Raw genomic sequence first — 68,748 nt, 5'->3', positions numbered from 1 at the left:
AGGGAGCGCGCGCCGCGCCCGGGCAGCCCCGCCCGGCGCCATGTGGGCCCCGGCCCCGCCCCCCGGCGGCAGCGGCGGCGCTCATTGGCCGGGCGCGCGTGATTGGCAGCTCCGCCCCGGCCTCTGGCGGCGGGGGGCGGGCGCTTTCGCGACGGCGGCGCTTTGCGGCGGCCGGTGCGGCGGCGGCGGCGGCGTGTGGCGGCCCGGGACCGGCGGCCATGCTGCTCACCGTGTTCTGCCTCCGCCGCGACCGCACCGAGCTCACCTTCTCCCTGCAGGTGGATGCCGACTTCGAGCTGCAGAACTTCCGCGCGCTCTGCGAGCTCGAGTCCGGCATCCCGGCGGCCGAGAGCCAGGTCAGCGCCGCCCGCCGGCACCGGGCCGGGGGGGTTGGTGAGCCCGCCGTGTCCCAGGCGGCCCGGGGGGGATCGTGTACCCCGCTTCCTGCAGCCGCCGTTCCCCGGGAAGGGGCCTGGGGGAGCCCCCGGGGACTCCCTGTTTTCACCGAGATTTTGGGGGGGAGGAAAGGCCTGTGCGTCCTCGGGGGGCACCCCCCCCTTTCTCCTGCTGTCTTTGCCCCTTCCTCTTGGCCAGGGGCTCTCTATGTCCCCCCTCACCCGAGGACCCCGGAGGGGGGGCGTTATTGCCCGTTTGCCCCATATTGGTATCCCTGTCCCCTTGCTGCACCCTCTTGCCTGCTCAAGGGCTTTGGAGGACCCCTTTCCTGCAGCGTTTGAACCTCCAGCTGCCTCCAGGACCACTCACTCGCTGTGCCACGGCCTCTTTGCCCTGTCCCAAGTTTGAGTTATTTTTTGCTAGTGTGTTTCCTTCTCCGGAGGCCTCTTCCATGCTGTGTGAAACTTCCAGCTTTGTTTTCCTGCAGAGTGAAAATTTCTGCCTCTAGAGAGGCTCTGGAGTGAGTCAAAGATGCGGCAGGGACCTTGTCGCCCCTTCAGCAAAGGGTTTTGCTTGGTTCTTGGCAGTCTTGGGGTAGAAGTTTGTCCCACGTCTGCGCAGGATTTCACCAGGGAAGGCAAAGTCTATTCTTGTGCCTGCAGAAGATGCAAGCAAGGAGAGTGCTTTAGTGACTCCCTGGAGATTGGGCATGTTTTGATGTTTGGATAGGAAAGAGTTGGAAGCAAGGGGAACAGCCCAGCAGCTCTGGAAGCGGAGAGCGGGCTGCGACGTTGAGCTGCTCCGCTGCAGGCTCCTTAGCGCTGAGCAGTGGTTTTGGGGAGTGGGGGAAAGAGTTTCAACATAGCACTGCACATAGCACCTTCCTCCCGCCGCCTCAGTCTGGTGTTGGGAGGCCAAATGAGCTTCTTGGCTTTTTTTTTTTCACGGGTGTGAGAGGAGCTCACACCTGTGAAGATCCCCGCGCAGCCCCAGCCTGGGGCTTCGTTGTAATGAGTTGTGCAAGGCTTGCCAAGATGCAAGAACAGACTGCGGTGTGGGCTTGGAGGTGGTTGTTGTCTGTCCAGGACAGGTTTACTCACTGTTTGGAAGTGGGCCTGGTTTTCTTGTGATTTCTGTCCGTGTAGATGAGCTGGTGGCATGTTGGCAGACAGGACGACGTTGGCTCCATCTCCTCTCTGAGCGATGGCTTTGAGCAGCTTGAGGCTCTTGCCAAAGTTCCTGAAGTTTCGTGGATGTTGGTTTAGGTGGATGAGCCCTTTCCAAGCCCTGTATTAATATGTTATTTTTCCAGTTGGGCAAATAGCAATTGTTAATGAAACCTGCTGAATCGGTAGCCCTGTGGTTCCCTTGTAGAGCAGGTTCTGAACACTCTACCCAAGCGCAAGCCTCTTCCTTAGGTTGCCTCACTGTTTTGCCCTAACTCCTCTCCAGTGAATCATTTTATTTTACTCCCTTGGCAAGCAGGATAAAAGGTGACTGTTCCCCCCCCAGTGCTGGAGGGAGGATTTCCCACCTTCCATGGGTTTCACACATGCCAGGAACAGTTGCAGGTGGTAACGGCTGGTGTTGGGAGAGCTTGGAGAAGTTCCTGAGCAAGGGGATCACGTCAGCGTTAACACAGAGTTTTATACTGGTTAATCCAGACAACTAGAAACAAAAGGATTGACTAACTGGTCTCCAAAGTAAGAGTTGGAAGTGAAGGGTATAGGGTGTTTCCTTTAGGAAAAACACTTGATATTTCTCTTGCTAGGTGGAAAGAGAATAAACATATAAAGGTTTCTGTCTGCTGTGCTACCACAAGTTCCCCTTGATCATCTGTACTGTGACCAGTGCAGGCAGAGAAATTCCCAGTTGCTGCCAGCTACAGGAATGGCCTCCAGCAAGCAGGAACGCACCGGTGCTTCTCACTGGCGACTCAAAGCTTGCCGAGTGCTCAGTGTAAACACCTCGTTGTTCCAATCTGTCTGTCTTGCATCATTGTAACCTGATGGCCCTAAATCTATTTTAGGATAATGAAGGGTCATGTAATTCCTTGCTTATTTGTGCTGGGAGTTCTCTTCCTTGGAGTTCTTGCTCTGCTGTAATTAAACTGCTACAGGGTTTTGTGATTATATTGACCACAGGTTGACTTTTTCCATAATACCTCCGCTTTCTTCCATTTTCCTTTTTTTGATCCTTTCTCACCATGTATTTATTACTGCTTTACCTACTGATTCTACACGGTGAGCTTTCTAAAGTGGTTTTCTGACAAAACATATAAAAATACAAGCAATCAGTGGTGCAGCTCATTGCATAGGATTTTGCTTGCTTAAACCATGCTCCAAAAATAGGTCATTTGGGTTCGGTCCTTTGTATTTACCAAACTTTGTGGCTTACTGCAGTTTATTTTCTTCAAGAACCAAGAAGCACCTTGCTTCAGAAGTGCAACATCTGGTTCCTGTCACAAAACAAAGATGCATTTAAGAGCAAGAACCATGCAGAGTGGAGTAAAGCAATGTTGTGTGTGAAGTGCTTGGCTGTGCGAGCTGTTAATCGGCATCTTATTCTCTGCTCTTCAGTGAAATTAATTTATGGTGCTGTAGTTTGAGGTGAGAACTGAAGCACTTGGTTCCAAAGACAACGTGAGAAGCGGGATGAAGGAGAGGGTTGAAGCAGCGAGGCACGTGGAGGATCACAGGAGGTGCTGCGAGATAACGGATGCCACTCTTGGTGTGATGATAAGGGCAGTTGGAGAGGGTGGAGTTGTGGAGAGCGTGCAAGGCAAGAGTGGGAAAACCCATGTGGCTCCCGGCCACGGAGGTGCTGCAGTTGCATTTTTGCTGCCAGGAGGTGCACACTCGCCTGAAAGAGCGTGGGGAGCATCTCGGCAGAGCTTGCCGAGGGAGCTTTCCTGGGTGGTTCTTGCAGTGCAATAGTATCTGTGCATTTTTTATTGCTTTTTCTTTTTCTTTGCACAATTTTTATTTCCAACCTTGGCTATGCCCAGCTGTGCTGTTTTGACTGTTTAGTTGCAGCGTGTTGCTGGGTTAGAGGGCTGGGCCTGAAGAGTTGGATTGCAAGGTAACCCTCTATTCATCATCCACTAGGAGAGCTGCTCTCACAGCTAGTTCTTGCGTTGCTCAGGATTTATAGAACACTGTACTTCAGGAAACACGTATATCTTGGGTTAGAGACAGTTTGGAGCCACATCTGGGTTAAAAACTCATCAGGAGGACTTAACTGATTCTGGATTCAGAGTGATTTTGAAGCTTGATGGTGGTATCTAGCAAATGGTCTTGGGCATGTCAGTGTATCAGGTAATGAAGTGGTGACAGCTGCTCTTCAAGTGATACCAGTCAGCCTCTTATAAATACCAAGATGTCCCAAATGCCACTCTTGAGCCAGAAGTGGGTTACAGCACACTCAAATGAATTGGAAGTAGCCTTTAGACATGACAAGAACCCTCCACGTATCTCAACAACATGAGTTAAGCAGCAGCACGTTTTGCTGCTCAGAGCAAGTGTAATTTTTGTGGATAAAAGAGATAGAAGCTGAAGTGAGACAGTGCTCCTCTAGCATGGAGTGACAGGCTGGGAGTTTGTGAGTATGCTGGTTAAGATTTGAAGTGTTTGATGATTGTTGTTGCTGTTGTTGTTTTGCTTTAAAAGAGGGATTTTCCTACTGCTTAAACATTATTTCAATGACAGCTGATTTCTTGATTGAGATTCCTTGCTCCATAAGGAGGCTCTACCCTGTGACATTGTGCGAAATCTGATTAGCGAGTCGTATCCGGGCACTGATTACCTACAGAAAAGCTCACGGCTAATACCTGGCTGGCTTACAAGCTTGCTTTGGAAAACATGCTACAAACCAGACAATTTAATTTTGCTATGTTTTTGATTAGCTTATTTTAACAGCAGAGTGGATTGGATCAAGAGTGTATTAAGCTGTGCTGCTAATGGATGTATAGTGCTGTGTGCTTAATTCGTTGTCTGAGGTGTTATAGGAGAATGTTCATAAATCCAATCTCAGCAAGGCGAGAAGTAAACCCCCCACTTAAACCGATCAACTTGTGTCTTCCAGAGCCTCTGCCCAGAGAAGCTGTCACTCAGGATTCACATGTGCAGCTCAGGCTTGTTCTAAGCTTGTATTGTCTGTGGTCCCCGATGCAACTGAATAAAATGGGGTTTTATTCATGGGAACTCCTCCTATCACAGCTAGCTTTACTAATGCCAGTAATGTTTTGCAAAGCAAGTCTCCATCAGCATAGGCACTGTATGCCTTAATGCACCTCGCTCAGGGGCGCATCTGGGCTTAGAGCTGCACAAGGCAGACTAATGCAACGCTGATCGATGTCGTGGACTTGTCTTGAACACGGGTTGTGTTCTGGGTCCGTGGGAAGCCGTCGCAATAGCATCAGGTAGAGTCACAGCCCATGCAAGCAAGTCCTGTAAGGGCTTCTGCCACGTGTTGGTGGTGGTGGTGTTGTTTTTTCTCAATATGTGCTGATCTTGACCTGTGGCAAACCTGTTGTTCCTGTACCTGTGGCCTTTTCCAGACCAGAAACATGGTCTTGCCAAACTATGTGGTAAATGTGAAATTCAATCGTAATGCCTGATAGAGGTAGGCTGAGGTCTCCAGTGCTTCTCGTTTTGGGTTCCTGCTGGTTATAGGAGACTGTTGCACTCATCTACCCAGTCCCATTGTGCTTTGATAAAGGCATAAAAATCTTACTGCTCAGCAGATACTGTTTCTGGGATGCCCAAGACCTGTATTTAGCAGGAGTCTTCTTTTAACGGGTATATTTATCTGTGTTATGTTTCAGCTAAATCAAAACAGTTTTGGGGGGCCAGGAGCCCATTATCTCACAATTCAGGTGTCGGATGTAGCACAGTGGTCCTGGTGATGGTATTCATCTGCAGCAATTGCCCCTTGAAATTTCAAGGGAAATACAGAAGTAATTTGGGGCATTTATAGGTACTACAGATCTCATGCTTATAGAAAAGTTCCCAAGAAGATTATTCATTTTTATTTCGATAAGTTTTTATAGTTTAATCTCTGTACCTCTTGTTATGCTTTCTGTTGCAATAATCTGACTCAAGAAAAAAAAGTGACTTTGTATTTTATGTTCAAAGGAACTTAAGTCCATGTAATGCATTGCTTGGGACAACCTCAGGAGTGGTATTTTGGTAGGTTTCAGGTGCCAAGCCTTTGCGTTGACATGGAGTTACATCATCAAAATGAGAAACTGTTGAGCAAAGAGCTGAGTTTCTTTAAAACTGGTTATTCTGGGGAGCCAAGTTGTGCATAAAGGCAGAGATCATTGATCTATAGATGATCTAGTCCAGTGTCTACCCTGATCAGCACTGTGTGCACGTCTACAGTTGAGTCCTTGGTCAATAGATGTTGACGTAGGGGGATAACATTTTAAGAAACAGCCATGACTTGGGTAATCGTAGAGCTTCAATTGACTAGAAATGTGTGGCAAATGCACCTGATGCAAGGCCTTCTTCTCTTTAAATATCTTGGTCTCTAAGAGATCAGCACCTCTCAGAGCTATTGGATTTTGGAGCTATTGGAACCATTACTGGATTTCTGTAAGACTAATTCTCTGTGGTTGTCCAGCCACTTGGGTGTTGAGGTCTTTCTCTGAGCCTAGTGCTGCATTGGCTGGGCCTGTCTGAGCCTCAGATGAGAATTGCTGATCTTCTGTTCTGAAGTTTGAGGTGGCTCCAAAGCAGCAACTGGAATGCTTTCCTGAAAAATAGAGCAAATAATACAGTGCTTGGAGTTTTGTTTTGTGTTGCTTGGCATTTTGCTTTGTCACCTGTGCTGCTTTTCACTGCCCTCTCTCTGTGAACAGATTGTCTATGCAGAGCGACCGCTAACTGATAATAGCAGATCTTTGGCCTCCTATGGCTTGAAGGACGGTGACGTGGTGATCTTGCGACAGAAGGAGAACGTAGAGCCGCGGCCTCCGATCCACTTTCCAGGTGAGAAGGAACTTAGGTGAAACTTTTGCTCTTGACATGCAAAGGTGTTGGGGTTTGTCAGATGTGAACTCTGCCTCCTTTAGTACTGTGCTGGGCAAAAACATTCGGAAATGCGAGCGGCTGGAAATGAGGCAGAGGATGTTGTTTTTAAATTAGTACAGGGGTTTACTCCTTAATGAGTTTTTTATTCTTAAAAAAAAAAAGTCAGTTTTCCTGAGGAAGGGTAGGCAAAGGAAAAGAAGTAGCTCGTTCAGAAAAAGTCATGTTTTGCAAAGACTTGTGGATTTTCCTAAGACTGCTGATGCCCTTCCCATGCCATATAACGGTGCAATAACATGCAGTCTGTGCAGCTCAGACTCATTAAAAGGCTGATGTGACGTGTGCTCTGCATCTGTGTTGTGACATAAAGCCAGAGAAGCTGGATCTGAACAAACCTGGTCGTGCGATGATGCATGCAAGCCAGATTCTTCTAAATCCGTAATGTACGAGGGGAGCCCTGTCTTTGTGTTTCCTGCTGCAGTAACTTCTAGCAAATCCCCACCGTAAAGGTAGACCTGGAAAAGAGCCAGTGACTCCTGGCTGTAGGAAGGGCTTGGGAGCAGCAGTGGAGGTTCTGATGCTCCTGCATTAGCTAGAGGCTTGATACCTGCAATGCAGGTCTGCAGAAATGTTAGTCTTGACTTTTTTTTTTTTTAATCTTTTCTGAGAGATACAGAAGTGCCATAGAGACACGGGCTTAGCCTTGTGATCTCTGTGTGATATTTGCATTTGCAAAGCTGGAAGTAACCAGTCTGTGATTCAGCAAGTGCACTGCTGAAAAGGAGGCTACCTATATAAGGGTGTGCTAGCATTCCTAACCTAATAACCTGAGCATGTGGCAGTGTTTTGGTGAAGCCCTCTGATGTGGATTTCTAGTTAAAGGCCTGTTCAAATATTGTAGCATTATGCCCTACCCATCCTTTCTCTGCTTTTTTTAAGCGTAGTTGCAAATATGAACCTGGCCCCTTTCCCCTCCAGGTCTGCCTAGGATAGACTTCAGCAGCATTGCGGTTCCTGGGACATCCACGCAGCAGCGGCGGCCACCAGCACAGTCCCTCCGCCCGTCGCCTCCGGATGCGCCTGCCTTCCCTCAGGGTTTGGACAATCCAGCTTTGCTACGGGAGATGCTGCTGGCAAATCCCCACGAGCTGTCCCTGCTGAAGGAGCGCAATCCGCCTCTAGCCGAGGCGCTCCTCAGCGGAGACCTTGGTAAGTTGGTTTTTCAGCATGAGATGGTTTTAAATCTTTGAGCTCCGTTCTAATAAAAGGCAGTCACAACTGTTTAACTAGCTGGATCACTCGCTGGCAACACACTGGTAAGGCTGATTTAAAAAAAAAAAAAAAAAAAAAAAATACTAGCTGGAAATGCTGAAGGCAAACTTCTCCCTCAGATGAGGCCACGTCCAGTAACAGCTTTGCTTGTTCTTCCCACTTAGCTTTTTGAATATCCTCTGTTCCCCACTATGGGAGGTCAGGTGGACAGATGAATTCTTTCTACGAGCAAGAGCAGCTCAGCTTGTTTTCTGCACTAAGACTCCCTGAATGCAACGGTTCTCTGTAGTGGTGCTGCTCTGGCTGCATCCCAGAACTGCCCCCCAGACCTCCAAGGAAGCAAGATGATGTAATACCAGTTGCTAAAGAAGTAGGCTGCAGAAAAAGAGAGGAAAAGGAGTGTCTGTCCCAATGCTGGATGGTTTAAGGAAGAAGTACCTGGTTTCTTTAGGGAGCTTTTCCAATAGCTACACTGTTGCCAAGTTGTCACAAGTTAAAAAACTTGAAAGTTGTTATGTATTTTGGTCACATTATAGCACAGTTAAATTACAGTATGGTGTCCCTCACTTTCCCTGAAGGCGAGTAGCTGATCCTGCTGCCTCATTCCTCATCTGATGAAACTTTGAGCTCTGATAGTGTTCTTTTTGGAATAAAGATGGAGTGATTTTGGTGACTAAAAGATTGTTTGTCAACCTCTGGAAGCTAGGAAGCTATTTCAGTTAGGAAATATATCTTGTCCAGTTTGGAGAGTTGAAGGAAGAAGAGGGGTTTCTAGTGATCTTTTCCCCCCCACACATGCACTTCTGCAGATAAATCCTAATGATTTCTTCCTTAGTCAGATGAAGCTACAAGGGACTTTGCATGGATGTGGTTGGCCTGTTGCATGTTTATTCTGACTTTAGCTCGTATCCAGGGAGCTAAAGATTTCCTTTGCTTTCTAAAGGTTCTTCTCACCTCTTGAGCTGTGTGTCTGTAGCTCAGAAGAGACATACCTTTCTTTAAGAAGAATGTGCTGGTGTTGGCACGGGAAATAGAAGTTAAGCTCAAGATACCCAGAACTGGCTCATCTGCTAAGCTTTATTGCCTGCTATGCACATTAAACTTTGATTCAGGTGTGCATTTTCAGTCCCAAACTGCTGCAATGCAATGTTAGGAGAAGCAGTTTTATCTGGCTGCACTGTCAGCAGTGTGTATTTGGGCACAGATCCAATCCTGCCCTTGCCCTAATGTCCATGCATAGATTCTTGCCACATACTCACACTGCCTGTGTTGTGAGCACATTAGAAGGCACCTGCTGCACTGAAGCCCAGTTGAAAAAATCAAAACATAAAATCAAAACATGGACAGTGCTTTCTTAAGCATGTAACAGACTTGGAGCCCAAGAGCTGCTTTATAGGAACAGCATTACTTCAAGCAAAAGCACAACCTCATGTGTTTACAGAACTTACTTTATAGCCAAATACTCTTATGAATGTATGTGATGAGATTCAAGCATTAAAAAAAACAGTAAGTCTTTCCCAAAAATAAGTTTCTAAGAAGTTGTGTCATTAGGAAGTGTGGCTAGATTTCCTGAAGCAAGTGGCCTTGCTTGCTCCTCTTGACTACAGTGGTGGAAACTTAGCTTTAGGGATGAAAATATCTGTGTTTTGGCCCATGCTGTTCGGGTTTGAAGTAAGTGTTATTAATCTTTATGTCTAATAATTTTGTTTCTGCTCATTGCTGAATCTACAGTTATTTTGCTGAGTGAGAAGTACAATATATTTTTGCAATCAGTTCTTGTAGATCTTAGAATTGTGGTTTCTTAGCTCTATCTCTGTGCTCCTGAGACTCTTAACTGAGATGCTTTTGCTTCTTTGCAAACAGGTGTAAAAACTGCTGCCATCTGTAAAATGCTTTGGTATCAGCAAGTGAAAAAAAAGAGTATTACTGTTATTGTGCCTGTTTTCTCCTCAGTGAAAAAGAGAGATTGTCTGAAGACTTCTCAGAATGCTTGTCTGATTCAGGCTAGAAGCTCATGTTCAAATTCTGCTTTCAGAATTTCTGCTCTGGATGTACCTTATCTGCTCTTTTTGCAGATGGGCTCTCCAAGCGTCGTGTAGGCAATGTGTGCTGCAGGAGAATAACAAACTGGGGGTTTAATAGCAACTTTTTGTAGAGAGTGATGCCTTCATGTTTTCAGTTTTCCTTTTATTTGAAAACCATACGTGCAAGGAAATGCACTCAGTGTCACTATGGGTGTCGGGGAAAGGAGAAATAGTTCCATGCAGTTTTTCATTCGTCTTCTCAGGCTCCCAAGTTTGTAACCAGTCCTTTGGGGTCCATCCATACTGCCTTCAGAGGAGGCTTTTTGCAACTGTTGCTCATTCTATCCCTGAGCGTGTACTGGCATTAAAAAACAAACAACAAAAAGCTTGGTATGCCAGGAGTTGAATTAAAGAGTAATTTCCAGTAAAAAGCATTTCTGTATCTCTTTGTTACTGGCAGAGAAGTTCACCAGGGTGTTGGTGGAGCAACAGCAGGACCGAGCCCGGCGGGAGCAAGAGAGGATTCGACTCTACTCAGCTGACCCTTTCGATCTTGAGGCGCAGGCCAAGATAGAAGAAGACATAAGGTAACAAATCAAAGTCACACACAGGCTCTGGAAGTCCTTAGGGAATTCTTTTCCAGGGAACTTCCATGGCAGCCTGGTGCTTTTTCCCTGAAGCACACAAGAAAATGTATTTAGAAGTTGTCTTAAGACAGCTATTTGCTTGTGGAGAGGTATCTAGGGCTACCTTTGCCTGTGGGAAGTTTGGAGATGGGAATCTACAGGCACATTCCATCCTTGTAGATAAATCCTGCACAGAGCATGAGCTGCAGCAGTGATGCCTGGAGGCTACTGGGCCACACTGAAGTCTGTGAAGAGCACAGACAGAAAGTGCTTAGCAAAGATGTTCTTGAGAGATGGTGCTTACGTGCCTTAGACATCTCTTAAAGCTGAGAACTGGGCCCTCGCAGGTCTCTTAACCCAGTTCTTTGCACAGCGATGTGGTATCCTTTCTCACTTGTTAACTGTGGTTTTTGTACTGCTGGCTAATTCCAGGCTCTGAACCTCACTGCTGTCAAGAGAGTCATTCTAGAGAAATGATGTTCTGCTTGTTGATGTTTGTTCTTCCTTTCTGTCTTACAAATGTAATTGCACTGGGCTGAGCCTTGACTTCTTAAATGGACTGATAAATCCTTGAGTCAGAGAGTGGCTGGTGTGTTTTTCCTGATACAGAAGGGTCTGTCTTGTATGGACTTCTAGTTGGTCATGACCAAAATTCATTTGTGATAAGTGAATTTTTGCATTATGACTGACAGGGTGTTGCTGCAAGATAAATGATTACTATTTATGCATTATTTTTCTGCACTGCTATTTAGAGATAGCAAAACTCAGAGGTGCAGGAGCACTTTCCTTCTCTCAGAGATGGAGAATTGGGAGGAATGAAGATGAGGTACTGAAGGTTGTGCTGCTCAGTTTGGGCATCCTACAGTCCCCAGATTTCACACACAGCCTTTCCAAGATGTGTTTCAATTTTTACATGTTTTGTAGTAGAATCAATGTCAAGCAGAGAGAGAAAAAAGGGATAATACTTTTAACAAGAAGGCTTAAACTGAAGAGCCACCACTGTAGTAGATCCTATTTAAACATAAATATTAAGAGACAGTATAATGTGTGATTCTTCAAGTTGTTTCATGAGTACCTGAAGGCAGAGTGGACTAGTAGCAGCAAAGCAAGGTGCTTTAGTTCCCAAGAAAACCAGGTCTCTGATACTGCTTGATTTTTGTTGTATTTGAAGCCTGCCCTCTTAGCCCCAAAGAAACCCTATCTACCTGTCTCATTCTGGGAAGGTGACTCCAGCCTGCATAAAGGCAAGAGAAGAGTTTAGTTCCTGTCACCTACTGAGGGGGAAGTCGAAATTGCTTTAGAGCTAAAAGCCTTTTTTTCTGAATAGATGAGCTATTTCAGATGCAGTCACTGCTGATCCCATCACTCTCAAGATTACTGCAAGGCCAGCAACAGGGTTCTCAAGTGTGTTTCCTGTAGGCTGGCATTTGCAGCGAGGGCTTGTGATCATCATGTGTCCTCTGTGCAGATTTGCTGATCGCCTTCTATCCTCATGCCTGCAAAAGACAAGATGCCAGGGATGCGCTGGAAGATTTTAACACTCAGCTGCTGTGTGGGATTCCAGCGTTGTAGCTACTGGCAACATCTTCATGTGCACTCGCTGCTTTATTTTAGAGTGACTAACAAGCATGCGGTGTTTCTCCCACCCGTTCTCCAGGCCAGCCCTCTGATGACAAGCAGAAGTCTGGGAGGTGCAAGTGTCTTGGGTGCTGAATGCTGTAGTGTGACTTGTGAGGCCCTGGAAGGGATGGTGTTTGTCCCTCCTGGGAAATGACCTGGTATCTCTGGATTAAGACAATCACTGCTAGCAATTCCTCTGCTAAAGCTATGTGTAGCTAATGAACAAGTCTGTGGTTTAAACAAGTTGTTTGTAACTTGATGGACTGTAGTAGGTGGGATTACCAGAGCTGTCTGCAAATCAGAAGGATGCTCATTAAATTACTGGTTTGCTGGAAAGAGGTCTGTCCGTCTTTTTTTTTTTTTTTTTTTTCTTTTGCCATTATTCTCCTTTTAGGCAACAAAATATTGAAGAAAATATGACAATAGCAATGGAGGAGGCTCCTGAGAGTTTTGGCCAGGTGGTGATGCTGTACATCAACTGCAAAGTCAATGGACACCCAGTAAAAGCCTTTGTGGACTCAGGTGAATTGCCTACCTACATCTTAACTTGTTGCTGCATACCCTCCTTTGGCTTATTGAAGGAGACAGTAAATGTTCCAGAAATTAACGTAAAATATTTTCTTTCTGTAGTAGTGAAGCTTGATGTTAAAGGCTTGTGGGGTTTTTTTTCCCCTTCTAAAGCATCTAATTAAAATCTGAGAGCATTCTGGATGTTTTGAAAGGCAGAGCCAATTGTTGAGATGCTTTGGGAAACACTGCAGACGAGTGATTGAACCCCCGGGGTCAAGGCTTTGGTTGAAATTTCTGGTATCTGCTGCTTGCAGTGCTAGAAAGGTCCCTGCCAAATGTGTGCCTTCAATTTGCAGATGATTTTTGCTTGCCCTTAGAGCTGTTCTTTCCATCCACAACTTTAAAGGGAAAGCACTTGGGTTATTCCAGCTCAACAGCAATATATACTTTACTGTCCGTGCTTGTCTCTGGGCATACACATGGCATAAATTAAGAGCAGGGGGATTCGTAACTCTAAATTCTCTTGTTGATAGGTGCCCAGATGACCATTATGAGCCAATCTTGTGCTGAAAGGTGCAACATCATGAGGCTGGTAGATCGGCGGTGGGCTGGCATTGCGAAGGGTGTGGGGACACAGAAGATCATTGGCAGAGTGCACTTAGGTAAGCACAGACCTGCTTCTTGGGGCAGCTTTAATGCTATTTTGATAGCCTCTAATTTGATACTATGAATAATAAACTCCCCCAGAGCAAAATAAAATTACATTGGATATATGTTCATTTGACTCGGGCACAGTAATCTGGCTTCTGTTCAGTTTAGTGCTTTTCTTAGCCCTTTAGCTGAGGGGAGTTTTGAGCTCCTGCAGATTTTGATTTGGCATGAAAAGTGTTAGCCTGTGGGGTGGTAACTTATCTTCCTTGCCTTTCAGCTCAGGTTCAGATTGAAGGGGATTTCCTGGCATGTTCCTTCTCCATCCTTGAAGAGCAGCCAATGGACATGCTTCTAGGACTGGATATGCTTAAGAGACATCAGGTAGTAACAAGCCGTTTCGAAGCAGTTCCTCGCTCTTCCATGTCAATCACTGCAGGAATGGCATTTATGCCACATTTAAACTTCCTAGAATTTTTGGAGTGAGAGCGGTGGGTTATCTTCCAGTCAGTTGTGGAAGATGTAGCCATGATGTATGTCCACGGGCCTGTATGGTGTCTGGCTGCTTCCTGAAGTTTTTTTTTGCTCTGAACAGAGATGCTCAAATCTTTGAAACAGAATGACTTGTTATAAATGAAGGCATCCGTGGGCCCTTGCCTACAGCTGAAGCTCTCGTCCTACTTTTGTTTTTGTGTCTGTGAGCTGTTCCTATTGGAAGTAAATTGTTTAACCTGCTGTTTTTCCTTTTTCTTTTGCAATCAGCTGGTTCTTACGTAGCCCCTGTGTCTTGGTGCTCTCCCCTAGTGCTCCATTGATCTCAAGAAGAACGTGCTGGTGATCGGCACCACTGGCTCGCAGACCACGTTCCTCCCCGAGGGCGAGCTCCCGGAATGCGCGCGGCTGGCTTACGGAGCTGGGCGGGAGGACATGCGATCGGAGGAGATTGCTGACCAAGAGCTGGCAGAAGCAATACAGAAGTCTGTAGAGGAAGCAGGTACCCCAGGGAACCCCGCTGGAATGATGCTTGCCAGTTTTTTTGCTCTGTGTCAGGATGTCTGTTAGCAGTCACTGGGAAGCCCCTTGGCTTCTGTGGATGTAACCTAATGTAATCTAATGCAGTGTCAGTGAGTAAGTAGTGGAGGGAATGGTGCTTTCTTGCTCACAGCCTCTAATTGCACCTCTCTGTCCTGCAGCATAGCAGCATCTGTCAGCATGAAGGCATTTGGGGGTGCTTGCTGTTTCATTTGTGTTCTCTGCAACTTCCTACTACCTCTGGTCTCTTGGTCTTTGAAGATGTGGGCACAAGTTAATGCCTCTGGTGCCTGTTCACCTGGTTCAAATTGTAGTGCTTAGCCAGGGATGTGAGTCAGCTAGGTGATATTTTAGTAATCACAGAAGTACAGCATTGTGGCAACTTCTGTGATCTTGTTCTTAGCAGCTCCAGCATATAAAAACACGGGAGCCTTAAGAACAAGTACAAATCTGGTGGATAAGTAAATACCCATTTTTGGCAGCTATTTTGGCTTTCCATGCACAGTGATCTGAAGGCACCTCTGTAGCCAGTTGCTTAAGAGCTACGCAATTCTGTAAAATGTGTTTACTTGCCCACTTATTTGCTCTGGGACAATATGAGTTCATGAGACTTTTTCAAAGCATTCCTGTTTCAGCATTTTCTTTAGCATTCTCCAAAGAATGTGCTTGTGCCCCTGGAAGATAAATTGCTGCTTTTATTGAAGATTACTTTTGCTCTAAATAGCTTATTTCCTATTCATTCAGTAGAGGCAGCTGAATTCACATCTTCATGCACGCCATCCGCTTGGTATAGGCGCTCTACAAAAAGAATTTTCCCCCTCAGTTTTGTCCCTTGTGCCTCCAGAAGCCATAGGCTACATAGCAGTTTAGTTAAGTGGAGATCTCAAATAGCTGAAAGCTGAGCTATTAACCAAGCTGTGGATTTTCTTTTTAACTCTTCTTCATATACTTCTGATTAAAGGAAATTGTCACTTTTGTATTTTCCATTCTTTCAGTGGAATGGTGAATAGCTCACAAAATGTGCTCCTTAGGCCTCCTTCAAAACTGACAAAAAGATAATACTTTCAAAAGGGAAAGGTTTCAAAGGGAAACTGAGTTTGGAGTTTTTCTCCTACCTTTTTCTTTGAAAGCATGCAGTAAGATGCTTTTTCCCACAGCAAACCCAAAAGTCTTTGCTGGGTTGTATGTAAGCTGACAGGTTTTCTTATTTTTATTGCTATCTTTTCAGACACTAGTGAAAGCACTTGTCCATATTTAAAACTGAAGATTTGCTCAGATTTGCTTTTATAATGCACTTAATTTTTTCTTTAATACTTGCTGTCTATAGTCCAAAAATTTACAGCCGCTTACTTTAAGGAAGGGATGAAACTGTGCCCATTTGTGCCTTTGACTTTTTTCTTCCGCTCTTAAGACTAAGATTTCCAGGGCTGCAGACACCTCCAGAAGAAGGCCTGTCTCTAAGGAAGCAGTTCAATGACTCATTGCACGTTTGACTTTTGAGGTCAAATTTGAAGGCTCTTTAAGTCAAGCTGCAGTAAATACAGAAACACAGTGTAAAACAGCTTTAGCCTTGCTGCTGTCAGCTTTTGATATACCTAAGGATCAGACTTGGTTACTTGAGCTAGTTCCATGTAACCTGCAACAGAAAAATGTAGACTAGCTCTCCCATTCAATTCTGAGCTTGATGTAGACAAGGCTGACTTCTTTCTCCCCCACCCTGCCCTGGCAATATCTTGACATTTAAGATCATCTTTGGACACCATGGTTGGATTTGGTTGTCATCTGAAAGGGTTGAATAAAAACCAAATCTGAAAAATCCTAATCTGAAATATGTGGGTCTTTACCATTGGAGAATTTGAGTCAAGTTCTTTACAGTAATTAAAAACAAACAAACAAAACAAAAGAAACAAACAAAAAAAAACTAAAATGATTGAAATCAAAGCTGCTTATGTACCAGTGCAGTTGGAAAGGCCATGTGGCTTCTAAGGCTAATCAGCAGTCTACTAATAGCAGTCTGTTGATACTGAGCCCTAAAGGAATGTGAAAGATTCCAGTCTTAGACTAGAAAAAGCATTTTGTGTTTTCACTGAGTGCTTCTCAAACACAAATGAACAAGATGAGGGTGGAGCTTGCTTAGGTTGACTCTATATAAATCCTAAAATACATCACAAGCCTCTTGCGCACAGATAGTTGTTAGCTGTATCTTAAAATGTCCAAGTATTAACATATATGCCCTCTTCCTCTCTTCCAAAACTCTTAGTTGCTGCTAGATGGCACCAAGAAAACCAAGTCAAAGAACAGGAAACAAGAACAGAGGCAGAAACAGAGAGTGGATATAGTGCAGCGCCAAGAGACTCGGCTCCCCACAAGACCTGTGTTCTTTTATAACAGCTTGAATTTTTGCTGCTTTTTCGTAGATGGTACAACAGAAATAATTGTGTACATCACTAGGCTATTAAAGTTCTCCTTTGAGTGCGCCTGGATTACATATTGTTGAGCCTTATTCAGTCACTGCAGCCCCCTTTAGCCTGGCTCATGGGTTTTGTCAGCTGGCCTGTGGGTGTATTGATGCCTGAGCAAAAAGCAGCCGAGGTGGAGGTGTCCCCATGTTTTTCTGTGTACAGCAAGAGCATTCTGCCCAATACTGTGATCTACTAGACCTTCCACGTTTGCCTCAAGTTTGAGAACTTTATTTATTTATTTTCTTAAAGCAACCAATATGCAAATGTTTGGTTTCCCCCTCCTTCCCCCAGACTGGTAACAGCTCAGTGATGGTGGAAAAACTCCTAAAAATGACAGGAAAAAACACTGAAGCTGGTGTGGCAGGAAGCATTTCCAAGCAACCTACCCCACACGTGTGTTGGGGTTTTTTTTAATCCAGAAAGGGCACTGTGCCTATTTGCAACTCAAGTATTTTTCCTAGTGTAGGGAGGAATTTATCCCCACCAGTGCCCTTTGCAGAGAAGAGTTTGCTCCCAGCATTAGCTGGATTGATTTCCTTGACAAGGCCAGGATTTGGCACCCATAGCTACCCTGTGAGAAGGATGACAATGAGGATCATGCTGAGGAGCACTTGACAGAGTATCAGCTACTTCTGCTGTCTAAATGACTATCATCCCTTGACATATTTGACTGATTAGACCCTTATTACAGAGCCAGTGAAGGAAAGGACAAGTCTGCTCCCTCTAAAGAGTTGGTTTTGCAGCAGAGAGCATGAACATAATATCACTGTGTACAAAGAGGAAAAAGAAACCTCCAATTTTCATTTGTATCCTGTGTCTGAAGCCTTCTTGCCACCCTTGTGGAAGATGATTGGTCTGGAAATGTGCAGGATGATTCTGGCTTTTTAATACTCAAAATTTGTCAAGTTGTTATAGTTGCATAAAACAAGATGTACAGCCAGTAGAACGGATGGATGACTTCGTGCATCTGCTACTTTATTTTACACCAAAGGGTATCTGTCAGAGATGCTGTATCGCAGCGTGTAATGCACCATCTTTATCTAATGAAGAATAAAAGAAACAAATACCTGAGGCGGAAAGGCAGATTCCTTCCAGGATATCGAACACAGACAAATCTAGCTGTACGTACGAGCACGGTTAGTCAGCTCTTCCCAGTAAGCCTGTATATCTGTTTTAAAAATAAAAAATAAAATTTAGAGTAGTAAGACTTAAGGTAGAAAAACTACTATATTTTTAAGACCACTGAGGCCTATGAGAAAAGGGAGGGAAGTGGTAAAACAAATCCTACAAGGCAAAGAATTGGATAGCAAATCTTTGGCCAAAGTAAATCCTACATATTTTAATAAAAGAGTATGTGCTATTGCAGCAAAGGCCATACTAGTGTTTTAGTGAAAGCATGAGACCTGATATATCTGTATAGACTTACTAGCAAGATAAATTCCCTTAGGTTTTGCTGATAACCAGTGTTTGGTGCTATTGACAAAGATCTGTAATTCATCTGTTCTCCATGCAGAGAAGGAGACGATGAGTTCTGTTTGACTTCTGGCTGTTGCTTTGCTTGCTCTACTCTTAAGCAGCAATTTCTTTTGGGGATGTCTCTGACATCTTTCACCCCAGGCTCTTTTTCCTTCTGTTTGCAGCAAGCTGAAATCTGCTTGTGGTTTCCTGCATACAGTGTCACAGGACAAGGCACTAGTTGCTGGGAGGACTGGGGGACTCTGGTGTCCCTGTAACGCGGCTCCTGTTTGTTGCCTTCAGTATGGAGGACAGACTAGTATGGAGCTAGATGTGTGCCTTTTGCCACATGTATTTTATGAAGTGTGTAGTATCACCCCCGGAGCACTTTGAAAGTGCAAATAATACAAAACAATGTTAAACAGTGTTTAAGTTGTCCTTTTACAGAGAGATTTTTTTGATGTGATAAATTGAACTTGATGAATTTTCCAGACACAACAGTGGCAAGCAGGGATGCCTTTTTTGTGAATGGGAAGAGCTCCTGCTGCACAGGGTGCTCTTTGCAGACAGCTGTGGGAGGAAGATGAGAAATTGCAGGGCTATAACCATGCATGTTGTGTGTGCTTTGAATGTTAATGCAAATTTGCTGTATTTGTTTCCTAATCCAAACAGAACATCAGAAGCCTTGATGCATGTAGTGTGTGTTTACTGCAGCTGGAGTGGGCCACAGACCAGGTATTTATAGCTGTCAGTTTATAAGCTTTCACTACTACCTTCACGCTACCAGCAGCAGGGCTGTCCCTGCTTTAAATTGTACTGGGGAGAAACCCACATGGCTTGAAATTATCAACTCATTCATTTAAGCATGTGGGAGAAAGATCTGCCTTGCTTGAGCATAGACAATGGATTTATGTGAGTTTCTTGGGAAAGATGGAGGCCCGTAGAGGAAGGGCTCCAAGTCTTTTCTTTGCTCTGCAGGCATCACTCATTTATCTACAGCACTTCTGGTTCCTTAACCTGAAATTGTGTTGAGTGGAGACAGCAAATTCCTTAAAACTGTTTGGCAGTTCAGGGCAGTCGTGCACAAAATGGACCAGCATGAGATGCTGCCTATAACCATATCTCCTAAAAGGAGATTAAAGCAGATCTGCTGAACCAAAACATCATTGTGCTGTTGTATGGAACTATTTATTAGAAACAGTGTCCAAATTAATGCAACGGAGCACGGGTATGTCACAAATCATACCCCCCCAGTTCACCAGTTATATGGGTTTTTATGTGACAAGCAAGTGTAAAGACTTTAAAAGGTAGGGCAATAGTTGGTGATAGTAGGCTTTCTAATGGCTTTAATTTACTGAATAGATGCTGCTCAACCTGTAATGGCTACATGGGAGTAGTTAAACAATTTAACTAGTTACTTTACAAAAAAGTAGTAGTAAATTGTGTGCATGAGCTGCCATGCATAGCTATCTGATCTGAAGTGATCCAGGTAAGTCCTGATGTTACTAATTCCTATACTTGGAAAATCTTGCACTCTTTGCAGAGCATGTTAACCTGAAACTGTCTGAATTACATGAAAATCTGCTAGACAGCTGTCTTTCACTTTTAAAGTATATAGGCTCCCGGAATTGTTGGGGTCCTGTAGTTAAAATCTCCAAGATTTTGCCCACTTATATGGAAAATGCTTCAACAGAGGCTTTCCTCCAAAATGCCAATTGGCAGCTAGTTTCTTTCCACACAACAGCGAGTAACACTAACTTATAAACAGAGTGAGTGTCAAGTATTTTATATCAACGATTGCAGTTCAAGCTGGCATAATCTAATGAAGGATGTTTGTTGACCTCTAAATATCTTGCTTTATAATCACTGCTTACCTTAAGATATCACAGAAAAATGCAAAACAAACAATTGCTCTGACTCCTACTCTTCTTTGCTGTCGTTGTCACATCTGCCCTGCTATTCAGGTGAAAAAAATGACGTTCCTTGGCTTGTGTTCTCATTTTAGGCAAAGGCTATGGCTAAAAGAAAATATAAAGTTATTTAAGCTTCAATAATGCACTGTGTAGCATCTGTGAAGCCTTCCTCTAAAAATACTGTGTACTTGCATGCTGCTGGAGTATCTTATCTATATCATGAAGTGAAGTACAGACCTTGCTCTCCTTCAAAAACTGACTCTTAAGTGAGGTTCTGGGTTTTCATTAACATTTTCAGTGATTCTGGATATATTTACTCACTTTCAAGTTTAAATTTCCTCTAGTGGTGAGATCTCCAAGCACCTTGGAAGTGGCTTCTTGTGTCTCTTGTTGTCAGTAGTTAAGTGTCTGCAGCTGGTATGTACTTACTGGCCTTGCCATTAGTTAATAGCACTCTAGACAGTCTGACAACTCTTAATCACTAATAATAAATGGAGTGGTGCTCTGCTGAATATTTCCAAATGGACATGATGTGTCAAGCTGATATGCAAACTATCCTTTCAGCGTATATTCCATAGATAGAAATACTTGGAAAAAAGGCGGTCTCGTACATCTTAACTGCTACTTTCTCTTTCTCTCTATACATAGAGAATAGTGACAAAGAAACTACCTCACTGGAAAAGCCCTCATTACCAGCTTCTGATGGGTTTCAAAATCCAGTCCAGTCTTCAGAACTAAGTTCCAAGATCTGTAATCCCGCAAATCAATTACTTGATCGTTCCGTCTCTGCCCCTGCTTCAATTTGCTCACCCATATCTAGCCTCGCAGAGCCTACTGATCCTAGAGCCATGAAGTCCTTGGAGCCTTCAGGTGAATGCCAGATATCCCCAGAAAAAGAACATCCTCTCTTATTCCGGCCTCTTTCCAATAATGCTTCTTTGCCAAATACTGACGGTTCTCTTCAGGCGGAGGAGGTAACCTGTTGCAGTCCAACTTGCCTTTCACAGAACACACTCAAAGAAACATTTGCTGACAGTCTAAAGGAATGTAACGCTAAAGAACAAGGCCATGGTCAGGACCCTCCTTTAGAAGTAACACCAGGAAACAGCTTGGCTGACGCTGCTGCTAAGCATGGGCAAAATAAAGAAGTACCAGAACAGGAGGAACAAAAGAACCAGCTTCCCAGAGATTATCAGATCTGCAAAGAACCAGTGAATGAACATCTGGAGAAACAAAATGAGACAACTGACCCAGAATGTCCTCGTGGTGTTGGTGGGGTTGAGAAACCAGCTGCAGAAGAGGAGCATTGCAAAGGCATCCATCCAGAAAACTCCCCTGCAGAAATGAGAGGAAATGGGGTGGAGAAAGCGGGGGTCTCCTGCATGAAAGAGAGGATTCAAATGTTGGCATCTTGTGGCCATATGCACACGGAAATCTTCATGGAAATAGATGTGGCTGAGAAGTGTCTGGCTGGAGTGCCCAGCTCAGCAAGCAAGCAGGAATGGCAGGCTGAGAATGGAAGTGTATCTGATGTGAGCTCGGATCCTCCTTCTATGGAGGTGGAGTCACTGAAGTCTGACTCCTCCTTGAATGATTCAGTTTCCATTTGTGATGTGCTACAGTCTGAAGACACCAATGAAATTTCTGCAGAGTATGAGTTGCCTAATTTAACCTCTGAAAATAGCTCTTGCCCCTCCAGCATCCATCAGCTGGACACTGACCCAGGAGCATCCTCAGAAGAGTCGTATTTCTCTCTCGCATCAGCCTTGAAAGAGCTTCACAAACTCTTGATTATCAGTCGCAAAGGAGATTGTAAAATCCTCCCATCTGAAGAAGTTTCTCAGTTGGAAATAGCTCACAAGGAACAAGCAAACCAGGAGGGGCTTCCTGAAGATAAGCATGAAGATGTAGATCCAAACAGCCAGGAACAAAACTGCCCCTTCAGTAAGGAGAGCTCTGAAGATAGAAATGCAGAGCAACCACTGGGGGAAGTGCATGGTGATTGTGGAGCAGAAAATGTTTGTGTCACATGTATCAGTCATACACAGTCAGCTGGCAGAAAAGATGTTACAGAGATGCAGAAGCTTTCAGGTAAGAGTGATCTGATCATGCTGAATTCTGCCATGACATCTGCTGACCAGCAACAGAGCTTTGGGCAGACAAATATTTTGGCAGAATGTGATAGGAACCCAACAAATCTGACTTCAGAGGCAAATGCATCTGTTTCTGCTAAACCTACTTTGAATAAAGATGTGTCTGAAGATACTCAGAGCTTGCTCACGGGAGCACCTGGGAGAAGCAGCACCTCAACTCCCAAAGGTCCATGGCCATCGTGGGGGTTTGAGGAACCAAGGCTGCACCTACCTGCTGGCTCTTCTGAACTCGCCTCCGCTGCTTCTCCACCGCCCGCCTTCCCTGTGGCCGACATCAATCGGATCCTCTGCGCTGGTTTCACCATGCAGGAAGCTCTTGAAGCTTTGGAACAGGCAGATGGAAACGCAGACCTTGCTCTTCTCATTTTGCTGGCCAAGGGTATTGTTGTTCCTACGTAACTGCAGATGAAGTAGCTGACTGGAGTGTCTTATACAAATTATACATCATCACACACAAGCAGAATGTTGAGCCAGATTTTTTGAATTATTTGCAGCCAAAGTAACTTGTCTATTCTGTTTTCACTTTTTAGATTTGGCCTTTTAAAGAAAGCATTGTGTGGACAGGATAGTTTTTAATTCATTTGATGCATACTGGATTAAAATTAATGTTTTTATTTAAATGTACAATTTTAGAATAAGTTCCAAGGTTACAAATAAAAAGCAAAAGCCATTAAGATCACTGCTGCCGCCCTGTCCAGCACAAAACCACTCGCAAAGCGAATTTGACCCGTGCACGAGTGCAGCCGGAGGCAGATGAGAAGTGTGTACGGAGCGCAGGGCGACGCAGGCGCAGAAGGGAGCTTGTCCCAACGGGCTCTGGATTTGAACCATTTTTAGCTCTCCTATGCTTTATAACCCAATGTCCATATGTGATGCTGACAATTACTGTAGCTCCTGAAGGTAGGTAGATGTTTACAGGTCTCACGCTGTGTAATGCTTTGTGAGCGAGGTGGAGGGCGGTTGGTTGGTTTGTCCGTTAAGCACGTATTTTTGGTGGTGTGCACTGAAAGCTGATGCCTAGTTTTGCCAAATTCTTTGCGCTTTTGGGGCAGCATGTTAAAGTTTACAGTAGGGAGAAGAAGGGATAGAACTTGGTGCTATCACAAATGAGAGATGTAGTAACTTCTTTGAAGATGTGCTGGTGTTAGACATCAGCATGGGGAAAGGAAAAAGGGGATATTTTCCAGTTTTCTAGCCTTGTCCAAGTCATTTCCTCCCTATATGAAAGAACAAACACCCACCTAAGGCAAATATTTACTGATAAACTTGCTAAACAAACTGTATGTTGCAGCTCTTGTCCTCCCCCATCTGTCCATCCCCCTCCTGCCCCTCTGTGTTTTAGAGGATGCATTCTCTATGTGCTGAGCAGATGTGTGATTAGAGAAATGGAGGGGAGGAGGGGGGCAAAACTGCTTGGCACTAGTTTATCTCAACGATTTGGGGATGAGCAGCCTCTGCGGTGCAAATGCAAACTGCAGGAAGCCTTCAGTGGCTTGTGGGGTACCAGTTTAATACCTCAAGAGCAAGGGCTCGCACAGGGTTCTTGAAACAAACGCACTGCTGCGGCTTCTGCATTGCACCCGTCGTGGCCTTCTGGGATGTCCTTGCTGAGAGGCCTGCCTGAATACGACCCTTCGAGGCTCTGCTGTAGGAAGCCCTTTCCAGGTGCTTTTTTTTTTTTTTTTTTTTTTTAAGAGGTATTGAACTGCTATTCGATGCTCTGCGCAGCCCCAAAATACTTCTGGGGCTGAGGAAGGGAGGGAAAGCATGGCTGAAACGCAATACCAAATGTGAAGTAGGAACTTTGATTTAACCCTACTTGCGAATCTTAAGTGGCTTTGTGTAAAATGTTCATCTTTCGCGTTGAACTACACCTGAAGTGATGACTCTATAGCAGCTGAATGAAAATCTAGTGTGTTTTTTTCATGGTTTTTATTTGTTAACATTTTATCAGGCCTGTTCCTGTGTTTCTTTTTTTGTTTGTCTTCCCTGTTGCTTAGCAGATCTGCCTATGTGTGTGCTAGGCTTTTTCACATGGGGGTGGCATTTAAGACCACCACAAATTTGGTTTCATCTCTAAACTTGTAGTAGTTTCTGAGGTTGGTGAGCAGTGGATTTCAGATTTTCTTAGGTGCTTGAATAGCAGTAGATCATTTGGAGCATAAAACAGCTTTAAGGCATTCCCCTGTCAGAGCTTTCAATGAACTGTGACTGCACCACCCGGGTTTGGGGCTGCCGAACGCGCTCGGCTCATATCCCACCCCTCATGCCAGCAGTATGTGTGCATAGGAAGCAGTTCATGTTATGGTTTGGGAACCCCTTGTCCTGAGCAACCGAAAGGATCATTAAGCTTAACTGGAGTTACTGAGGCAGGACTACAGCTGCTTCCTCACTGCCTTGCAGGTGGTAGGAGTTGCCCCTTGCTGAAACTTTTAAACATCCAAATCCTGCAAAAGCCCTGTCTGTCAAGGGTGTGGGGTAGTACAAGAGTACAAACTCCTGAGAGCTCTTGCTAGTGGATTTGGGAAATAAGATACGCTAGCAGACACATCCCTACCTGTATCTGTTTCACTATCAAATGCAGCAGCTAGAATGAAGCTCCCAGCACTCGGATCCAGAGCATCCTCTGTCTAAACAGCCAGCATCTCCTCCCAGTTCATTCCACAGGTCTCAGTGAGGTGGTCACTCGGGTACGTGGGGTCAGTGTGCTGAACACGACCAGCTGCGCAGCTGCCCTCGCCCATATCTGCGAGCTGCGTTTGCACCCTCAGCCTGCAGGTTAATTTACTGACAGGTATTTACAGCATCAGATGTTAGCCAGTCAATGTTATACCCTTTTCATAGCTACACGTAATGTTTTTAGAAGCAATTATTAATAGCTAGATGAAATACAGCTGCTTTGCACCAAACTGGTTAAAGTTTCTAGTTTTACAACGACATTTACTTAGAGACTGCATATACAGAGTTATGTAAAATTAGAGCATCAGCCAGCTTGCTTCAATAGTCAGTATTTTGTTCTTTGTCAAGTTTGATTTGTTTTTGGAATCTACCCGTCTGTCAAAGCTTTACTGAAGTATTTATCAGTACTGCCAGAATTTCCTAAGTAACTTTCTCTGAACTGCTTGAAACAGTAGCCTGACCCCCTCAGTTAATAGATTTTTTTTTTTTTTAAACAAATATCAATTTTATGAAGTTAGTCCAAGCCTGGTGATTTATATCTCAGCTTCACAGAGCTTTGAGCGAGAAGCTGTTCAGGATCAAGATTTAGTGAAGTCCAAGGAAGTTCAAGCAGTGGTATTTATAAAGTTAAAATAAAACACTATAGAAGTATATGTAGTGAACACTGAATCCTGACATGGATTCTGTAGCACATCCTTAGCACTCTGTGTATAGGCTTTTCTCATGCTTACTCTCCCCAGGGTCTTTGTCAGTCTTTGCCATGTGTTTGAAGATACCCCAGCACTTCCCCAGCCTCTGCACAGACCCCTAGCAGTCTGGATGGAGAAAAGAGGTCCCCTTGGGCTCCCGTGCTGGAACTGCACCTAGGTACTGTGATACACAAGATGTCTCGCTGGTGGTGCTCGCTCAGAACCCACCTGGGAGACGATTCCCTGAGGGATAAATGTACCCTGGGCTAAAACAAGGATCTCTGCTCTTCTGATCCTCCTCATTCATCATTCCTCCAATGTACTAACTATTGCACAGCTTGGCACAATGATTCTTAGCATCTTCCGATGAAAAGTCTATCTCTAAAGCAACACGCAGAAGCTGCTGTTTAAAGATGCCACTGCCTGTGGGGACCTTTCTGGGTCTGTACAGTTCGGTATTTCCTGAAGCCCCTGTGATCATGTACCTTTCTGTTGGTTTCTAAAATGTACTCTTTTCCTTAAAAGATACTGAAGGGATCTTTTGTGCAGTTAAATACATGTTTCTATAAATGGGACTCCAGGTAATCTTTAGAGGTGAGGGGAAGATACCTCTTTCTCTAAAAGAGAACGAGGAACATCTGGAAGTTTCTGGACATTAAGCCTGACAAGAGGAACAAATACTTCTTGGTGATGGTCTCTGGCATGTTTACTTGCTACTGAACAGAGCTGAGCTACACTGAATTATTGTGACAATCTCCATCTTTTGGTAACATTCAACCTTATACATAGATACTTGGTTCCCAGGACTGTTAAACCCTAGATACCCCTTCTTTCTATCCTTGTGTCTCCCTCCTTCTCAAGTCCCTTGCCATCTCCTTTCCTCAAAAGCAAGCAATATTTAAGTATACTTGCTGAATGCTTAACTTTCAGAGGAGTTTTCTTTAAGATGCTAGGCTATTCACGAACAAGGGGAGGAACAGATCCTAGAGGTTTCTTCACCAGACTTGGACTTCTTGCCAAATGGCTCCCCTCTAGAACTTGAACAGAAATTTGAAGAGGAGAAGTCACTAGGTCTTTTGCCTGCCTCTCTGAGGCCGCCATGGGGCATAGAGTTGGCTTGGTGTATACCATTCCCTTCTGAAGCATTCAAGAGACTTCTTTCTGCACTCTCTAGATCTAGCTTAGCCTGTAATCCAAATACAGAGCAGTTTGGGTTACTCTTTGACTGATGCTTTTTAGCTTAAGAGTTTTACAAACTCATTAAGGAACTTGAGGGAATCAATACTCAGGAATCCTAAAGCTGGTGTTGCATTTGTGTCATTTACTCTTCTGGGCTGAACACACTGCAGTTGTCCTTGCAGATGGTTGACAGGAGGAGTGGTTGTGTCATAAGAAAATGGGATGTGGTTCTGCCCAAAGTAATACACACTTGATTCTCTTTTTGATTTTGTTTTTTAATATCGGGGGACTGTTTCTCAACAAAATTGATGTGTAAAAAAATTTGATATTTAAGAAAAAAATAAAAACTTTATGATAATGTTGCTTGATTGCTCTGTCTGTATTTCTGATGTCAACATCCCTGCACTCAAATCCTCCTTTGGCTTTTTTCCAAGCCTAAGGGAGTTTCGTATCATAAATGTTGCCATTTTGAACATAATGAACAGAAATCTAAGCTTAAAACTAGTTTGCAGGAGCTGAAAGCAGGAATGAGAAATGCATCAGTTTCCCTTCTACAGAGGTAGGCTGTTGACTTGAAAGTGGAAATATGTTAGACTACAAAATGTAGTATTTAAATTAATCACAGCATTGTGTTTGCTGGAAAGATAAATGAGTTGCTCCTCACACACTTCCTGTGTCAGTATCTCTCATCCAGACAGATTAGAAGTAATTCAGTAATTTTTTGGTGTGAAGGTTTTATGGTTTTGGGGTGTTGTGGGGTGTTGTTTTTTGTTTTTGTTTTAAGATGGGATGAGGAAGGACTAACCTTTCCTTGTGACATAAAAACCAGGCATTTATATGCCTTAAAAGCTTGTGGCAGTTTGTTTCAATTAAAAATAACTTTAAAAAAATCCTATTCCCTTAGTTATTTATAGAACAGGTACAAAAACTGATGCAAGGAGCTGTCACGTCATTTTGTTCTTATTGCCTGAAACTTTTTTGGGTGCACAGGCCTTGTCCATTCTGCATTACGTGGCTCTCTCTTGATACTGCATGCAAGTGCAAATCAACTGCACAGTTAGGATTCTGTTTACGTTTAGGATTGTCCTAGTCTGTCTGAATTGGGGTTCTTGGTGCTCTTTAAGTCTGCCAAAAGAGGTTCAGACTCTTGGAATTTAAAGCTTAGTGCAAGTGCTTTTGTTTTGTTTATCTTTCATGGACCCCTTAGGTCTATAAGGGCAGCACTGAGGCTGCCCTCGTAGGTCTAGTGTTTAAATACCACAGCTTGAACTCATTGTGATTAGTCACCTGGGTTTGGAAGCTGCACTGAGGCAAATGTTGCATTATACACCTCTTTGCACCAGAACAGTCTGGCCAGTAGTCAACAAAAGACGCATGACTTAAATGTGACTCAAAAACTCAGCAATGACAGTGACAATGGTCCACTGCCTCACTGCTTCTGCAGCCCTGTGCTGTTAGCACATTCCTTGTGTCACTCTGCTTCCTTGGGCACCCTTTGGGCCAGTCAAGCATCAGCACGAAATTTGGAAAACCCTGCCTGCTTCTGATTCACTTGGGCCTCGAGGCATTTGTTTGCTTTGCTTCCTCTTTTTGCTGGTGATAAATGGGGCAAAGGATCCCCTCGGAAGCATGCTGTGAAAATCACTGTGCTATTACATAATTATTGCTGACAGCAAAGCAGGCTAATTACAAGGTACTGTCATGGTTGTCAATAAAAAGTTATATGGACAAAGATGTGAAGGGTTGGTAGCTGAAACTCCTCATACCGGCAGCTGCCAAAGGAGAAACTAGTTCCAAATTAGCAAATCAAAATGGAAAATACTTCAAAATCAGGCACTTGTTCCTGGTTGTGGAAATGCAGATGTGCTCCTAAGCCTGCAGCCACCCCCTTGCTAATGAGATGCAGGGCTTGCTATCTTCTCATCCTGATCTTGGGCCTACAGTTTCTTTTTCCCTTTTCTTAATCGTGTTCTGATCCCCAGCTCTCTAGGGGTTTTACTTCCACTCATTTTCATACTCCCCAGCAACAGCAAATTCTCACAATACACATATCTCCTCGACCCTGTTTCCTTTCTATTACAATTATGCTGGTCTTCAACTTTTTCCTCGGAGTCTATCCTACTGCCTCCTGAAGCTTTTCTATTATCCTTCCTGAGAACTGTCAAACTCCTGTCCTATGACTAGGCTGGATAAGCTATGCCTCTTAGGAGGACAACATCTTGCACTTGGCACTCTTTGCTATAGGGAGATATGATTCACCTTAATGATTCATGGTCCTGCCTCACCATTCTGTTATGCAACGAGCTCATGATGGTTCCTGTTTTCATAAGCAATATTCTTCGTGCTAACCCTGGGCTGTACAAACACAGCAAAGAGTCTTCTCCTGCTTCAAAGCATTGGAAAATCTCATGGGAAAAGGGGCAGGAAGCAGGCTAGGAGAAGGAGGGAGTAGGATAATACATCCCAAGTTTCTGCAGGGAGAATGGGAGTTGCCTTAAATGCTGGAAGCACACGTTCCTGCAGGAATTTTCAGAGTAAATCAGTAATTGTATGGTGGATGTTTTAAGGGATTATAATCAACTCGCTGGGTGTGGTAAATGTCTGCAATGCTCCCTGCTGTGCTGTACAGCCTTCCACGGCATGGGAGTGCTAAGTGCCATAAGGCACAGGTATGGAGAGGGGAGACAGAGAAACTGCAGTCACAGCTAGTAGCAGCTTTCAGGGTAAAATAGAGACCTGGGGTGTTTAAAAAAACGGTGTCTACCGTGTCTATTTTGATTGTAAGTATTCAACAAGAGAGGCCTTACCTTATTCCTCATTTCTTGAGACATGAGTAGCCATGAGCGCTGAACCTTGTTGGAGCTCACCTCTGCTGCTGTTGTCACTGTGGGGAGCTGAGATGGGAAATGGAGTTTTAGGGTTGGGTTCTAGCTGCCTTCCCTTCCCTGTGAGATTCTTCTGGCAACTGTGGGAAAAGGGCAGATTTGGTCTGGCACATTGGCTCTGTGCAAGCCCTTGTGGCTCTGTGCAAGCCCTTGCTTAACCCATTCTGTCCCTGCCAAGGCAGTATTTACAGAAAAAGGGGTGGGAATGTCTTTTGGAAGGCTGCTGGCTTTTCCCTTTTTAGCTGCTTTTACTTTCAGTTTAATTTCCTGTTGTCAGGGTTGGCTGTCAACAAGGATAACGAGCCAGTCCCAAGGGCCAAGCCCCAAGAAACACAAGCTGACAGCCTGAGCCCTTTACCTGAACCTTATTACCTATTTTGCCCTTTATTCTTTATTTACCCCTACCTAAGAGCAGACAGGCTTCAGCTCCATGCCCTAGCTGTGTGCTGTGATGGGCAGTACGGCTTGTGTTTATTTTTCTTTATTTTACTGGGGTGTTTTTTGTTTGTTCTGTTTTGTTTTTGCTTAACAGAGCAAAGTGATGGCATATCCCAAGCATCCACCTTGCCCCATGTCCCCTCACAGCACCCAACACCACCTCCATGATGCCCACCTCACTCCACACCTCCTCACAAACCCCCAAACTGCCTCACTTGCATCCCTTACCCCATATCCCCTCACAAAACCCAACACCACCTCCATAGATCCTACCTTGCCTCATGTCCCCTCACAACACAAATTGCCACCTCCATGACACCCCCCTCACTCCACGTCCCCTCACAACGCCCAGCACCACCTCTGTGGCATCCATCTTGCCTCCTGCCCCTCAAGCCTCTCATCTCCCCATAACCCAGCCCCACCATACACCAGATTCCCTCACACTCCACATCTCATGCCCTACATCCCTCACACCCCACATCCCCTCATGTTCTATGACCCTTCCATATCCCTTCATGCCGCATGTCCCCCCATGTCCCCTCACACCCCAGCCCCCTCACCCCACATCCCCTCATGCTCTACATCCCCCCAATCCCCTCCTGCTCCCTCACATTCCCTCACAAAACCTGAAGCCACCTCCCTCACATCCACCTTGCCCCACAGCCCCTCACAACACCCAGTGCCACCTCCACGATTACCAGCTCGCACCACAACCCCTCATAACACCCAACGCCACCTGTGACATCCATCTCACCTCCAGCCCGTCACACCCCATGTCCCCTCATGTTTTATGACCTTTTCCATACCTCCTCATGTCCCCTCACGCCCCATGTCCCACCTCACATAGCCCCTCACATTCCTCATGCCCCCCTGTGTCTTCTCACACTCCACATCTCCTCATGTTCTAAGTCCCCCCCCAAGTCCCCTCGCACCCCACACCTCCTCATGCCCCTTTGCCCCCGCCATGTCCCTTTGCACCCCACATCCTCTCATGCCCCACATCCCCTCGCACTCCACATCCCCTCATGTTCTATGTCCCCCTCCATGTCCCCTTGCACCCCACATCCCCTCATGTTCTAAGTCCCCCCCAAGTCCCTTTACACCCCACATCCCCTCATGTTCTATGTCCCCCCCAGTGCCGCCCCGTCCCCTCGCTCCCCGTTCCCTCCCGCCGGGGCCGGGCCGGGCCGGCGGGGGAGGCGGCCTGTCGCGTCCCCTCCCCGCTGACCTCAGTTCCTGGCGGAGCGCGGCGCCGTCACGAGCGCGGCGCGGCGGCCGCTCGGCTCCCCCGGCCCCGCCGCGCTGCCCGGGCCGGGCCATGGCCCCGTGAGCGGTGGCGGCGGCGGCGGCGGCCCGGGCGGGCGGCCCCGGAGGCGGCAGGACGGAGGCGGCAGGCGGCGAGGGGCCCCGGCGCGCGGGCCGGGCCTCGGGCTGCGGCGGGCGCGCGCAGCAGCAGCGGCGGCGGCGGGCGGCGGCGGCGGGCGGCGCCATGGAGCCGGGCGAGGTGAAGGACCGCATCCTGGAGAACATCTCCCTCTCCGTCAAGAAGGTGGGCGAGGAGGAGGCCCCGGCCGTGGCGGGCGCCGGGGGGACGTCCCCGGCGGGGCTCTGCGGCAGCGCCGGGAGCCGCTCTGGGACCCCCCTGTCCGGGCTGTGGCGCGGGGGACATCCCCGGGGACACTTCCCGCTTAGGCCGCGGGGCACGGGACATCCCTGGGGACACTACTGGGACCCTGCCGCCAAAGCCGGAGGATAGGGGACACCCCTATGGACCAACCTGCCGGGCCTGTGTGGTAGGGGACATCCCTAGAGACTCCCTGCCTGGGTTGTGGAGCAGGGGATATTCCTTGGGATTCCCTTCCCAAGCGGTGGGTCAGGGCATATCTCCGTGGCTGTGGGGCAGGGGACAGCCCTAGGGACTGCTGTGGCACAGCCGTGATGTCGAGGGCATCCCTAGGGACCTCCCCGCCAGGGAATATCCCCTCTGTCTGGTGCATGTTGTCACTCTCCAGGGACATCTCCCATTCCATCTGCTGTGGGGCTGGTCCTTGGAGCCCCCCTGTGACAGGGGGGCTGGGGACACTTGGGGTACTCCGTGCACTGGGAATGTGGCGTTGTGGACACTCTAGGGACACTCCACCACCACCTCCGCTTGAGGGTGAAGGGACACCTTGAGGGACTTCTGCTGGGGGCACTGGTTTGGGGACCATACTAGGGATGCCCTGTGCTGGGGGTGTCAGGCTGGGAGCATCCTCAGGGCTCTTTCTGCTAGTGGCATAGGACCAAGGACACCTTGTCACCTCTGTTGTCACCTCTGCTGGGAGCGTGAACGCTGAGGCCATGGCTGGCCCTTGCTACGCTTGAGGAAGACCAGCCAACACGAGCCCCATTTGAAGAGGCGAAAGGGTCTTGTTTTTGTTTTCATCACAAGTCATAAGGAAAAGGAGGCTTTCAAGCCTCGCTGACATTTCTGCAGTTACTGGGGTTTCCGTTGCTTTGTGGAGTAGGAGTTCTCCTATGATTTTCAGTGTGTGTCCTGACACGGATCCATCCGGGAAAGGTTGTTCTAAGAAACCTATCATGAGTCAATTCCCTGGACTATTAAGCGAGGGATGGCCTGATCGCACCTCTGGGATGCAGAGGGAATACGCAAACCTTTCCCGTCCTTTCTCTCTTCCGTGTCTGAGCTAATCCTCTGGTCTCACATCTCGCCATCCTCTAGAAACTAAGGATGATCATCTGTCTACCTGGAAATCACTGGATATTCAGCCTTCTCCAAGCTCTGCTGTGATGCTCTGCAGTGCTGAGCCAGCTTGCCTCAGTTTCCCAGTAAGGAGAAGGATATACGACTTCCCTGTCAGGATTTCTTGGATATAATTTGTCTGGCTTCAGAAAATCCTTGGGGATCCTTGTTTGGAAATGCTATAAAATCAACGTGGTGGTGGTTTTGATTGTTATCATGTTTGAGTGAGAATTGTCATCTACAGTCCTGCCAACACACCTCTACCTTGACCTGGATTCATCCCTGCTCACTCTGGTCTTGGGCAAGCAGCAAAGAAACCCTTGGGATTTCTTAGTCCTGCCTTGTTAGAACTTCTGCTTCCCTGTTCAGAGTTAGAGCGATGAGGGAAAGGCAGGAACCTACGTGACACTTCTAGCTGACAGACCAGTTTGTACCATCCCAGCTAAACCAAATCCAGCCACATAGTGAAAGCCCAGCACTGGCACACCCCTACTTTTACCCCGGGATAGAGTTCTTGTTCCTTTGGGACGTTGCTCCCTTTCAGCTATGGAGTCACTTTTTTTTTTTTTTTTTTTTTTTTTTTCCCCAGCAGTCCTTTATCTGATTTCAGTCCTCAAGTCCCTGAAATTTGTTTCTGGGTTAGTGGGAAGAGCGAGCAGGTAGGATCAGGGAGCAGGTACGCCCTTCCACACCCTGTTGTAGCGCTGAGAAATCCTGGCCTGGTTCTCCCTCCGCTTTCTACCTCTGGGTCTGTCTTGAGCAATGACTGGTAATCACTGGCCTTGTGTCGTGAGGTGCGGAGAGTTTTCCAAGTATCTCCTCTCTTGGTTTCCCAGCTGTGGAGGCTGCTCATTTTGTGCTCCTGGTGTTACGACAGGTTTGATTTGCAGAGGTGAGCGTTTGCAAGAGAGCATTTTTCAGGGAAAAATTGGTGAGTAAAATCTGCACAGTTCAACAGTGGAAGAAGTATTTCAGTCAGCAAGCAAACAAGTGAATCGCTGAAGCTTCAGTATATGGGCCTATTTCTTTCTTATTTTCTTCCCATAGAGAAATATAACAGGGATAGTGCATTAGCTAAAAAAAAGAGCTAAAAAAAGGTAATGCAGATATGTTTAGAGGGGATAATTACAAACCTAAGGGTACTTTGACTTACCTAAGGATAGTATAAGAAACAGAACACAGGTAGATTTGTGGGTGGAAAAATAAATATTTTTAAATTCCTTCTACAAATGCTCATAGGATTTTTGTTTGTTTTATTCAGATGTGTGTTGCATCCTAGTGATGTGGAACAAATCTGTCGTGCGTCTAGCATGAACAGGAGGTGCAAAAGTCACTGCTTATGGCTAAAGACCATTAAACTGTGGAAGCAGCTAAGGGGTTTGGTGTTTGTGATGATGAGATGAGACGGCCTGCCCAGAAAAGGCCCTTCTACCATGGGTTTCTCTGTGCGATGCTCAAGTGAAAGGCCTAACCTCTCTGAGAACTTCACCAGCATCTCTGCTGTTGACTGTGGAGGTGGGGGATCAGGTTCTGCGCTACAGAGAGACAGGTTTAGAGACAACACGTTGTCCCCTCTCCCTGGACATGTGCCAAGTGGCTCTTGGTGGCTTTGGGAGACGTGTGGAGGTTCCGTGCTAGCAGCTTGAGCCCCTGCTTTGATGGGAGTGGAAGTGCTGTTGGCACATCTCTTCCCTTCAATCCTTCCATTTCAAACATGCGTTCAAGGGAGTTGTGAGTATGGATTGATTTCCCATCTGTAGCTTGTCCCCTCCATCCTTCCCAGGAGATGCACGTTACTTATCAGGGAATGATGCATTTTGCTCTGGTTATGCAAACAGTGGGATCATTGCATCTCTCATGGCTCTTTCTGTCCCCTTCTCCTACTTGGGGTGTCCTAGCTGGTACCTACACCCAGCTTTTTGCTAAGAGACACAAATTATTGTGGAAATCGATGCTCATCTCTTATTTTTTAATGAATGAAGGCTTGACCAAAGGAGATGAAATTTGGCTCCGTGTACGTTCATCCCTTTCTGTGTATCTCCTTAGTGGGGTCACAGACTCTTGTTCACTCAAGTGCTTTCTGCCTTCTAGCAGATATTACTGTGAGTGGCAGCTGATTTTTGGAAATCTTGCTGGATTTCTGGGTTTCTTGGATATTGCAGCAGGTTAAAGAGAGATTTATCACTATCCTGTCTGGAATTCAGTGGCCAGGATAGCAAGTCCTTAAACAGTTTTCATCATTGCCAATTTTGGCAGCAAAACTGAGAATCGTAAAGGAGACCCAAATCCATGATTTTGGGGGCCTCTTCTCTGTTTTTGCAGCTTCCATGCTGACTCTCAAGGACACACATTCCCATGAACTCTAGAAGCTGATCCTTGGTGCATGTAAATCAGGTGGAGTGATTTTGCCGATGCTGCAGGAGTTCTTGCCAAAAGGCCTGGCTCCACTTAGTTTATGCATGACTTTGGGAAAGTTTCCGATCCTCCCCAAGCAGCAGTGCCAGTGAATTATTGCTGTGTCTTTTCTGCCTGTCTCTGGAGCTGATTTTCAGCTCAGAACAAGCCTTTGTGGTCCACCCCAGCTCCCTGAGCTGCACCTTGCAGAATCCCCAGTTCTGCTGCACGACAAAGGAGAGTAGATCTGGAGATGCCTCTGTTCCCCCTAACGCTGAGGAGAAGCAGCCAGGGCTGGAAGGTGGGCATCCTCCGGGCCGTTCGGATCACGGAGGGAATCTCCAAGCTTGGCGTGGGTGGATTTATTTAGCCCAGCTGCCATGATTCCGAGGCAGAAATTCTGGAAAAAAGAGCCACCGTGAAGCAGCAGCTTGTCTCCCTGGTTCCTATTGAGGAGCACCTCGCTGGCTGTGACACCGCGGGGGTTTTGTCTTTGCCAGGGTATTCCCTCTTGCTCCTATTTGCTCCAGGCCACATCCTGCATCGCAGCAAGGCTCGTGCAGCAAGGATTGACATCGGTGTGCGCACGCTGCTCCCATTCACCATTCACTGCACCGTGTACCAGGTTTGCCAGCTGCCAGAGCACAAAAATGGGGCTGGATCCCTTCTCTGGCAGGTAGGAGCGTGACGACAGAATGATCCCTCTGCTTTGTGCTAGGTCTCCTTTGACAATAGCTGTGTCAGACCTGCTGGGTTTGCAACCTTATAGCAGCTGCTAGCTATAATCCAGCACTTGGAAGCCAAAAACCCTTTAGTAATGCTAGTAATAATACTACAGAGCTTGTAAGTCAGCCACAAGTGCACAGGGAAGGTTTGGGTGCCTGAAGGAAGACTTCAAACACGCGCAGTGCTGACCGTCTGCATGTTTTTGTGGTTCTCTAAGGGTTATGCCATGTGTGATGAGCAAACAACGCTGTTTGCGAAGAGCACAGCAGTTTATGTCTGTGGTTACCTGAGTATTTCTCCATTTGTCTCTCTTTTGAAGTTCCTAATGCCACATCCTGACGCAGGCCTGGTGATGTGATTGCATTTCATCGTCTGCAGTTGGAAAAAGGGTATCGGATCCTGCCGGTACCTAAACTGATGTTGTCTCTTTATACCCAGAGGAGGTGTTTCTGAAAATCAGCTCTGGATTTGCTGATGGACAAAGCAAGGAGCTAAGGATGGACAAAGCTACCGCGTCGTACCGCTAACACAAAGCCTTTTGCTGGGTGAGAAGCTGGTTTAGGAGGCCAAATTGCACCTGTGACAGCAGGTCTTGTATCAGGAGCTGCAAGCAGTGCTTCTGGGCCTCTCTGCTTCCCATTTCACCAGTTTCGCAAGCGTGATGTGGCTGTTGAGTGATTCCAGCTTTCTCCACTTAGAGTATCCTGGCCGAAGAGGAGCAACTAAAATAACTGCAGACCAAAGGAGCTGGTCAGCAGGGAGGGATTCAAAGAAGTGAAGGAGAGCGGGTAAGAAGCAGCTATCTAGGAGAGCAGCACTGCTACAGAGACTCACAGGCTACAGACTCCTCGCACTTGCTTGTTTTATCACTTAGCAAGTTACTTGGCCTCCTGTGAAATCTGTTTTGCTGTCGTGCGGAGCATGTGACCTTTCCGCTGGCCGTCAGTGTCCCGGGGATCCTGTTTCCCAGCACCACGTGCCGTGACGCCGGCTCTGCCGTCGGCGTGTGCGGTTCCCCGCCGCGCAGGCCGGCCTTGCTCTGCGGCCCTTTGCGGGGACGGAGCAGGCGGCTCCCTGGGACTTGGGAGCGGGTGAAATCCCGTCCTCGGCTCATCCGCGCCCAGGCTCAGCCTGATGCGAGGTTTATTGCGCAGAGATAATGAACTTCAACTGAAGGAAAACCCTGGAAAAGCCTGGAAAATATGGGAGCTGACAAGCGTATGTGTTCCCGAAGGGGGAATCTTTCCTGGGTTAGATGACGCTCAACCAGGCAAATGTTTTGAAGCTCCGGGTGCCTGAGTTTCCAGATGTATTTTGTCTGCACTCGGTGTTTCAGCTTTCACCTAGTTCAGGCTCCTGACATTGCACGTCATGAAGATGCCGTGTTTCTCTCCTGGCTGTTCCCACACACGTGGCGGTGCCCTTGGTGTGCTAGTCTGCTGAGGTATTTCATGCTCCATAAAAAAGGCAGGAAAGATGTGAGATGTGGGCAAAGCGGGCTGGATCCAGCATGGGAAGTTAAGGGCTGAGGTCAGGGGTGCCTGATGGGCTGTTTGCAGACCAAGGGAAATGAGCTTGGCACTGGAGAGCTGCTAGTAACATGTCTATGGGCCAGATTTACTGAGGAGAGATGGAGACTCAGCTGGATTGTGGCCAGCCATGAATAGTGCATGTGGGTCTGGAGCCTCGGTGAGGTTACAGAAATACCAGAGAGATTTCAAGCAAACACCACAAGAATGATCCACGTTGGAAAATGGGCTTCCCGGCATGGCTGCCATCGCTCAGCTGACTGATTTGTTCAGGAGCACCGTGTTGAACCCCTCACAGGAATCACCTGCAAACAGAAAAGAGTGTTTGCATGCAAGTGCTGAAAATCCCAGCAAACATAGGCTTGAGCAGGGCTCCTTCCATCTTGCTAATGACATTTTCAAGATGACGTTCAAGCACAAGAGCATTTCCCAGCCTCGGCATTGCATGGAGTTTGCAAGCCAGGAGCAGGTCCTCCCAGGAGATGTTCCTGGAGGAAGTCGGTATGGGAAAGGTGACGCTTGGCATGCTGTGTGTCTGCCGAGTACCCCGTCTCTCCTCCTTCACGGTGATCGGGCTCACGTGTATTAGCTGGTTAACTCGCATTCCTGCAATCGACAGAACTAGAGGAAACAGCTGGAGACTGAAGCATCAAAAGCTCCACAGGAACTTAAGGAAAAATTTCTTGACAGTGAGGGTGCCAGAGCACTGGAACAGGCTGCCCAGAGAGGTTGTGGAGTCTCCTTCTCTGGAGATCTTCAAACCCGCTTGGACGCAGTCCTGTGCCACGTGCTCTAGGTGACCCTGCGTGTGCAGGGGGTTAGACTAGATGGTCTCTAGAGGTCCCTTCCAGCCTTAACCATTCTGTGATTCTATGCAGTCCTACACCTAGAAGAGCAGGTCTTTTTCAGGGCTCAGGAAGGACCTGGATTTCTCCTTGAAGCTCAGCTGGTTGGGACATACATTCCACTTAGTTTTCAAGGAAGTAACAGCATCTTTATTTTTTTTTTTTGAAATAGCAAAGGGATGCATCAGAATTAGTGCTCAAAACACAATGAGTCCCTTCCTTTGGATAACTGGTGAAAGAAACAGGGACAGAAAGGACAGGGCCTCACCCTGCTTTATGGTATCTCGTTTGGAACAGAAGTGTTCTGCAAATGGGACTAGAGAGCTTTGCACTCCTTGGGAATTGATGCAATTAGCAGGCTATAAAGTTGTGCAAGGAATATCCCTCCTTGTGTGGGCCACCATGGGTCTTCCTGCCAAAAGAAACCCACACTCCTGCATTTAGCTTAACTGATAATAGCAGTTAAACCCCACCTTCTCTGCAATGGGATGATACACCCGGCCAGGAGAGCAGACTCTCCTGTTCCCACCCATTCGAGCAAGCTCTCTTTATCCCAGTTCCCTTTGGACAAACGCCCTGCTGCTCTGCTGTCTTCTGAAGTAGGTGTTTAATTTGCCATCTTAGACTCTTTGGGCTCAGGAGAAATTTTAGCAACCAGTTTGGCAAAGAGGGTTTTGTCCACAATGTGGTCAGGCCCCATTCAGAACTGATGGGCTGTGGGGTGGTCTCGCCTTGAGAAATCTGTGCCTGCTGAATGGCAGGGATGCCTTCAGGATGCCGACAGCGCTTATTTGGGCCACTGCTATGTCTATAAATAACCCCCAGGTCAACACCGGGGAAAGCAGGCACTCGTGGGGCGCTCTGCCCTACGCAAGACCACACTCCAACCGCTCACTTTGGCATCCACCTGCTTTGGGAGCACGAATGAGACAAGGGGATTGCCCAGAAATGAACATTCCTGATGCAATGCCGCGCTCGTGTAACGCTTTCTAACCTCTTTGCTTGCTTCCCTCCTGGTTCATCCGGCTCCAGCCCTGATCGTCACCCGGGTATTTTAGGGAGTTCCTTGCTGGATGCATCACCTATGCAGAGGTGACAAAAGCTGGATGGCCACTTCCCAAACGGGTTGTATCTGCCACGTGGTGATTAGGGAGGGTTGAGTTTCAACTCGTTCGTTTGTGCTTTGTAGCTATTTGCTGCTGTAGACACTACATAAAAATGAAGAGTTGGTTTAAGGTTGTGGGTATTACCTGGCGAGCACAGCTCCAAGTGCGCTGTGGCTCCCAGCAAACAGCAGGTTACCAGCACAGCGTTGTTCAACACAGACACTTTGTATTGTAATTACTCACCGTTGGTACAAAGTTGATGACTCTTCTTATTTTCCATTTGGTGAGGCGGTCTAAATAGACTGGCTGCCAGGGCATCTCTACGTATATCCCTATTTTAGAAGAGATGCAAGGTCAAAACCAGATGTCTGTCTTGCTCTTTCTTTCTGGTTCGTTCTGTACTTCATCCTTTTCCTCCACATGTGTTTCCACCCATCTTCCTAAGCCCAAAGCTGCTCCCTGTCAGCTTTTGCAAGCCGCAGCCTTTCGTCACCCTCGTGGCTCTCAGTCCCGTGCGAGGAAGATGGTTCCACCAGGAGATCCTGAGGGCATCTCAGAGGCTCTGCCTTGTTCAGGCTTGTTCTTCCCTGAAATGTGGCAGCTCAGCAGGAATTCACCTGGGCTCTCAGGGCATCATTATAGCTCATGCTAACCTTGCCTGGACATGCAGTGTGGCTAAGAGCTGGAAAATGTGCCAGAATGGAGGAGTAGGGATGTGGTCAAGGACAAGGGTGAGGACCAGGAGACAAGGGGGCCTGTGCCAAAGACACAAGGACTTGGAGCAAGGCGAACTGCACATGCTGCATCCTCTGCTTGTGGTTTCTATCTTTTCTTATCCTTCCCTGCTGTTCTCTTGCAGGGGCTGCTTGTGCTCGGGTGGGCCCAGGGCTGTGGGCTGTCAGCGGTGTTCCCCTTGGCACGATGCTGTCAAGGACGTCAGCTCTTGGTGCATGCCCATGTGGCAGCTCGTTTCTGCGTGGGTTGGAGACGCTCCTTGAGGAGCTTCCCCACCAGCTCTGAGCTGCAGTGACTCAGAGCGGCTGCGTCCGCAGCGGGAGGAGCTCCGTGCCCCGTGCCAGCCTCGTGCCTCCGTGCCCTACTTTTCCCCTCAAAAAGACTAGCCAAGGTTGCCTTTTCCCATAGCCTAGGTAGAGTATGTAGTCACATGGATAGGTTGCCCTGCTCCACGTCTGCCTTGTGCAGTTAGTCCAGGAATACCCTTTTCTCAGCAATTTGATGGCCAAAGCTTACCCAGATCCTTCAGAACAGACCTTTTGGTGGCAAAGTCCCATGGCAAGCACAAAAGCTGCCCAGTACCCTACGCCCATTGCCCGCAAGGCCAGCATTGCTGCCAGGGTGGAGCTGACTCGTCGTAGAGGAGGCTCTGCCCCTTGCAGAGCAGCTAAAGGTAACTTCAGGTCTGAAAATCCTGCATAAGGAGGCCTTCAAAACTTAGGTCCTTTCATAGGAAAAGACTTGGATTTTCTAGGGAGCGCAGAAATGGTTCTTTCAGAAGTTTGCTGGTGCTTCTCGGTGTTCAGAGACGTTGAGATGAGGCAACCCTCTGGTTTTGCTGCCTGCTTGTGAAGGGGCATGTGATGAACTTCCCCTGACGGTGGGAGCGGAGCTGCTGGTGGAGAAGCAGCCTCAGCCCATGCAGCTACGCTGAGGAGTCGCAGAGGGTTGGACTCTGGGAACTGGCTGCAGGGAGGGCTGTTACAAAGACTGAAATGATCTAAGTTATTTTGGGGAAGGAAGGAAAGGGAAAGAAGAACCACTTGTTTTTGCTCATCTCTTTTGCATGCCTAAGCTCAGCATCTGTAGTGAGAAAATCCTCCTGTCAGTGGCCAAGACAGGCACAAGAGTTTTCTTCCAGCATGACCTTCCTAAGGAGCATGCAGGCATGGAGTGTGGCTCTGTGGTTCCTTGTTGGAAGCTGTGTTGTGAAAGAAACTCATGTTTTAAAAGAACATGTTTCTATTTCATTTTTTCCTGCCCTCATTTCCACATACTGCAGAAAATCCGCCTCCTCCACTCAGGGGTTGGAAGAGGACCAGCTGCATTTCACTCACGCCTGCAGCTCAGGAGGAATCCAGCCTTTGCTCCAGCCAGCAGCCTGGCCAGACATTTATTCTACAAACCACCTCATTCTAACCAGTCTGTGTTTTTTTTCCTCCATCCAAGAGGAGGTTCCTCCATCTCCTCCAACCCAAGGGGCTCCTCCAGGCTCAGAAGTCCTCTGAGATCCCCTGTCTCTATCATCACTGAGGGAAATGGCTGTAAGTCATGGCTTTGTTCCTTCCACCTGCGTCCTTGATGCAGGAACCCGTTTGAACACTGGCAGCACGTGGCTCCTGGAATCGTTTGTGGGTAGTGGGGTATGAGGGCTTTCTCTTCCCACCGCATCATCTCTCTCCAGACATAGAAAAAGACCACACGTTACAGGAGAACCTGCAGACCATTCTGAAACCAACCTTTATTGCATGTTTCCTGCTCCAGGGGATTTACCACCTTGCTTGGATGAGTTTGGGACAGGCGTAATTGGGCTGTGAGTTCAGATGAGGGAATTTGGCCATGATTCTTCCAGCTTAGCAGCTCTTTGCCACGTAAGGGATGGGACCAGCTCCCTGCAGGAACATTCCTGACTCTAGCTAAGAGCTGCCATTCTCTGAAGAGATAAGAGATCTTCAGCTAGGAGGACATTGGACATAGATATATTCATATTTTTAACAGCATTGCTGGGAATGGATCCCCCAGGAATGGTGAAACGTTCTCTGTCCCCTTGATGAATTTTACATCAAGACTGGGTGATTTCCTCAAAGAATTTCTGTGGTTGTAGTAGTTGTTCAAGTGGAGAAAACAACTTCTGACTTAGGGAGGCAAGTGACAAACACAGTCAAGTTTTACAGTGCCTCAACACGATTCTTTCAGTGCAGAACTTGGCTGCAATTGTACTATGGTATCTTTGCTCTTATCCAGTATTTTGCCCAGGTAAGTCCTAAGGTCTTGCTGATATCTCTGCGGCAACGGGGTTTGTTCTGGTGACATGAAAGCTTTGAACAATCTGAGCCTGAGGTCAGGAAGCAGCTACGTTTGAATCACCACTCCATGACTATCAATACAGGTTGTGTGTTTGAATCACCGCGCCACGACTGTCACTATGGGTTGTGTGTTCGAATCCCCTCTCTGTGACTGTCAATACGGGTTGTGTGTTTGTGTGTTCATGGCTGTTTTTTCCTAGAGCAGCTCATGATTTTGGGATAGAAACCCACAGCTTGGAGGGGATACCACATTTTTCTGTACAGGCTTCATTATTTTTTAATCTAATTTTATTTTTAGTCTAGTCTTAAATGTTAACAAGTGAGAGTTGGCAAGGACATATAAGATCATAAAATTTGTGTTCAAGTGATGTGTTGCCCATGCTCACTTACCTCCACGAGAGCAATATAGTGCTGAGATTACATCCTGGTAGAGCAACCCGTGGAGCAAAGCATGTGCAAGGAGCTAGACAGATGTCCAAGCTCTAGGGACAAGAGAAGGGCCATGGGCAGCCGGGAGGGGGAACAGGATTTGGGTGTAAGATGATTTTTAGGATTTCTAACGAGTGATATTTTGCAGAAACAGAAAAACAGTTTACACTGTGTCAAGTCTCCAAGACTGAGTTGTCAGCAGGTTGCAGGGCCAGCACTAACCTCGGAGCTAACTTCACCAGCCTCTTGCAGCTGCAGACAGGTTGAGGATGAGTCAGGCTGTCCTGGTTTTCGAGAAAGCAGCAGCTCCATGACATAAAGCCCTAGCAGCCACGTAGCCTCACCCCAGCAGAGAAAAATCACTCCAGGTGGATTTGTCTGTCTTACTCTGAACTGCTTTGCAATGGCTAAACCACTGTGGGAGACCAACCAAAAATCCTCTTGTAGTGTTAGCTCTAAGGGAGAAGGCTGGGCAGCCCATCTGCCCTGCAAAAGGGGAAGTTGCTTGTGCTGGTTGGTCTCTAAAATGTGCATGAATCTGTGGGAGTGAGGTTCTCCCTGTGTGTTGATGCCTTTAGAGTCCTGTCAAACCCAATTGCTGCACCCTAGAGGTAACTTGTGTCACAAGTTAGCAAGCCGAGAGTTCCAGATGCTGTTTCAAACGCCGGTTGTGGATGTGCAGGCGTCTCTGACTACCCCGTTGGTGAGTTGCAGAGGGCTGTTTCAGCCATTTTCTCTTCCATTTGCAGCTGCAGAGCTACTTTGCTGCCTGTGAAGATGAGACACCAGCCATCAGGAACCACGACAAGGTCCTGCAGCGGCTCTGTGAACATCTGGACCATGCTCTGCTCTATGGGTGAGTGCAGCCCAACACGTTTTGAGCCCACAGGATTTCCCAGTGGACTCTCCGGTGCTTCCCGCCATGCTTGGCCTGCAGAGATGTCTTGGCTTGCCAAAGCCTAGGGGAGCCATGTAAGGAGTAATTGGGATGGGGATAAAGAAGCCTTAATCCTCTTCTGGGCATCTTTTCTTCCAGGCTGCAAGATCTTTCCTCAGGCTACTGGGTACTGGTTGTTCACTTCACCCGCCGGGAAGCCATCAAACAGATCGAAGTGCTTCAGCATGTGGCCACCAACCTGGGACGCAGTGAGTATTTGCGGATGCTGCCTTTGATGACAAACATTGGCTTTGGGACACCCAACAGGTCATCCTGGACACACATTTGGGGCCTGGGGCTCCAGGCAGCCCTGGAGGGTTAGCAGGCAGCTCAGTGCTGGGTCCAGCTCACCCTTTTTTCGGGCCAGAGAGATGGGTGTCTACACAATAGCACTAAAAATACAGAACCAAAGCGGAGGGCTGTCCTTCTGAAGATGAAAAAATCAACAATCACAGTTGCCACTTGCAAACAAGATGCCCCCAAGTGTCTGCATTTGGGTTCTCAGATCTGCAGCTAGAAACTTGGTCCTCCTCTGGATCCTAACAGCAGACCTCAAACACAGCCTGAAGAAGCTGTGCTGAGCCTCTCTGCCACTTCCAAGATTTGCATTGCATCTTAGGACTAGGTGCTGAGCAGGCAGAGGCCTAGCCATGCTTCTGCTTCTGCCAAACCGAAGCCATCAGCTGAGGAGTGCTTTTGAGAAGGATTTCTGGCAGATAGGATGCAGGGGTGTTACATCTATCTCACCCCAGAACATCTTGCTGTAGCCATTTTTCTGCCTGATGCTTATTTTACCCTGCTACAAATTGCCAGCATGCTTGGGTCCACCAAGGCTGCTTTTGGGACTGAACAATGCCCAGAGACCTGTTCCACACTGCCAGATTGTCCCAACTTCCTTCAGCTCCCAAGTACTGGCGAGAGCAGAGCTAAGCCCAGGCCCCACCAATCACCTCTCTCTGCACCAGCACTTTGTGTGATGTCCCAGACTGCATCTGCACTGACTTAGAGTGATTCTCCCTCTGTATTTTCTGGCTGCTGCTCCCGTTGAAAGTGCCACCAGGCTCTCATCACACTAAGGACACACTTATGCAGCTCTTTCTCAGTCAGCTGTCATACACCCTCTTATCAGACCATGAAACTGCCCATTCTTTTTCCTCTGGTGTTTTTCCCATAGGTTTTCCCAGCAGTCAGTTGCTCTCCTCAAATGAATGCAAATCTTATATTTTTTTTATGAATTTGTGATTATTTACAGGTTTGCCTCTCTTCTCTGGAGATCTACAGATAAATCTCTCTGCTGCTTTGTTTTTAGGCCGGGCCTGGCTGTACCTAGCCCTTAATGAAAACTCATTGGAGAGCTATTTGAGGCTATTTCAGGAGAATCTAAACCTGCTGCACAAGTACTATGTCAAGTGAGTATCCCAGCTTATTCTTGTTTGGGCTTGTGGGCTTTGTAATCCCTCCTTTTCAGAAGCCTATTTTTCTGATGGGGAACAAGCAGTTGATCAGAGTCTGATCTTTCCTTGTGGGGTTTGTAGAGGTCCTGCAAGATCATTACAAGGTTCCCAGAGGTGGAGACACTGTCCTGTAACAGGGCCTACAAGCCTCTTTTCTATTCACTGCTTCTGCTCTCAGCCCTACACGTACCTTTTATATCCTTCTGTGTTTTTCAAGAAGCTGCTGAGCTCTGGGGCTGTTTGCACCGTGGCTCAGGACATGCCACCAAGACTGAGGAAACAGAAGGGTGCTTGTAGTGGTTTTTTCCCTTTTCCACTCCTCTAAAGCTCTTCTGTATTCTCCATGTTGCAGGAACGCCCTGGTTTGCAGTCACGATCATCTGACCTTGTTCTTGACACTGGTGTCTGGGCTGGAGTTCATCCGCTTTGACCTGGATCTGGTGAGGGGCAGTATTTTTTATCTAGGTGTCTCAGAGCAGCAGCAACTCAGAGGCTGACTCACTCTGTGCCCTTTTCCCTGCAGGATGCTCCTTACCTGGATCTGGCACCGTACATGCCAGATTACTACAAGCCTCAGTACCTGCTGGACTTTGAGGAGCGCCTGCCCAGTTCAGCGCACGGCTCGGATAGCCTGTCCCTCAACTCCTTCAACTCGGTCACCTCCACCAACCTGGAATGGGATGACAGCGCCATCGCTCCATCCAGCGAAGGTAAGCAGCCTCAGGGGGCTGGGGATTTGGGGATTTTTGTTTTGTTTTGCTGGGGTACAGTAAGAGCTTCAGAGTCAGTGCTGCACATTCCCACTCCCCCATTGGCTGAACTGGTGGCCGGACAAGAGGTAGGATGATGTGGCAAATGGTGGACCAGAGCAGAGGAGGAGAGCAAAGAGAGACCCAGAAGTTTGTCTTTGAACTGCATTTCTACAGCCAGCAGAAATGAGAGGGCAGTGCTGCACTGTGATTTAAGCTGTAAACACCCTCTTGCACTGGAACAGGCTGCCCAGGTGGAGCCACCATCCCTGGCAGTGTTCAAGAAACATGTAGAGGAGGCACTTGGGGACATGGCTTAGCAGGATGGTGTTGAAGGGTTTACAGCTGGACTTGAAGATCCTGAAGGTCTTTTCCAACCATCATGATTCTATGATTCTATTTTACCTGGGACAGGGAGAGGAGGACATCCTATGCCAGTTCATCAGGCATCATCCATGTGTTTTGGAAAGACTGGTGAAATTTCCCCATGGAACCAAAGCTGGGCCCATATCTGAGCATGAACCTCATTTCAGTGCAGGTACACAGGTCTGCAGGGGACCTTTTTTAAGTGCTTGTTCTGCAGTTCAGGGCTCCATATATGCTAGAGATGGAGGGGGATAGTTTCCAAAGTCTTTCCTCCATGACTGCAATCTGAGAAGGAGGCTGCCAGTCCTCCCAGAGATGCTGCTTTATTGTTCATGCATCTTATCTTGAGCAGCCTCTTAAGTTTTTGGGCTTAACTCCTTATCTGCATCAGGGCTTGTATGTACTGAGGGTTATTCCTGATGGACTGAGAAGAAATCTGCCGTACATCTGCCCCCTTATCCCGACCCAGGCTGGAGCAGGGAGCTCCTGCAGTACCTGAAGCATGATCACATGAAGAAACAGCTGCTGCTGTTCTGAGTCCAGAATACATTTGGCCGGTTTCTTTTTGGAAGAAGTTTCAATGGGGCAAGATCAGGAGGCTCTGGGACAGATGCAGTAATGTGTTAATTTGATGCAGTGAATTCAGGACTGAGTCCACATACAGACAGGTTCCCCCCACACAAAGGTCTGCCCAGCCTGGAAGTAACAGGCTGCCTTTCATCACCAAAATTAACTGATCCTCCATTCTTTACAAGATAGAAACTGCAGTCCTTAAAGACGCTGAGAAGGAACAGACAGGGAGGCAAGAGGCAGATGCGCGGTTGGGCATGCGCACCGTTTCGGCGCCGTGTAGCTGTGACCCTCCGCACTGCTCTGCTCATCCGTGGTGCCCGTGCTCACGCTGCACATGTGAAACGGGGCCGTTTGCCATCGGAGAGGGAGCAGGGAGGCTTGTGCTTGGCCAGGATGCTCGGGGCAGCAGCTTCTCGGATCGAACTGTGACGGTTTCTTTATGTGCCAAAGCCCTGCCTGTTCCCTCCCTCTCCCAGCCAGCTCCCAAATCCCTTGGCATGACCGGCCCGTTGGCAGCATCTTGGGTAAGTTGGAGACAACATAAGGAGCCCATCCCTAAAGGTCAAGGGATGAAGCTCTTTGGTCCCCAGAGACTTTGCAAAAACAGATGTTTCACTGCATGTTGCCCCCCTGTGGCTTATTTTCCTGTTCCTCCATGAGCAGAACATGTCCCGGTGCCCGCACCTCTGCCTGTCGATATCAGTTGGGCAGGGGGTGTTGTTTGGGATAGCCTGCACTCTCCAACCCGTTCAGAGAGTGGACAGAAGAAGGATTTGAAGAAGGGGTCCAAGGCGTTCTGGAGCTAGAATCCGATTTCAGCATCACCCTGGTTATCCGCTGTGTCCAGGCAGTGGTTGGGATCTGTGTCTCAGCTTCCCCATGTGCAGATGGGACACAGAAATGCTGTCCCCAGCTGTGGGAGCAGGAAGGCAGCTGTGTCAGATTCTTGCAGCACAAACGTTGCTGCCGTTCTCCCCACTTGTCTCAGTGGGGTCTCCCCAGCCTCCATGTGCCCTTTGGCTTCATTAACTGTTTCACTGCTCAGCGTTTTGACAGAAGGGTCTTGCTACCCTGGGAATGCAGGTGGAGTTTGGGATTTTAAGCTCAGAGGACAAATTTATCCCCTTAATCGGACCCCTGGCTTTACAAACATTAATGAATCAAACGTCACAGTAGCTGTGTGAGGTAAGTGTGAAGTGGGGAAACTGAGGCACGGAGCACTGAAACTGCTTCCCAAAAGGGTTCCCTGATTAGATCAGTGTTGGGGTTGGATACGCAAGCATTGAATGACACCATGTTTGCTTTCCAGCAACTCACTCATCCTTTGCTGGTCCCGTTGTAGCTCCCACAACGCCAACATCCAGCAGTAACAACCATCGTGCAGCTGGTTCCCATTTGTATCCACGTTCCCTAACTTTTCTCATGCATTTCAGATACCAATGGAAGGTTGTTTCATTTCTCTCCCCGACTATCTCCCTCCCCAGTCTCACCCCTCACATGCTCCCCTGTCCCCCTACCCTCCCCGCTACTTGTGTTTCTAATCCTGAGTTTTATCCCTCGTTTTTGTAGATTATGATTTTGGAGATGTCTTTCCAGCAATGCAGTCCATGCCCAGCAGAGACTGGGAAGGTGGGACATACTCATGTGTTACAACCCTTTGGTTTTCTCTCTGCATTGCTGCTATCCTGAAGCTTGCTGCATGCTCCTCACTTCATTTCTTAACCAGTAAGCACCACATTGCACTGGAATTCAGCAAGGCAGAAAAGAGGCAAAAAGATCCCCCTGACCGGGAGCTCGTGCATCTCATCCCTGATGAGACCATGCACACAATTTTTACTGTTATTTCGAGTGTGGATCAGCTACAACTGGCTTTTAGAGCCAAGTGTACGTGCCTGTGTTAGAGGAATTTGTCCTTCTTCCTCCATGGGAAGGTTTATGCCCACACTCATATCTTTGCAACCAAAATCTGGACACAGCCTTCAGTCTGAATGGCTTCGGCCATACCACCTAAATATTTGGGGAAGTTCTGCCTGAATTCCATGTGGATGGTCCCCAGACTCTAACATGCTCCTTTTGTCTTCTCTCTTACCCACGCACAGAACTGTCTTGTTGTCACAGTACAGCGTGAGTAGCTGTTCCCAGCTGCACCCTGTGTGCTGCCATCACGGGCAAGTCCTGCCAAGCTCGGAGAGGGGACTGCCCTTCCACCAAGGCCTTGCTGTCCCAATCCACCTGGGAAGGGCCGGGATGGAGCAGCCTGGAGTGTCTCTTGGCAGCTGCTCTTCCCTGCAGTGAGGGCAAGGGCCAGTGACCTCCCTGGTGCCAATTTCACGTGTCAGGCAGAAGACTCAGGTTGTCTCTGAGCTCCTGATGGAGTAGGTGATGATGGGCAGCATGGATGTATTCCTTGCCATTTATCCATAGTCGTTTTGTTTGGAAGGGGATTCACTGCCTACCGAGTGGTTTCTCGTTGGCTTTGGAAATGAATGGTGTTGGAGAAGAGAAAGACGGGGGCTGTCCTTCCTTTAACCTTGAATTTGTGGGCAGATGCCACTGAGCATGACTCCTACAGCCCTTTTCTGATGCTCATTTTCTCTGTTAAGACTAACGGGGCCTGCGCAGGTGAGCGCTGCGTCCTCCTTGGCGCGTGCAGCCCCCGGCGTGCGCCGTGCGAGCAGAGCCAGGGGCTCTGCCATCACAAGCCTCTTCCTAGGAGCAGGGAGCATGGAGTGGTGTGGAACACAGTGTCCCTGCAGCTCTGACAACCCCGAGCCTTCCCGCTTTGTCCCCCCGTTTTGGGGAATGGGCCAACAGGTTTCTGATAGTCTGTGCAGCCGTTCGGGGTAAAACACTGCTCCTCTCCCTGCTTCTGCCCCCGGGACCCCCGGATGGGACCTTGTCCCCAAGCCTTGGGTGTGTATCCAGAGTTCAGACCCAAGGGAGGTCGGGTGCCGAGGAGGCTCGACCTCTCGAGCCACATCTGGGAGGTGCAGCTGTTTCCATCGAGGTTTCCCTGTCGTCTCACCAAGCAGCGCTGCGGCCCCGAGATCAGCGGTTCCTGCGTGGGGATGCTGCCTCTCTTTCCTGGGGATGCTGCCTCTCTTTTTTTAATCCACGTGCAGGCTCCCGGGCGACTGAGCTTTTGTTTCCAGGCTTTTTCTTAATCACAGTGGGTGCGAGACGCAGAGCGACGCTGGTTTGCCCGCCGGGCTCTGTCCCCCTCGCAAAGAGCACAGGACAGCGGTGCTCTGCAAGCCATCCTATGACCATGTAGTGCCTGGCCTGAGCCCCCAGCGCGCAGCTTTGCTTGATTTAACATCCAGCTCTTTCTCCAGGGGTTCCGGGGCTGGCAGCAACGTCCGATGTTGACCTCACTTCTCCGCTCTTGTCTTTGCCAGATGGAGACCTCACGGATACGCTCAGCTGCCCGCGCTCCACCGCGTCGGAGGCCAACGGCAGCAAGGCCTCTGTGAAGAGCCCCACGCAGCGCTACAACCCCTTCAACGAGGAGAAAGCCGACGTGCCGTCCTCCGCCGAGACCACCCCTGTGCACACGGCTTCCCAGGAGAGGGCTGAAGCCACCCCTGAAGGCACCGACCAGTCTGAGAGCTGCACGGAGCTGGAGGTCATCAGGTAGGGACTGAGCCCCCTGGGTGGCATCAATCTCTTCGCCCAACAGCCTGTATCGGAGAGCTGAAAGGGAGACGTAGGCTTTTAGTTTTAATATTTCTCCACTTGGTGGCAGATTTCCAGCTATCTTGGTTCTCAGATCTTCTCTCCCCTCTTTCCTGTTGTTCGTCCACGTGCTGTGGCTAAACTAGTTGATGGAGATGTGCCCACAGTGCTGCTGACCTGCGTCGGACTCCTGCAGCCTCGGGAGCTCCTGAACCCAGACCCAGAGCACAAAACTCTGTCTGCACCCCAAAGGCAACCCAGCAGGACTGGGCTTTGCCCTTGGGCCTTTTTTCTCCTGCAGCCCAGAGGCACCGCAGAGCCCTCTGCCCTGCTCTCTGCAGAAGGGGGAGCATCCTGCTCGCTTCCTAACGGGAGGAGTGCGGTGCCAAGTGCCCTGGCAGCAGTTCAGTGCCATGGCAGTTGTCTGTCCACCCACCACAGGCCGGTTTTCCCGGTAAGCTCTTCGGCTGGAGCAGGCTCCACACTGCATCTCCCTCTTCTGGCAGCTGGAGATATGGCATCCTCCATCCTATTCCCTCTCCAGGAAAACAACTTCTTTCTCAGCATCCTGCTCTCAAACAGTGATTTCTCCCATGCCAGTTTTGCTCCTCGTCCCTTTGTGGATCCTCTTTGCAGCCAAGGGAGACTCAGGTTGTTACATCCAGTGGAAGACACCTCTTTACTCTTCTGGATGGGTGGAAACTGTCTCTGTGCTCTATGGGAATTTTTTTTTCTGCCTTTAAAATGGTTGACACAGAACCTGGCAAATCCTGGCTCTGGCTAGAGAAGTGGCATCAAATAATGTTGCTGATTCCTCTGTGCTAGGGATAACCCCACAAGAGGATTGTTGGGGCGGGATGGGCCCCCCTTTCTGTATTGCAAAAATCTAAGCAAGGCCCTCGTGGCCAAGAAGGCCAATGGAATCCTGGGCTGCATTAAGAAGAGCATCTCTAGCAGGTCGAGGGAGGTGATCCTGCCCCTCTATTCAGCCCTGGTGAGGCCACATCTGGAGTATTGTGTCCAGTTCTGGGCTCCACAGTACAAGAGGGATGTGGAGCTGCTGGAGAGAGTCCAGCGCAGGGCTACAAGGATGATCAGGGGCCTGGAACATCTGCCCTATGAGGAGAGGCTGAGGGAGCTGGGCCTGTTCAGCCTGGAGAAGAGAAGGCTGAGAGGGGATCTAATCAGTGTATATAAGTACCTCAAGGGAGGGAGTGCAGAGGACGGGGATGGTCTCTTTTCAGTGGTGGCCACTGATAGGACTAGAGGAAATGGCCGGAAACTGAAACATCAAAAATTCCGTAGGAACTTAAGGAAAAATTTCTTAACAGTGAGGGTGACAGAGCACTGGAACAGGCTGCCCAGAGAGGTTGTGGAGTCTCCTTCTCTGGAGATCTTCAAACCCGCTTGGACGCAGTCCTGTGCCATGTGCTCTAGGTGACCCTGCGTATGCAGGGGGGTTGGACTAGATGATCTCTAGAGGTCCCTTCCAACCCTAAGCATTCTGTGATTCTATGATTCTATGAAAGACGAGTGATGTCTATGTTGGTGTCTGTGCAGGTTGGCTAAGAGGAAGAAAGCGGGCAAGAAGAAGAAGGTGAAGCCAGAGGAACCGTTGAACATCCCTGCACCTGAAGTACTTGAGTCCAGCACCCAGCAGGCCGGTGGAGATAGTGGGGTGAACGGGCTGAGTGACAGAGATGACCCACATGGAGTGGATGGTCCTGCTCCTCCAGGTGAACCAAGCCCGGCCGCGCCAGAAGAGAGCACTGAGCGCTCTGCCCTTGGCCAACTGGCCTTGCGCATTCCCGAGATGAAGGACACATCCATGGAGAGCGTGGGGCAGCCGCTGAGCAAGGTGATGGACAGGTTGAACGGGCACCTGGATCCAGGCGGCTGGAACGCCCCACTCGAGCACCCTGGGCAGTCCTTTCGGACCGGCACGCCAGGGGAGACTCCAGATGGATCGTCCTCTGGCGACCTTAGTGAGGGGATTTCGGCCCCCATGGACTTCTACCGCTTTACCGTTGAGAGTCCAAACACTTCTACATCAGGTGGTGGCTACCATGACTCTCCAGGGCCTGGCCAACCGCCACATGTTTCTGGTAGCCTTGAGACTCCTGAACAAGAAGAAAGTGGAGAGGGAGAGGGAAAAGCAGTTGGGGCAGTAGAAGACTCTGGAAGGGTAGCTGATGAACCCCAAGTTGGCCAGATAGAACCCAACCCAGAGGCTGTCTGTGAGCTGAAGAAAGAGCAACCCAGCCCTTCCGTGAGCAGCGCCGAGGACTCCGGTGTGGAGGAAGGTCAGGGCAGTCCTTCAGAGCTGACCCACCCCTCTGAGTTCAGGTGAGGCTGTCTTAGACTACCTCAGTTCATGGGGGCCTTGTGAGAGCACAGAGAGCATCTTCCAAACAAAACTATTCCCTTAATCCTCAGTTTGGTGGACAAAGCCCATCTTTTTCCAGGGTGAAGATGATGCTCAAGGGGTGATGGTCAGGAGAAGGTCTTGTGGTCCTGCAGGTGCCCCAACACGTACAGTTTCAATAAGGAGAGGAATACACTTCCTGGGCTCTCCTCTACCACACGTTTCTCTCTCCTGTGTTTTAGCTTGCTGTTTTCTGTCTTCACAGGGTAGATAACAACCATCTCCTACTACTGATGATCCATGTCTTTCGGGAGAATGAGGAGCAGCTGTTCAGGGTAAGGCAGTGACACCAGGGTAGATGCCTCAGGCTGTTCTCCAAGAGTGTCCTGGGTTGTGTCCCTGCTTCAGCCATGGCCAAAGGACTCTTCTTTCCTCTCTCAGATGATCCGAATGAGCACTGGGCACATGGAGGGGAACCTTCAGCTCATCTATGTCCTGCTGACGGATTGCTATGTGTATCTGATCCGGAAAGGTATCCCTTCCCGATGGCCTCTGGGCTTGTCTGGACCACTGTAACAACCTGCAGAACCCTTATTTAGCAAGGATTTAACCCCTTGGAGGGCTGGAGAGCCAAGAGGAGAAAAGGTTGCCTGATCCCTGGCTTGCAGCCTGAATTTGGGCAGCGCTGGTCTGCTTTGCCCCCGTTCACATGGCTCTTTTTGTCTGTGCCAGGGGCAGCAGAGAAGCCGTACATGGTGGAGGAGGCCGTTTCCTATAACGAGCTGGACTACATTTCGGTGAGTGCTGCTTGGAGCAGCCGGGTGGAAGGTCAGCAGTCCTGGGAGGAGCAGGACGAGGGATCAGGCCTCATCTCCGTGGCTGCAGGAGGATCCAAAGCCTCACATGATACCATGGGGGCTTTCTGCAAAGTTTGGCAAAACATTGTTCCCCGTCCACTTCCTTAACCTGCCTTGTGTGTGGCGCAGGTTGGGCTGGATCAGCAGACGGTGACCCTGGTGTGCACCAATCGGAGGAAGCAGTTCCTGCTCGACACGGCAGACATCGCCCTCACTGAGTAAGCAGGGACCGTGTGGGAAACACAGCACTTGCCTTCAGGCACATGGGGCCTCTGCCAGCACTGGGGGCTCCCGGCACGATTTGGGAAAGGCGAGAACTCAAGTGACAGCCCCTCGCTGTCCTGCAGCCAACGAGGGCTTGAGGTTTGCTTTGAGGCCGCCCGCCGAACTCTGCAGACAGCTGGAAATGCTTTGAGCAGTGTTGAAATTTGAAAATCAGCTCAAGTGCTGCAGAGGCTTCCCTGGAAATATACTGTGGTCCCCAGTCTCCCTCATGGCTGGCAGCCCCAGGACACTGAGCTGTGTGGGCCTTGCGTGCCTTGTGATGAGCAGGCGTGAGGTCTTGAGTTTCAAGGTCCCAGGTCTTGAGTTTCAAGGTCCCACAGCAAGTTCCCAGGTCCGTTGTTATGCTGTGAGCTCAAGAAGGTGACCTGTACCTCTGGAGGGCCTATAAGGTCGCACTGCCATGTGGTGGGGATGTGTGTCTGTCTCCCAGAGTGCTCTTTCAGTTCACAGCTCACCCAGGTCCTTCTTGGAGATCAGACTTTGCAGCCCCTTTTGGTCTTTGGTTAATTTTTAGACCCTTCCCTCTAAAAAGTAGGTTCTCAGGGCAGAACCCCACATCCAGGGGAAGCCTTTTTGGCACTCCATCTCTCCTGGTACCGTGTCAGGCCCTGGCCTCAGTGGAGATCTCTGTCTTCTTCTCAGGTTCTTCCTCGTCTCCTTGAAGTCGGCCATGATCAAAGGGTGCCGGGAGCCCCCTTATCCCAGTATCCTCACAGACGCCACCATGGAGAAACTGGCGCTCGCTAAGTTTGTGGCCCAGGAATCCAAGTGCGAGGTGAGCTGGGCTGCTCCAACCATCACTAAATGTGGCAGAGGCTCATGGGAGAATCCCTCCCGTTCACTTCTCTGCCCGTTTGCTGCAGGCCTGCGACGTGGTCGTGCGTTTCTACGGCCTCGTCCACTGGGAGGACCCCCTGGACGAGGCGCTAGGACCCGCTCCCAACAGCTGCTCCTCTGCCGAAAACACCGTCACCAAGGACGGCATCCTGCACTACAAGGCGGGCACCTCGTACCTGGGCAAGGAGCAGTGGAAGACCTGCTTCGTGGTGCTCAGGTGGGGCTACAGGGTGGGCATAGCGGGAGGTCCTGGGACCTGGAGGGCCACCTGGGAACCCGAGGTGAAGCCCCCAGGCTTGGCCGCAGGATGGCAGCCCCACGGAGGGCAGGGTGTGCTGGGGTGTTTGCGGGGTCATCGGGGCTGGGCTGACTCTGCTTGCTGACCGGGTCTCTCATTTTCCCTAACTGCAGCAATGGGATTTTGTACCAGTACCCGGATCGCACAGATGTTACCCCTCTGCTCTCCATCAACATGGGGTGAGTAGCGGGAGGTGGCAGCCTTCAAACTTGGGAGAGTTCACTGGGATCTGGGGATCAGAGCTCCTCCAGGTGTTTGGGGCTGCTGGTGCCCTAGTCCACGCTGCAGGAGCTTCATATGTGGGAGGCTGGGGAACAACTCCCTGCTCACTCCTGGCTGGGCACAGATACACATTTGATTTGACTCCAAGCCTGTTGTGGAGATGGGGTGGTTTCCTCCCAGATTTTGCATGCCAGGACAACCTTGTGGTAGGGGATCGGCCTCTGACGGGCCACGAGTCCTCCTCCAAGAACCACACTGGGAAATCATTGCAACCCACCAACTCCCGTTGAACTCCAACCCGAACGGGTCCAACTCCCGTTCCAGCACTATGTGCAGAGCTGGGGCTGCTCTTGGAGCATCCACATGGGGTGCTGGGAATCTGCTTCAGGCACTAAAGGCAGATGGAAGCCGGTGGTGGGGGGAAAAGGGAAGCGATGCAAAGCACAGGGACAGCAGATGGAGGCAGGGGCTGGTCTGTCCTGTTCTCCCCTGCTGATCTCCACCCTTCTCCTCTCTCCCAGAGGTGAGCAATGCGGGGGATGCCGGCGCTCCAACACCACCGACCGGCCCCACTCCTTCCAGGTGATCCTGACGGACCGGCCCTCGCTGGAGCTGAGCGCCGACAACGAGGCCGACATGGCAGACTGGATGCAGTACTTCTGCCAGGCCGTCTCCAAAGGGGTGAGCACCCTTCTTCGCCCAGAGCCTGCCTTGGGGCTCAGCCTTCCCTTCTGGTTATGGGACGGGGAGTCGCAGGGAATGAGCTTCCCAAAATGGGAGAAGTCAGTATGGAGCTGCAGGAAGGAGCCGGGAGTGACGATTGAGGGTACGGGACATCCACGGAAAGGGGCTCCTTCATGTTTCTTCCTCCTCGCCACCCACGCAGGTAATTCCCCAAGGCGTTGCTCCCACGCCGTGTGTCCCCTGCTGCCTTGTGCTGACGGACGACAAGGCCTTCACCTGCCACGAGGACTGTCAGACGAGCTTCTTCCGCTCCCTGGGCACCGTGGAGCTCACGGATATCACCACCGTCTCCACGGAGGTCGGCAAGGAGTACTGTATCCTGGTAAGTGTGGTGTGATGAGGTGGAGCCTGGCTGCTCCCAGCCCGGGATCGGGCTGCTCTGCTTACCGCCTTGGGCTTCTCCCTTGGTTTTTAGGAGTTTGCTCAGGACCGCAAGCAGTTCCTGCCCCCCTGGGTCCTCTATTTTAGTTGCACTACAGAACTAGAGAGGTTCCTCTCGGCACTGAATACTGCATGGAAAAACATTTACCAGGTGAGCACCCTTCTCCCAGAGCTGCAGGGTAAACGAAACCAGGGCGCTTCACCTCCTTGCACAGAAGTGAGGCCAACCCAACCATCCAGCCCTCCCGTAGAAAGCAGGGAGATGCAAAACTCCTCTGTGTCTGTATACCCATGGCAGACAGGATGGCCAAGACTGTTCTGCCACTCCTCAGCCACCAGAGGTGACGTGCAGAGGGGATGGGAGGTTGTACCAAGGGGGAAAGATCAGGTGAGGACCAGGGGAAGGTTCCCAGAGTGGGTGCTAGAAATGAACCCCAGGACTGATAACACAAGGGACTTGCATGGCTGTTTGAGGTGGTTTTGTAATAAAAGGGAGAAGAAAGTGGAGTTTGTGACTTGTCTGGTGTCCACGTTTCAGGTAGATCTCCTGCACAAGGCCATCCTGGATGTCGCCGTGAAGAAGAAATGCGAAGACGCCCAGAGCCTCATCGACAGTGCCTGGCAGCGCAGCGACAGCCTGTGCCGTGGACGAGCCGAGCGGGACCCGTGGTGCTAACGCCAGCGGGGGAAGGACGCCTGCCAGGACGGCCCCGGGCTGCGCGGGGAGCGCGTGGGCGAACACGCTGCCCGTTGCTGCGTGGGGCACCCCGCGTCCTCCCTCCCTCACACGGTACCCGCCAGGAACGCGCCCGCGGACACGTAGGCACTTCACGTGTACAGGTTGTACAGCCTCTCCGACGGCAGCCATCTGGCTCTGGACAAGCCACCCGCCAAGGGGAGACATCCTGCGAGCGAGGAGGGTAGACCGGGGCTTGGGGGCCTCCCCGTGGTTTCAAGGCAGGAGCACGGATGGACCCTGCGCCAGAACAGACTTGTCGTTCATTCATGACCAGGGTAGGTCGCTGACGGGGCGAGACCAGACGCCTCCAAATTGCTACTGTGCATGTTTTACCCTCGCTAACAGAATCACTAAGTCCAGCAACTCCTTTGCCTCCACCTCCCCATGCACGGGAGGAGCCTCACGGCCCTTCGGCTAGTTCGACATGGCCCGAAGCCAAGGCAAGAGGGACCCTAAGGGCTGTCACACAGGGCCATGAGCTGAGCCCGGCCGCTCCGGGCTCCCTCCATGGCCTGCGGGAGCGGGACGGGCCGCGGGAGCTGTCGGGGTGCGGAGCCCTTCCCCGCGGCCCGGCCGGCTCCGGCCCGCAGCGCGCGGGGGCATCGCTGGAGCTTCTAGAAAGAACCTGGAGACTTTCTGTAATATACGTTCACGGGGCCTTTTTTTTTGCAGAAGGGGGAAAAAACTTATGTGACCGAATGTATATGTATATACATCTGCTTCCTTCCCCCCACCCTCAAATAAATATTCATTGGTAACTCAGATATGGCCGTCCAAATTTCCACACTGGGATTGGCGGATGCGTTTTCTCCCTGGTTTGTGATTTCCCAGCTGTTTGGGGGCTTTTTGGAGGACAAAATGCTCAGGGATGCTGGAGCTGGCGTGGAAGACTGCGGAGGCCTGAGGCTGTTGGGAGCTCCAGGAGTTTTGCCGTGCAGGGAGGCACGTTTGCGGCTCGGATTGTCCCTGCCGCTGTTGTCCCCACCGCCAGGAGCTCTTCCCGGTCTAGACGAGTTAATGACATCTTGGGACCTCACCTTCCCCGGCAGCGCCGGCTCCTGGAATCAGCCTGGGGAAGCGTCTGACTCCCGCCGGGGCCGGCGGCAGCTCTTGCACGTAGGAGCCTTTGCTGCCGGCTCGGGATGATCCCGGTGCAATTTGAGTTCGTGCTGGAGCATTTGCAGCCCTGAGAGAGAGTTTGGGAGCTCCAAAGCACCCCCCTTCAGCATCCGTGAGCACAGAGACACGTGTGGGAATTTTTCCAGAGGGAAACGGGACAGTTCGGCCTTTTCTTTCCACCAATTTGAGTCCAGAAAGGTCTTGTTTCTCCTAGGAGCAGGAAATTGGTGGCCCTAAAAACAGGAATAGGGAAGGAGAGCAGGGGCAGCACCCACCGCTGCCTTTTGGCCTAGGAGGATCCGATTTCAAAGCCCTTGGAAAGCAGAGCCCAGGGTGACCTGGTGAGGCGGGGGGGGGACAAACCACCCTACCACCCCCCAGCTCCAAAAAAAGCAGGAGCTGCTTTAAGGGCTGCAGCCTCCCCTCCGCCAGCCACAAGTGTGCCGAGCTGCATGGCCCTCAGCTGCGGCAGTATGAGCCGAGCTCCTAAATGCAACTACATACATACATATATATACATAATTATAATTTCCTTTTGTTCTCTTTTTTTCTTTCCCGAAATGTCATTTTCGGCTGCCCAGGGAGGGATGCTCGTGGTTCCCCACCCGGCACCGTGACAGCCTCCTCCTCCTCCTCCTCCTCCTTCCACAGCTCCCTGGGGGCGGCTGCGGGGAGGCAGCTGCTTTGGGAGCTCAGCTGTTCCCCACCGAATCGCTGCCGCCTCCGCGCAGCTGGGCAATGATTTACCAGCCCGCGGCTGCCTCCGCCCCTCGGACCTTTGAGCCGGCCTCGCCGGCCATCCAAGATGTTTTCCCTCAGCTCCTGGCTGCCGGCGCTGCCCGGCGTGGCCTGGGGCTGGGCGCTGCTGGATGGGCTCCTGCAAGGTGAGAGCCCGGAGAGGGCGGCCGGGCCGGGCGCCCCCGGGCGCCGCCGACCCCCCAGCCGCCTCCTTCCCGCCCCGCAGGGCTGGTGGGCGCCTGCGCGGCCTCGGTGCTCTGCAACCTCCTCAAGGTCCATCTCTATGTCCAGTGCGCCAAGTAAGGGAGCGTCTCCCCCGCTGTCCCCGAGGCGTTCGCAGCCTCCTCTTCCTCCCTCCCCGTCTGAGGTTTGGATTCTCCCTCCCTGCCCGCAGCGATCCCGAGCGGCAGACGGAGAAGGAGGCGCTGCGGGCGCAGCGGTGGCTGCTGGACGCCCTCCACGTGCCCCTGCTGACGGCCGCGCTGGCCGCCGCTGGCTCCCGCGTGGCAGCGCTGGTGGCCCTGGAGTTTTCCCTGCGGGCCGCCTCCGCCTTGCTCTCCCACGGCAAGGTGAGCGGCACCGAGAGCCGAGGACGGGGGAAACGGAGGAGGGGATGGGGGGACACCCCGTGCTCTTCGGGGGTGTCCCCAGCGCCCCGTCTCCTGCAGGGTGGCCCCAGCATCCAGCTCTACCTCCTGTGCCAGTACTCGCTGGGCTGCGGCATCCGCTGCGGCCTGGGCTTCCTGCTAGATGGGGCGCCACACGCCACCTGCAACCTGCTGCTGGCCGCGGGGCTGGCGGGGCTGCTGGCAGCGGCCGCGCGGCGCCTGGCGCGCCACGTCTGCGCCCTCTACGAGCTGCACAGCCGCGCGCGCTACTGCGGCGTCTGCATCGCCCTGCTGGCCGGCGGCCACGGCGTCCCCCGCCTGCTGCGGCGGGCGCTGGCCGTGGCCTTCGCCGTGGCCGACCTGGCGGCCGTGGCGCTGCTCAACGGGGACTTCGGGGGGCCGGCGGAGGCGGCGCGTTTCTGGACGCCGCTCACCATCTGCTACGCGCTGCTGGTAGTCTACATGCAAGGTGAGCAGGGGGGAAGTAAGGGAGCTTGGGGTGAAAAAAATGATTTTGGGGGGCGTCTCGGCTTGTAGAGCGTCGCCAGGTGCTTCCCGCAGGGTTGTGGTGGTGGAAGAGGCCGGGTGGGTTGTCCCCACCAGGTTGGGGACTCTAGGACTCCCGGGGGTGTCCCTAGGAGGGCACAGGATGCCGCCGGGTGCTCCCTGGTGACACGGCCACCGCTGCACTCGCCGGCAGAGGAGCAGAAGCAGGGCCAGTCCGTCTACCAAACGGTCCTGGTGCGGATGGGCGGCCTCTTCATCCTCCTGCTCACCGTGGGCCGCTGGACAGACGTCCTTGGCATCCTGGTGTCGCTGGTGGGCGAGTTCTGGTGCCTCCTGCGGGCTGGGGTCATGTTGGACATCTGCCGGCACCAGGTGAGAGATGGGCCCTTGGAGAGGCCCCGCTCCGCCAGCAGCCCCGATGCCAGGGTGAGGGGCTGCCTTTCCACCTCTCTCCTCCGCAGGATTTGGCCCAGCAGCGGGGAGACCTTTCGGCATCGCCAGAGGCCTCTTTGAGTCGGTCCGTCAGGGATTCAGCCTGTCGAGAGCTGGAAAGCAACAGCAAGGACTGAACTTGGGGTTTCCCGGTGTTCCCCAGTGCGAGAGCTCTGAAAACACGGAGAATAAAGGCGTTTTGGGCGAAAGGCCCCGTGTTCCCTGTGGGAAGGGGACGCCTGGATGGACAGGTGGCCGGGCTGGCTAATCCCCAACCTGTGGGGGCTGCTGCTGGTTTGAGCCTCCTCCAGGGCTGTCTGAAGGGGCCAGGAGGCTCCTCTGGGTCACCCCGGGGGACACCTGGCACCCCAGGGGGGCACATAGGGCACCCTGAGAGCCTATGGGGCCCCCTTGGGTCCATGGCCACCCTGGTGGGGGTGCAAGAAGCCCCCTTGGACCTGTGGGGCACCCGGGGGTGCATGGGGTGAGCTGGGGTGTATTGGGGGGCCATGGGGTGCCCTGGGGGTGCCCGGGACACCCTTGGGAGCAGGGGGCTGCATGGGGACCCCCAGGGCACCCTGAGAGCACAGGGGGCACCCCGGGAGCAGGGGGCACCCCTAGACCCACGAGGAACCCTCATGGGGCACCCTCAGGGCCATGGGGCGCCCTAGGGCGCATGGGGCCCTGGGCCCGCGGCTCCCCCCGCGCCGGGAAACAGCGGCCCTGGGACAGCCGGGGAGGAAGGAGGGAGGAGGAAGGAAGGAAGGAGGAGGAGGAGGAGGAGGAGGGGAGGAAGGGGCGGTGATGCGGGGCGGCTCTGCCCCCCGGTGCGCCCGCGCCAGCCGCACCCGCAGGTAGCGACGGGGACCCGGGGTAAAGGGACGGGGACAGCGGGGAGGGGGCGGGAGACCCCGCTGGGGGACAGGGGCCGCTGCGGGCAGGGGACAGGGAACCCCCAGGGCAGGGGCGGGGGACTCGGCAGGGGACCAGGGACCCCCCGGGAGGGAAATAGGGGACCCCCCGCTAGCGGGCAGGGAGCCCCTCAGTGGGGGACAGGAGACCGTGGGGCTGCCCCAGGACGGGACAGGGGTCCCCACAGGGGCTGCTCCAAGGGGGGAACAGGGACGCGGGGCTGGGACCACCCCACGGTGCTCCAGGCCCGCGCGCCCGTCCCGGCCACGTCCCCCCAGCGCTGGGGCCAGCGGGCACCGCCGTGCCCCATCCCGGCCCTGCCCGGCACAAAGCCCAGCGTGCCGAGCACATGGTTCCCATTAACGTTTTTTTTTTTTTTTTTTTTTAAGTGTTTTTTTCTTTTTTTTCCTCCTGCCGCGCGGTGCTCGCCCGGCGCCGCGGCTCCTTCCAGAGAGCAGGAGGACACGGCGGCTGCTCGGCGGGATTCGGGGAGCCGGCGGGACGCACGGTCCCTGCCGGGGGAGTTTCTTTTTTCCCTCCCCGCCCAGCTTGGAGGCTGAATTTTCCCAAGCCGGGACATCCGTATGGGATAGCCGGGTTGAAGTCGGAGCGGCTCTGGGCGCCTCGCTTTCCCTCCGGAGCAGGGTGGAGATTTCCGAGCTCGGGATTGGTGCTGGGTGCCCTCACCCGGAGGAGGTTTGGGGAAGGGTTTGCTCCTTTTTCTCAGTTTTCCCAGGTGTTGCCCCGGCTCCAAAGATGCTGCCAGGAAAAGCGGAGAAGCGAATTGCTTCATCCGTCTACATCACCCTGGTGCCGCCGCGGAGGGACCCGGCCGGCCCGCGGCAAACGCAGCCCCAGGCGCCCCCGGCTCCCCAGGAGGCTCCGGGATCTCCAGGCGGCCGGAGAGCCCCGATGCTCCCGGAGGGCCCCGCGCCGGTGCCGAGCACCGCGGCCCCGCCGGCCGGAGGTGAGCGCTGCCCCGCATGGTGGCGGAGGCGCCCGGCTCCTTTCTGGGGGTGCTGGGAAAAGCTGCTCCCAGGCTCTTCCCGAATTCCTGCCCGCCAGGAGATTCCCTTCGGCGCTGGCTGCGGCACCTTATCAGCGCTCTTTGCTCCCCCGCCGCCCGGCCCGCGTTTGCTTTCCGGGCAGGTCCGCGAGCGCCGCCGCCTGCGGGACACGGGGGTGGTTACCGCCACGCCGGGCCCTTCCCGGCGTCGCCGGCTGGGATCTCTTTGTGCCTTTTGCTGCAGGGTTCGCAGAGCCGAGGCCGGTGCTGCTGCTGCGCGAGGCGCCGCGGGCGCTGTGTGCGGAGACGCCGGCGCTGCAGCCGCCGCGCGCGGCCGTGCCGGGCACCCTGCAGGTGGGGGTACGGGCACCGTTCCGGGGCGCCCCGGTGCTGCCGCCGCTACCGGCGCCCACCCCAACGGGCTGTCGCTCCCTCCCTGCAGGCACCGTCCGCGCTCGCCGCCGAAGCGGGGCCGCCGCTGCGGCGTGACGTGAACGGGCTCGCGGAGAGGGATTTCTCCCAAGGTGAGACGGGTGCGGAGCGGGGGGCCGAGCGCCTCGTGCCGGCTCCGTGTTCCTGCCCGGAGGTCTCCAAGCGCCGCCCCTCTGTCCTCCGTCCTCGCAGACGTCTGCGCCTTCTGCCACAAAGGTGTTGGCTGCGCCGAGGCGGCCGTGGAGGCCATGGGCAAGCAGTACCACGCGGGCTGCTTCACGTGCAGGACGTGCCAGCGGCCGCTGGCCGCCCAGCGCTACTACCAGCGGGACGGGCGCCCCTGCTGCGACGCCTGCTACGAGGTACCGGCTACGAGGAGCGGAGGCTGCCGCGGGCTCCGGGAGGGCAGCGGGGGAGACCGCGCTCTCCGCTCGGGCTGGTCTCGCCCCTCCAGGCCACGCTGGAGAAATGCGCCAAGTGCCGGGCGCCCATCGCGGAGCGCGTCGTGCGCGCCCTGGGCAAGGGCTACCACCCGGGCTGCTTCGCGTGCGCCGCCTGCGGCCGGGCGCTGCGCGACGAGAGCTTCGCGGCGGGCGAGGGCGACGAGCCCTACTGCGTGGACGACTTCTACAGGTGGCTGGCGGCGGCGGCGGCGGCGGCTCCGCGCGGGGCGCCCCGGCCCCGCCGCTCACCCGTGTTCCCGGCGCGGCAGGAGGTTCGCGGCCACGTGCGGGGCCTGCGGGCAGCCCATCGTCCCCCGTGAGGGCAGGGACACCTACAAGATCGAGTGCCTGGGGCGCTGCTTCCACGAGAGCTGCTACCGCTGCGAGGTACGGCCGGGCGGCAGCGCCGGGTGCAGTCGTGGGCAGCACCCATTGCTCCGGGCTCCTCAACTTTCCTATCACGTCCCTCCATCTCCCAGTGCTCCAGGGGGAGACTGGCCCGAATCCATCCTCGTTGGCAGGGCTCTGCTCATGCTCGGTTCCGACGGAGCTCCCTGTTCTCCCTTTTCCCTCTTTTTCTTCCCCTGCAGCGCTGCCGGATCCCTCTGTCGCCAGAGCCCACGGAGAACGGGTGCTACCCGCTGGGCGACCGCCTGCTCTGCAAATCCTGCCACGTGCTGCAACGGGACGAGTCGTCCTGCTGAGAGCGGGAGCCGGCACTGCTGCATTCCCAGCCCCCGGGGGCAGGACCGTGTGGGAAAAGCGGATGGGGACGCCCTTTGCCTTCCCAACTGCTGCCCGGGTGCTCTGATCCCCCAACCTCACTCTTACATGGGAGATCTTTGCACAAAGTCCTGGAGCGCAGCGGTGGCAGACAGGCTGAGCGTTGTGCGTTTACCTTTTTTACCCTCATTTTCCAAGGCCAGTGTGGTTTCCTTGGGTGTTTTTCTTTCTTTTTGGCACTTTCTTGGGGTTTCTTTGAATCATCGGGTTTCTCTCTGCAGCAACGTAGCTGGCAAGGAGTTAAATAAAACCCTGAGTTTAAAAGCCTGCTTCCTTCCGCCACTCACTTCCTGTATTCCAAATTCATAAATACAAGTGAAAAACAGGGGTATGGGGGAAAAAGCTCCAACGGGGCAGCAGGAGGGTGGCAGGTCCAAGCTTGTGGCCGTCACACGGGTGGCTCTAGTTGCGCTGGCGTTCGCGGCGCTGCAGGGACGCAGCCCACGCGGGGATGTAGGTGCCGCGGTGCCCTCCACGAGCAGGATTCCAGGGAATGTTGCTCGGAGGGGTTTTCTCCATGCCGGCAAGGAGGATTCTCGTCCTTTCCTGCCTTCTGCCCCGGGGCAAGGTGGCTGTGCCTTTCCTTGGTGCCTGGTCTGATGGGCTGGGAATATCTGGGATCGGGATCGTTTCCGCTGAGCTGCGGAGCCGGCAGAGGGCAGCCGGAGCACGACATCCCCGGCTCGCTCAGACACCAACCCCAGGGAAATCCAGCTCTTCTAGACGAGACATCGAGTAACAACATCCACAGGAGAGACTCGTACCCGCCAGCCTGATTTCTGCTTTTTTATCCCCAATACCTGCAGGATTTCTTTTTCTTTTCCCTCTCATTCCAAGTCATGGCATGACTTCGAGAGGAAGAAAAGAATGAGGTATCAGACCTGGGCTACCCCCTGGTCCCCACGTGGTCGGCATCCACACAACCAGCAGGCCAGGCGTGATTCCCGGTACTATCCTGCGAGGCTTTTGCAAACAGCCAACGGAGAAATGGGGTTTTCCTTTTGTTTTAAGAGAAAGTGCCTATGAAAACAAAACAAAAAAGCAGAAGGAAAAGGCAAGAGGACTTGATATGAATGTTTCCCTGGCAAAGGGAACCGGTAATGCAGGCAGCAAAGCTCTGCATCATGCTGCATAATGTCTACCCAGGGCGAGCTGCGTTTGTAAATGAGAGGGTTAATGCTCAGCAGAACAGCGCCAGACTCCAGTGGGTGAGTTGATTAACCACACAGGCCTTAAAACTATTTCCTGCTGTCTTTTCCCACCTATAGAGTTTATTACTCATGTTCGTAATGTGCTTATTCGGCCATCAGTCGGGTACTAACCATAAACTAGGTATAAATGGGTTGTTCATGCTAAAATTGTGGTCTTTTCCGGACCTGGGACCGTCACTCGAGCAGGCGACCGGGTATGGCTGGGCGCACACGGCCTGCTGGCAACGTCCCACGGCAGCAACGGCGCCTGCTCTCGCCTTCCAAAGCACGGGCTGCCCCTCACCGTGCGGAGGATCCCAGGACACACAGAAGGACACCAGCCCCCCCTGCAAAAAAAAAAAAAAAAAAAAAAAGAGAGATAAAACAAGAGAATTAGGGGAAAAAAAAAAAAAGACAGGTACTTGGCCGGTTATGTTTTCCATTCACAAACCTAACACGCTGCCCTAACAGGGAAGAGGCAGCTGGGACGGTCTGTGAAGAGAGGGGACTGCTGAGCTTGTAGGGACAAGGGCAGGTCTTGGATGGGGGGACAATGCTGCAGGGGAGAGGAGTGAGGCGAGACACATCCCGGGAATTCAGCAACGCCTGCTGAGGGACCCGGTGTGCACCGATGTGCCCAGGTCAGGCAGCAAAAATACCAAAAATATAGAAGTATTCCCAGAGCAACACGAGGCTCCCCAAGACCAGCCTGGTGGAAAACCAGCTTGAGGTCTGGCTTGTCCCTTCCAGCAGAGATGGGCAAAGAGGCTCCCAAGCGTCCAAAAAGCACTGGTTGGGCCCCGTCCTTCCCTTGGCTGCTGCAATAACCTTGTTTTTTTTTTAGCAATGCCTCTTGGCAGCCTCGCCGGGAGCGGGGAGGGCCCTGCGAGGGAGGATGGCTCCTCTCCAAGGAGAAGCAAATGCAAATATTTCTGCAGTTCAGTCTGGGTGTGGCCGCCGGATAAAATTTCCCCGGGCTTTCCCAGCAAAGGCAGCTGATCTCCAGCACCGGCGCGGAGCTGCCGCCGCCTGCTCTGCTACAGTTGTAGTTACAGCCGTGGCTTTGACCGTGCGTCGTGTAAAAGATACTGCGTGTAAAAGACTTTGGCCATAGAGGGGCTGAAGCTACTTACCCGGCTCCGACCAGCTGCAGGAAACGCAGAAACAAAGCAGCGAGCCAGGCAAACAAGGAGAGACAAAACCAGATTCCTGGCGTTCCTTCCCTCTTTCATCACCGCCTGCGAGGTGCCGCGGGCAAAGGAAAGCTGCAGGAAAAGTCTCTGGTGGCCAAGAGGAAAAACTCCAGAAAAGCGGTGGCAAAATGGCCCCCCATGACCACTTTCAGGGAGGGGAATCAGAAAGAGACTGGGTGAGAAAGGGCAAAGCTCTGCCAGTTGGAGAGTGTATCGGGACGGCAACGATGGACCTGTTACAGTCCCTTGAAAGCTGGATTAAAAATCAACAGAGCAATCCAAGCCCCCAACATCTTCCGTTTTGGTGCTTTATCTAGCGCACAACCTGGATTTACAAAAGAACGGACGCTCTTCTCGATGTTTTCACCACAAAAAGAGGGCATCATCCATGCTGAAACATGTTTACAGGAGGACTCCGAAGCAGGAGATTGCTGTCTCAAGAACCCGGTGCTGTGATTTATTTTTAAAGCAGACCGCGTTTTCAATACACAGGGCTAAATTGATGCAGTTTTGTTATGCAAGCACATTACCAAACTGCAAATTATATGCTGGGTGATTAAAAAAAGAAAATAGATGCATGGCACATGGTCTGCAATTGACATTTAATATCCCAGCTTTTCCCAAACCCTTTAACTTCACCACCCCAGAAGTGATCCTAGCAGCCTGATTTCCTGGCTACAAATCCTCATGATTTTCACTCTTACCTGCTGTGTTCAAGCAGTTTACCTTATCTATGTATTTTGTAGGGGGGTAACTCCATTTGGGCCTGCAGGCTTAACATTCCCCCTCTGCACCCCCCCCCCCCACACACACACAAAAGCACTAGGAAATGTATTTCTCACACAGATGATTTATTTTGCAATCTTAAACTGTTTTACTGACCTCAGTGATTTTCACTGAGGGGGAAGGGCGCGTATTGCCTCAAAATAAATATATCCCTTCTCAATACTGCTTTGCCTGAGGTCCCAGCTGGGGGAATAAATAGACTTTAATCTCCTTTGCATGCCTCATGGATAGCCTCGTCCCATAGCAAAATCTTCACATCTCAGCCTCATCTCTACAGCAGCCTCTTCCCACCCTCCACAGCCAGTGTGATCCCAGCACTTTAAGGGCATCATGTAGCCTCCACGTCGTTTTGCGGTTGCCAAATAAATAAATAAATAGGAATGTATTTGTCTGGCAGAGGCCCCAGGCCGCCCCTCCCAGGGGCCGGTAGCGACAGCGCCGTCTCTGCCGCGCGTAGCGGCCGCCCGCGGTACTTTCCCCCTTTCCACCGCCCGCTTCACAAAATGGCCGCCCGGCGTGGCGACAAAATGGCGCCTGGCCGGCGGGGACGGGAAGCCCAAGCGAGGAGCGGACGGCAGCGGGGCCGGGGCGGCAAAAGCCGCGGCAGCAGCATGGTGGAGCGGGCTCTCCTCCTCTTCCTGCCCGCGACGTGCGTGTCCCCGTCAAGCGAGCAGCGACGTGGGGGGAAGACTCCCATTTTCTTCTTTCCTTCCTTCCTTCCTCCCCGCCTTAAACGGAGGGCGACGAAAATGCTCCCTCCCCCACTGGCCCCGCGGGCGGAGCCCCCTCAAAACCCATCACCGACGTGTTTCTTTCTTTCTTTTTCTTTCTTTTTTTTTCTTTTTTTTTTTTTTTTCCTCCATGATAGCTTGAAGGGGTTTAGCCCCAAATCGCCCTCCCGTTCCCCCGGAGGTGGGTTTATTTATTTATTTTTCTTCTGCTTTGCCGTTTTTCCTCCTGCGTGGTGGGGTGGGGAAGCGGTCACTGGCTTTTCCTCAGCTTGTGGAAAACTCCCAAACGCGTTTGACAGATAAAATAATAAAAAGCCCCACCACCACCCTGGATTGATTTTTATTCGCAGAGCTGGAGGCTCGAAGCAGAGTGGTGAAGAAGTTCCTCTGCGTTTAACCAAAAGCTTGTATTTTGTAGGATCAGATATAGTAATTGTTTTTTTTTAATTCCATACACCCCCCTCTGCTTATTGTGTACCACACACACTTAAGTTTTAAATATCCTTTACCTTTCCTTATGCCATAGCTTCTTACAGCCTAAAGCATAACATCACCCTTTT

The 68,748-nt window shown here is 50.8% G+C and overlaps 3 protein-coding genes across 5 annotated transcripts; all 3 read left to right on the top strand.

The window, feature by feature from the left end:
* Window positions 1-195: 195 nt before the first annotated feature.
* LOC104567637 (DDI proteasomal shuttling factor 2) lies at window positions 196-22,688 on the top strand. Of its 2 annotated transcripts, none has more exons than XM_088536206.1 (9): window positions 196-356; window positions 6,260-6,389; window positions 7,407-7,637; window positions 10,185-10,311; window positions 12,365-12,492; window positions 13,014-13,142; window positions 13,409-13,512; window positions 13,933-14,122; window positions 20,639-22,688. In XM_088536206.1, exons 1-9 carry the CDS (start codon window positions 219-221, stop codon window positions 22,540-22,542), a joined length of 3,081 nt encoding a protein of 1,026 aa, XP_088392332.1. In that variant the 5' UTR covers window positions 196-218; the 3' UTR covers window positions 22,543-22,688. The 2 variants fall into 2 exon arrangements, with proteins under 2 accessions (XP_088392332.1, XP_088392331.1); XM_088536205.1 differs by lacking the exon at window positions 20,639-22,688 and adding an exon at window positions 16,421-16,636.
* Window positions 22,689-31,472: 8,784 nt separating this feature from the next.
* On the top strand, window positions 31,473-57,270 carry PLEKHM2 (pleckstrin homology and RUN domain containing M2). Of its 2 annotated transcripts, XM_088536218.1 has the most exons (20): window positions 31,473-31,562; window positions 43,576-43,682; window positions 43,863-43,972; window positions 45,073-45,172; window positions 45,570-45,657; window positions 45,741-45,927; window positions 48,475-48,534; window positions 50,304-50,538; window positions 52,141-52,926; window positions 53,211-53,280; window positions 53,387-53,477; window positions 53,678-53,742; window positions 53,932-54,020; window positions 54,730-54,862; window positions 54,951-55,141; window positions 55,336-55,401; window positions 55,966-56,125; window positions 56,331-56,510; window positions 56,604-56,720; window positions 57,108-57,270. In XM_088536218.1, the coding sequence occupies exons 1-20, from the start codon at window positions 31,503-31,505 to the stop codon at window positions 57,243-57,245; spliced, it is 3,033 nt and encodes a 1,010-aa protein (XP_088392344.1). In that variant the 5' UTR covers window positions 31,473-31,502; the 3' UTR covers window positions 57,246-57,270. The 2 variants fall into 2 exon arrangements, with proteins under 2 accessions (XP_088392344.1, XP_088392345.1); XM_088536219.1 differs by lacking the exon at window positions 48,475-48,534.
* A 1,962-nt stretch (window positions 57,271-59,232) lies between these two features.
* LOC148592019 (filamin-binding LIM protein 1-like) lies at window positions 59,233-64,222 on the top strand. Its single transcript, XM_088536199.1, has 11 exons — window positions 59,233-59,311; window positions 59,392-59,464; window positions 59,560-59,734; window positions 59,834-60,242; window positions 62,361-62,591; window positions 62,875-62,984; window positions 63,073-63,154; window positions 63,255-63,424; window positions 63,517-63,695; window positions 63,775-63,892; window positions 64,096-64,222. The coding sequence occupies exons 1-11, from the start codon at window positions 59,233-59,235 to the stop codon at window positions 64,207-64,209; spliced, it is 1,740 nt and encodes a 579-aa protein (XP_088392325.1). The 3' UTR covers window positions 64,210-64,222.
* The last annotated feature ends 4,526 nt before the right edge of the window (window positions 64,223-68,748 follow it).

Source organism: Tinamus guttatus, unplaced genomic scaffold (genome assembly GCF_059628265.1).
Source record: "Tinamus guttatus ecotype Peru unplaced genomic scaffold, ASM5962826v1 Tinamus_guttatus_pri_ptg000652l, whole genome shotgun sequence".
Classification (NCBI taxonomy): Eukaryota; Metazoa; Chordata; class Aves; order Tinamiformes; family Tinamidae; genus Tinamus; species Tinamus guttatus.
Note: the sequence above shows the minus strand (reverse complement) of the source record. Positions and strands in the feature narration are given on the sequence as shown.

Coding starts and splice junctions, on each gene's coding strand:
- PLEKHM2 (XM_088536218.1), top strand. CDS start 31,503: ATGGAGCCGGGCGAGGTGAAGGACCGCATCCTGGAGAACATCTCCCTC. Junction 43,683..43,862: donor GACCATGCTCTGCTCTATGG/GTGAGTGCAGCC, acceptor CTTTTCTTCCAG/GCTGCAAGATCTTTCCTCAG. Junction 54,021..54,729: donor GCAGACATCGCCCTCACTGA/GTAAGCAGGGAC, acceptor TCTTCTTCTCAG/GTTCTTCCTCGTCTCCTTGA.
- LOC148592019 (XM_088536199.1), top strand. CDS start 59,233: ATGTTTTCCCTCAGCTCCTGGCTGCCGGCGCTGCCCGGCGTGGCCTGG. Junction 63,425..63,516: donor GCTGCGACGCCTGCTACGAG/GTACCGGCTACG, acceptor TCGCCCCTCCAG/GCCACGCTGGAGAAATGCGC. Junction 63,696..63,774: donor TGCGTGGACGACTTCTACAG/GTGGCTGGCGGC, acceptor CCGGCGCGGCAG/GAGGTTCGCGGCCACGTGCG.
- LOC104567637 (XM_088536206.1), top strand. CDS start 219: ATGCTGCTCACCGTGTTCTGCCTCCGCCGCGACCGCACCGAGCTCACC. Junction 13,513..13,932: donor ATATGCTTAAGAGACATCAG/GTAGTAACAAGC, acceptor GCTCTCCCCTAG/TGCTCCATTGATCTCAAGAA. Junction 14,123..20,638: donor GAAGTCTGTAGAGGAAGCAG/GTACCCCAGGGA, acceptor CTCTATACATAG/AGAATAGTGACAAAGAAACT.